The 72089-nt window shown below is 45.8% G+C and overlaps 1 long non-coding RNA gene across 1 annotated transcript; it reads left to right on the plus strand.

The window, feature by feature from the left end:
• Window positions 1-10593: 10593 nt before the first annotated feature.
• On the plus strand, window positions 10594-51845 carry LOC137561710 (uncharacterized). The gene is made up of 3 exons (XR_011030092.1): window positions 10594-10713; window positions 48720-48792; window positions 51344-51845. It is a non-coding gene; the product is annotated as an uncharacterized lncRNA (long non-coding RNA).
• The last annotated feature ends 20244 nt before the right edge of the window (window positions 51846-72089 follow it).

Consider the following 72089-nt stretch of genomic DNA (forward strand, 5'->3'; position numbering starts at 1 on the left):
ATAACCCCTTAAGTACCTTGAAAAAAAGTCAGATGTTTTTAGCTATTAATCATTTTATGCCACTTTTAATGCTTTAGACCAGTGGTGCCTAACCTACGGCCCACGGGCCATTTGTGACCCGCAAAGCTGACTCATGTGGCCCAGCTGTTGCTCCTGGAAGTGCTGGGGATATGAGGAGAAGGATCATCACTTCTGGGTAGCGGGTTGGGTCTCCGCAGTGCTGTGTAGTTCCCCTATGTCCTGTCTCCCCTCTTTACAAAGTGTCCCCCTGTGCCACGATCATTGAGCTTCAGCGTGTGTAAGTAACTTAGAGGCTGCCTTCAGATCCCTGCAGCCTGATAGATGGGGTGCACTGCTAATCATGGTCGCTGTTGCTCTGCTACAGGTACCGACGGGCCGGAGACAGCAAGGACACAGGGGGGGGGGGGACTTTTTAAAGAGGGGAGGCAGAGGGGCACAATGGGCCACTTTTTAAAGAGGCTGAGACATAAAGGACACAGGGGGACACTGGAATGACAGAGGGTGTGACAGAAATGAAACTGGGGGAAACTGGAAAGACAAAGGAGGACACAAGGGGACATAGGTGGACATGGGGGCACAAGAGGACATAGCAAGGACAAAGGAGGACATAAGGGGACAGAGGTGGACATGGTGACACTAAGGGACACAGCAAGGACAAAGGAGGACATAAGGGGACAGATGTGGGCATGGGGACACTAGGGGACACAGCAAGGACAAAGGAGGACACAAGGGGACAGAGGTTGACACATGGGGACACACCAAAGACAAAAAAGGACATAAGGTAGCAGGGAATTTGGAGCCAAATACTCAGAAATTGGTTTCTGAAATACAGCTGAAAACTTTGCATTAAGAAAATGGGCATCAAATGGTGAGTACAACAATTCCTTGTTTGTTTTCTTTCCTTTTCCAATGCCATGTTAACTAGAAAAATGTTAAAGATTGATATTTACATTTTGTATGTAGAGTATATTCCGGCGTAGAAGACGACCCCCCAACTTTTCCAGTTAAAATATAGAGTTTGGAATATACGCGCCGTATAAGACTACCCCTCTTCCAATGCACACTAACTAAAAAAAAAAAATCATATACTGGTGGTGCTATGTATGAACAGATATAGGTGCTATGAACAGATACCAGTGCTGTACTGTATGTGGTACCCAGTATATAACAGTATGGATTGGTCAACTCTCCCTCTCACTAAGTAGATTGGTCAGCTCTTCCTGTTTATTTGAGAGGTATGGAAGAATAGATCACACTGTGCCCATAAAACACGCCTCTTTCACCCTTCTGGCCCGCCCATATATCCTATTTACCTTCTCTGCCTCTCAGATCTCGCACATGCTCACCTCCGCCGCTTCACTATAGTCCTCAGCAGTGAGATCTGAGAGGCGGTAACAGGATAGGGCGTATCACCCGGCATCAATGACACCCGGCGTTGAAGACGACCCCCTGACCTTTCATAAGATTTTCAAGGGTTATAAAGTAGTCTTATACGCCGGAATATACAGTATGTGTTCTGGTCCACTAAATATATCTTAATACTAGCTGATTGCCCGGCGTTGGCCGGGTATGTATTTAGCTGGTGTCGGCTCCACCCACTTTTTCTAACCCTAACACAATTACTCAATGACCAAGTTTGTGAGCTTTCTGGTCTTTGGCATTAATAATTTGCATTGAAATGAAAAAATCTGATGGGCTGTTTGTGGCTCCACCCCCTTTCCTGAATTTGAACCCCAGTCACCCAATGACCAACTATTACAGGTTTGAGGCCTGTGACATTAAGAGTGCAAGAATGGTAGCAATTAAATATTCCCTTGAAAAGCAATAGGTGAAGCTTTATTCACTTTTGTAGGCTCCACCCACTTGTCTGAATATTAATCCCATTCACTGAGTGACCAACTGTGCAAAGTATAAGAACCCTGCCATTAACAGTGTAAAAATGGCTGCAGTTTACATTTTCCCAGTGAAATTTGTATTTGTCTCCACCCACTGATGACCCGGCATTGCCCGCGTATGTCTTTGACTGGTGTTGGTTCCGCCCACTTCTTCTAACCCTAACGCACAAACACTCAATGACCAAGTTTGTGAGCTTTGGGGTCTTTAGCCTCAATAATTTGTATATTCCCTTACAAATTAAACAAATCAGTTTGTGGATGCGCCCCTCTCCAGCATTTAAACCCCATCACTCAATGACCAACTGTAGCAGGTTTGAGGCATCTGCTATTACCAGTGTAAAAATTGCAGCAATTTAAATATTCCCCTTGAAAATCAACAGGTGAATTTTGATTGGCTATTTTAGTCTCCACCCACTTTCCTGAATTTTAATCTCAGTCACCCAGTGACCTTCTGGGCAAAGTTTGGGAACCCTGCCATACACAGTGTAAGAAGGGTTGCAGTTTATATTTTCCCAGTGAAATTTGGTTTTGGCTTCGCCCACTTTTTGTAACCTGAACACACAGTCACTCAATGACCAAGTTTGTGAGCTTTGGGGTCCTTGACATCAATAATTTGTATTTTACCAAGAAATGAAACTGTTTGTGGCTCTGTCCCCTTTTCTGAATTTGAACCCCAATGGCCAACTGTACCAGGTGTGAGGCTTGTGCCATTATCAGTGCAAGAATGGCAGCAATTTTAATATTCCCCTTGAAAATCAACAGGTGATTTTGATTGGCTTGTTTAGGCTCCACCCACTTTTCTGAATATTAATCCCAGTCACCCAGTATCCAGCTGTGCAAAGTTTGAGAACCCTGCCATTAACAGTGAAGAAGGGCTGCAGTTTACAATTCCCCAGAAAAATCTGTTTTTGACTCCACCCACTTTTTGTAATCTTGACACACAGTCACTACTCAATGACCAAGTTTGTGAGCTTTTGGGTTCCTGGAATCAAAATTGTGTGAATGGAAGCAGTTTATCCAGAAAAGCAAATCTGATTGGCTGTCTGTGGCTCCGCCCCTTTAGTGAATTTGAACCCCAGTCACTTGATGACCGACTGTAGCAGGTTTGAGGCCTCTGCCATTAACAGTGTAAGAATGACAGCAGTTTCAATATTCCCCTTGAAAATCAATAGGTGCATTTTGATTGGCTCTAGTAGGCTCCACCTACTTTTCAGAATATTAATCCTAGTCCCCCAGTGACCAACTGTGTCAAATTTAAGAACCCTGCCATTAACAGTGTAAGAATAGCTGCAATTTACACTTTCCCATTGTAAAAAGTTAGTTGTTTTTGTCTCCGCCCACTATTTCTAACCTTGACATACAGTCACTCAATGACCAAGTTTATGAGCTGTGGGGTCTTTGGCATCAATAAGTTGCATTTTCCCATTGAAATTAAACAAATCTGATTGGCTGTTTTTGGCCCGCTCCCTTTTCAGAATTTAAACCCCAGCCTCCCAGTGACTGACTGTACCAGATTTGAGGCCTCTGACATTAAGAGTGTATGAATGGCAGCAATGTAAATATTCCCCTTGAAAATGAAAAGGTGAATTTTGATTGGCTTTCCTGAATATTAGTCCCAGTCACCCAGTGGCCAACTGTGTCAAGTTTGAGAACCCTGCCAATAATAGAATGACTGAAATCAATCTAAAAAATCCGATTGGCTGTTTGTGGCTGCACCCCCTTTAGTGAATTTGGACCCCAGTCACCCAATAACTGACTGTATCAGGTTTAAGGCCTCTGCCATTAACAGTGTAAGAGTGGTAGCAATGTAAATATTACCCTTGAAAATCAATAGGTGAATTTTGATTGGCTGTTTTAGGCTCTACCCACATTTCTGAATATTAATCCCAGTCACCCAGTGGCCAATTGTGTCAAGTTTGGGAACCCTGTCATGTAAAAAATGAAGTTGTTGGTGCCGCCCACTTTTTCTAACCTTGACATACAGTGATTCATTTATCAAGTTTATCAGCTTTGGGGTCCTTGATATCAATACTTTGTATATTCCCATTGAAAAATAAACAAATCTGATTGGCTGTTTGCGGCTCCGCCCACTTTCTGAATTTGAACCCTAATCACCCAGTGACCAACTGTACCACTTTTGAGGCATCTGCTATTAACAGTATAAGAATGGTAGCAGCCTAAATATTGCGTTTGAAAATCGAAAGATGAATTTTTATTGGCTGTTGTAGGCTCCACCTACCTTCCAAAATCTTAATCTCATTCACCCAGTGACCAATTGTGCAAAGTTTGAGAACCCTGCCATTAACGGTGTAAGAATGGCTACAGTTTATATTTTCCCAGTAAAATTTGTTTTTGGCTCCGCCCACTGTTTGTAACCTGGACACACACAGTCACTCAATGACCAAGTTTGTCAGCTGTCAGGTTCCTGGCATAAAAAAATGTGTGAATGGAAGCAGTTTATCCACCAAGGAAATCTGTTTGTGGCTCCACCCCCTTTTGTGAATTTGGACCCCAGTCACCCAAAGACTGACTGTAGCAAGTTTGAAGCCTCTGCCATTAACAGTGTAAGAATGGCAGCAATTTAAATATTCCCCTTGAAAATAAATAGGTGAATTTCAATTGGCTGTTGTAGTCTCCACCCACTTTCATGAATATTAATTCCCAGTCACCCAGTGACTAAGTGTGCCAAGTTTGAGAACCCTGCCATTAACAGTCTAAAAATGGCTGCAGTTTACATTTTCCCATTCAAAATGAATGGCTGAAATTTGATTGGCTGTTTTATGCTCCACTCACTTTTCCTGGATTACCTCAGTCACCAAGTGACCACCTGTGCCAAGCGTGGGGACTCTGGCTTGATAACTGTGACAATGGCAGCCTTTTACATTTTTTCCATTGACATGAATGGGTGAAATTTGATTTGCTGTTTGTAGCTCCACCCAGGTGTGCAGGGAATACCCGAGACCCCCAGAACATATCATCCCGGATAGTAAGGGATCTGTATACCAAGTTGCGTTCAAATCGGTCAAGCCGTTTTTGCGTGATTGCGGCACACACACACACACATACACACACACATACACACACACACACACACACACACACACACACACACACACACACACACACACACACACACACACACACACACACACACACACACATACACACATACACACACACACACATACATACACACATCCGATTTTATATATATAGATGAAGTGCTGTCCTCGGATAAAAAAGGTTGGGCTCCACTACTTTAGACCATAGATAAAATGTGAGTATAATGCTACTTTAACCTGTTAATATTTTTTCAGTCTGTCATTTTCCATTTTCATATATTCTTTATCTAGCTTGGAAAAAATAGTATTGCTTTGTTTTTTTCCCCAAAATAATACCCTTTTTTATTTTTTTCACTTGAAAGCTGACATCACAATGCACAGTTTGTTATACATTAGCATAGCAGGCACTGCCAAGTGTGATGCAGTTTGACCTACGAAAATGACAACCTTCAAGTACATTTATTTTGGGGTAAATAGTTAAAGCTTGGCATATGAATTGAAACGTACTTCTGTAGAAATGTAATTACAATGTCAAAGTTCTGCTAATGGTGCATATGAGGTAAAGCCACAACTTTCGCAAACTTCAAAAAATTAGAAAGGTAGAGAACAACTGCTCCCCACGTCAGAGCTATTCCTAACATGTCATACTCTAGCACTGAAATAGAATAGCTTTTACCAGACACTTGTTTTGAAGTTAGAGATTGCCATACACTGACAATCGGGATCCTGCATGTCTGCCCTTGGATTTGACCTTTACAAGTTGTACCTTTCTGCTAACTTGTGGACTGCTCCCTGGCGTTCAATTTCCCCAGGAAGGGGAAGGATACAGAAAGCTGTCTCAGAGATTTCAGCTGTCTGTTTCCACTGTTAGGAACATATTGAGGAAATGGAAGACCACAGGCTCAGTTCAAGTTAAGGCTCAAAGTGGCAGACCAAGAAAAATCTTGGAGAGACAGAAGTGACGAATGGTGAGAACAGTCAGAGTCAACCCACAGACCAGCACCAAAGACCTACAACATCATCTTGCTGCAGATGGAGTCACTGTGCATCGTTCAACCATTTGGTGCACTTTACACAAGGAGATGCTGTATGTGAGAGTGATACCGAGGAAGCCTTTTCTCCTCCCCCAGTGCAAACAGAGCCGCTTGATGTATGCTAAAGCACTTTTGGACAAGCCAGCTTCATTTTGGAATAAGGTGCTGTGGACTGATGAAACTAAAATTGAGTTATTTGGGCATAACAAGGGGTGTTATGCATGGAGGAAAAACAACACAGCATTCCAAAAAAACACCTGCTACCTACAGTAAAATATAGTGGTGGTTCCATCATGCTGTGGGGCTGTGTGGCCAGTGCAGGGACTGGGAATCTTGTCAAAGTTGAGGGAGGCATGGATTCCACTCAGTATCAGCAGATTCTGGGGACCATTGTCCAGGAATCAGTGACAAAGCTGAAGCTGCGCCAGGGCTGGATCTTTCAACAAGACAACGACCCTAAACACTTCTCAAAACCCAGTAAGACATTCATAAAGAGGAACAAGTACAACGTTCTGGAGTGACCATCTCAGTCCCCAGACCTGAATATAATTGAAAATCTGTGGTGTGAGTTAAAGAGAGCTGTCCATGCTCGGAAGCCACCAAATCTGAATGAATTAGAGACGTTTTGTACAGTGCTGGGCGTAATGGAAAAAGCTACGCTTAAGGATCATTACGCGTAATTTTACGCTATTACGCATTACGGAATTACGCTTACGGCGTAGACATTCAATTATGGTACATGTCTGTAATTACGCATAGAACTTACGCAATTACGCGTAAGAATACCGTAATTCAGGTTGTTACGTTATAGGCTTACGCGTAAAATCCTACTAGCAATTAATGCGTAAGGTCATGCTGCCAAGCGGAAAAGTTGACGCATGGATCAATGTTAGGTAGCCGCCGACTTTAAGTGTTAATAGCAAAGCCCCCTTAATTGCTAAGAGCCTCAAATTTGGAGAATATATTAAGGAGATCAGAAGGAATAAGAGGAAATTTTTTTTTTTCAAAAAGACCTTATAGTTTTTGAGAAAATCGATGTTAAAGTTTCAAAGGAAAAATATATACATTTAAAAACCCGCCGACTTTAACGTTAATAGCAAAGCCTGCTTAAAATTTAGGAACACCAAATTCACAGGATATATTAAGGGGATCAGTGGGAATAAGAGGAAAACATTTTTTTCAAAAAGACCTTATAGTTTTTGAAAAAATCGATTTTTAAGTTTCAAGGGCAAAAATGTCTTTTAAATGCGGAAAATGTCAGTTTTTTTTGCACAGGTAACAATAGTGTTTTATTTTCATAGATTCCCCCACATGTCACCCCCACATGTCACCCACATGTCACCTATATACATGCTGGCACCCATGGGTGCCAGCATGTATATGGGTGACAGGTGTGGGCGGAGTGGACGGCGGGAGCCGGCGGGGACTTAGAGTGTATGCGGCGGCCGGCGGGTGAGCGGCGAGTGACGTCGGGTGCGGTGGTGTTACAAAGTAACAAAGTTGTTACATTGTAACAACTTTGTTACATTGTAACTGATTAGTATATTTCCGAGGATATTGCGTGGGAACTGGCTTTTAAAGGGACAGGTAAGTATTAATGGTTAATTAAGAATATTAAAGGACTTTTTTCGTGGTTATGTTTTTTGTTCAATTAAAATACTTTTTCTATGTGTTTGTGTGTTTATTTACTTTTAACTCTTAAAGGAAATGGGTAAGGGGTACAAGTACCTCTATACTCATTTCTCCTGGGAGGGGGGGTGGGCATCTGGGGGACCCCTTTTTAAAGGGGACTCCCAGATGCCACCATGAACCCCCCCCCCAGGAAATCGCAGCCTCCACCTCCACCGCCCATCGGAGGTGGAGAAGAGCCCCTTGTCCTTGGATTGGACAAGGGCTCGGAGGGGGAGGGGAAAGCTTGGCTGCCCCTCCCCTTCCGAGACTCCCCAATCCATGGACCATGCGGGCTGGTATAGTCAGGGTGCGGAGCCCCACGCGGCCGGTGCTCCGCATTCTGGCTATCCCAGTCTGCATGGGGGACAAGGGGTTAAAGAGGTCTGGGAGGGGGGACCCCACGTCGTTTTTTTTAATAATACCCACACTCAGAACGAAGTAAGTAAAACTCTTCCCACTTGGGGGAATCTATGAAAATAAAACACTATTGTTACCTGTGCAAAAAAAACTGACATTTTCCGCATTTAAAAGACATTTTTGCCCTTGAAACTGAAAAATCGATTTTCTCAAAAACTATAAGGTCTTTTTGAAAAAAAAATTTTTTCTCTTATTCCCACTGATCCCCTTAATATACCCTGTGAATTTGGTGTTCCTAAATTTTAAGCAGGCTTTGCTATTAACCGTTAAAGTCAGCGGGTTTTTAAATGTATATATTTTTCCTTTGAAACTTTAACATCGATTTTCTCAAAAACTATAAGGTCTTTTTGAAAAAAAAAAATTTTCCTCTTATTCCTTCTGATCTCCTTAATATATTCTCCAAATTTGAGGCTCTTAGCACTTAAGGGGGCTTTGCTATTAACCCTTAAAGTCGGCGGCTTTTTTATATTATACGGGAGCGTAATACTACGCGATTACGGCAGACTGTGTAATTTCAATGGGAGTTTACTGTCTTACGCGTAATTTGTTACGCGTAATAACGTAACCTACGGTCTACGCGTAATTAATTACGCGTAATACCGTAACCTTACACATAACGCTTACGGTGCATTTGTAGTGAATTACGATGCGTAATTACGCTAATGCGTAATTTCGGCCCAGCACTGGTTTTGTAAAGAGGAATGGTCCAAAATACCTTCAACCAGAATCCTGACTCTCATTGGAACCTACAGGAAGCGTTTAGAGGCTGTAATTTCTGCAAAAGGAGGATCTACTAAATACTGATTTTATTTATTTTTTAGTGGTGTCCACATTCATACACCTGCCTAATCTTGCTTAAGCAATCATTGCACATTTTCTGTAAATCCAATAAACTTAATTTCACTGCTCAAATATCACTGTGTGTGTCTCCTATATGATATATTTAACTGCCATTTTGTTATTGTAACAACCAACGATTTATTCAGGAAAATCATGACAATTAACAAGGTTGACCATACTTGCGCATCCCACTATATGTGTATATATATACCCCATCCTGTGGGTCTTCTAGTGATGACATGATGACATGAATGGCAAATTTTGCTTACTCATTATTTTTTAAATTAAGATTACAATAGTAATAGCTAATCATAATTTTGAAAATTATGTGTAAATGAAAACAAATGTTGTGTAATTACGAGTGTATGCATAACGGGTAAAGAAGACATAACAACCACAGTTGTTTAGGTTATACCTTTAATGACTAACTGTGCAAGGTTTTAAAGAGACTCTGTACCCAAAAAAAAGGGCCCCTGGGGGGTACTTACTTTGGGAGGGGGAAGCCTCTGGATCCTATAGAGTCTTTTCCCATCCTTCTTTTCCCCACAGTGGTCTGGCTGGGCCCCTCCGAAGCCACAGCCGACAATTTGTCAGGCTGTGGTGCAAGCACAGTATCAGCTGCAATATAAACATTCGCCTGCTCCAGCGCAGTAGCGGTGGCAATATTTACCTTCCCCGGCTCCAGCACAGGCGCTGTAGTGGCTCTCGGCTTGTGATCAGGCGGAAATAGTCGATCCCAGTCCCCAGTCGGGTCCGCTCTACTGCACAGGGGCAGTAAACTTGCGATTGCGCAGTAGAGCAGACCCGACTGGAATCAGCTATTTCTGCCTGATCCGTGAGCCGTTACTGCGCCTGTGCTGGAGCAGGAGAGGGCAATATTTACATGGCCGCCATTCAGAGGGGCCCAGCAAGACCACCGTGGGAGGGAGGAGCACGGGCGAAGCCTCAATAGGATCCAGAGACTTCCCCCTCCCGAGGTAAGTATCCCCTAGGGGCACTTTTGTATGTTACATGCTTTCTTTAAGTTTCTTCTTCCCGCATGTTTCAGAACTGGTTCAGAACCATATCAGCTCCGAAACATTCCTGAAGAAGAAACGTAACCACTTTACCTCCAAGGGTTTTCCCCTTAAAAATGCAGAGCAATTTTCACCTGTCAGCGCTCTTCCATTCATTCCCCTATAACTTTATTACTACTTATCACCAGTAGCTTACCCAGGCTGTCACGCTGTCAGCTCCCCCTAACCCCCCCCCCCCCCCCCCGCACGGCTGCCCCGAGACCCAGTGACGTCCCTATATTACTGCGGCCAGAGCGCAGCACTCCGGGTGTCAGTGATAAATAGAGAGAGAGGGGTGTCAGATTCTTCACAGCACCCCTGCAGCCTTCCCTCAGCTACTTCCTGGTGCCACCATGCCAGGTCTGGATGGAGCACAGCGTCTGTTGCCTCGGGGACCCTCCCCCTGTTGCTGGAGACAGAAGAAATCATCTTCCTTCCTCCTTGTGCTGCCGAAGTTGTTAGTGTAGTTTGATTCCTCCTCCCCTGTCTATCACAGCTCTGGGGGCGAGAATTCACGTCGGGGGCGGGGCATTCAGAGGACAGTGACCACTGGAGCGTGACACTGATCCCAGCACAGACACGCTAACGAGAGGGGAGAGAAGAGACAGCCACAGCCAGCATGTATTGCAGGGTCAAAGATGGCAGAGCCAGCCCAGCAAAGTGTCAGAGAGCATCAGAGCAGAGAAAGAGCCAGCCAGTCCAGGACAATGGACTGGAGGTAATACACCCTGCCTCATGCTCTGTTACCCATAGGCATGCTCTCTTTCTTTCACCACTCTCTCTCTGTCTGTCAGTCTCTCCTCCTAAACTTCTGTCTCACTTTTAAGCTCTGTCAGTCCTGTCACAGTCACCTCCTGCATTCTAACACCTGGCTCCTCTATCTTCTTGACTGCCTTGTTTGTCACTCAGTCCAGTCCAGTCTGTCCTGTTACTCAGTCCAGCCCGCCAGACTGTCCTGTCACTCAGCCCAGCCCGCTAGTCCGTCCTGTCACTCAACCCAGCCTGCATTGATCTCATCTAGCAGCTACCGATCGGCGGTGGTAATGAACCCGGGGTGGGGGGGGGGTTTGGGGTATTGGGCGGGAACGCGGATCGGGGAGGGACGTAGTAGCTACGCCCCTGCAAGATGTTATGGCATTTTGCAGGGATGTAGTTACTTGTGGGGAAGTGGTTAAAGTTTTGAAAGCTTGCAGAGAAATCTTGTACAGTTAGACATTACAGGCATCATACGTAAGGGGTAAATCTCAACATAATTTCAATTATGATCATAATAGCTCATTTGCAACTATGGCAATTATGCTTAAATTATGTGGAATTTTACGTGATTACCCACAATATTGTATAATTATGCGAAATTACGCGTATGTGATGCAAAATTATACACGAATTTCATGTGATCACACAAAATTGTGCGTAATTACGAGTTAATGCAAAATTAGGATGCAACATTAATAATGAATACAAAATTAATTACAAGTTTGCGACAATTACGCGTTGAGATTTTGCATCGTAGTTCCAAATTACGATGTGAAGTTCCACATATGAAAATTTTTGTCTCATTACAAAGGGCTTTTGATCCCAGCTTGAATAAGCAGCTCACTGTTAGTGTACATTTTAGGTAAGGCACAGCCAATGGCTGTAATAGTAAGATGGAGAAAGAGGAAGTGACAAAACAGGAAATGTAAGCCCTAAGAGAAGCAATTGAAAAAAAAAGCCCAAAACGCTTGGTAAAGTGCTCAGGCATGCTTCTGCTGCTTTCGGTGAGGATGTCTACTGGTGTTTCAGTACAATTGTTGGTAAGTTAGCGTTACCCCTTTGTACTGACCCGGTTTACTTTTACCACTCTCACTGTAATATTTTATGCAACTTGGAAGTACAGTAGTGCAGATTGAAGGTTGCCATTTTTCCATGAGAGGAGGATGAAGAATTACATTCCTTCTTTTATCCTGCTCTAATCCAGACCTCTCTATTTTCTATATTCATATTCACAACTATGCCACTTATGTATCTAGCCCTTAAAAAATGTACAGGAAAAGAATTTAAATGAGAGGAACACAAAAGTGGGTCTGTAGCTAGGTCACGAGAAACCAACATGTGTACATGTTTATTAAAACTGTAATAAAAAATAAATAAATAAATAAAATCTTATCTGAACATGAACAGATCTACAAACACAACTAAAGCATACAACTCATAATTAAGGATGGCAAAGCTTAGAAGAACTCATGGAGACGCATGTGATCAGTTTGATCAGCTGATAGATTTGTAAGGTTCTGATTTGCTGGTCATGATCATGTGTTAAACCAGGATGTCGTCATCAGAGCAAATCAGAACCTTAGAAATCTATCAGTTGATCAAACTGATCACATGCTTCTCCGTAAGTCCTCCTAAGGCATTGCCATCCCTACTCATAATATGTATAGGTTCAGGAATTAGTGGCAGGGTGGTTTGAATGGTATAGTTGGCAGGCATCAGCATAGCAGTGGTATGGGCCATGATAGGTCATGTTTTTGGATATTTTTTTCCTAGTGGTAGCATATATAAATGTATATATATATATATATATATATATATATATATATATATATATATATATATATATCAGGATTGAGAGCTGGGCCCATATGCAATTCCATTTTTCACCTGAGTTTTCTCCTAGATGATATTTTGAAACATGTTAATAAAATGATTTTTAAACCATCAGCAAGCAAAAAAAAAATGCTCTAATTTTGATAGTACTTTTTACCTGCTTTTTGATTCTTTTTCCATTGCAAATTGCTAAAATATTATTTTAAAATGAAAATGTTTCTCGTGGGAGAAAACAGTGAATTCCATGTGGCCCCGGCTGTACACCATATGTGAAGCTGTGGCATCCACTTTGTAATGTGGTAGAATTTAAGTTATAATGGAACCCTGAGCAGAAATGAGCATGGGGCCCCTTACATTTTAGCATTGTGCTGACCAAGGTCGGACTTATACTTTTTGTGCCTCTAGGCCAAGTATGGCTTCCCTTTCTTGTGCAGCAGAGCCCCTCCCATTTCCTATTTCCAGCCTCCTCTTTCCTATGTAGCAACTCTTCTTTTATGTTCATGTGCCCCCTCGGGCTGCTGCCGCCCAAGGCCCAGGCCTTTGTAACCCTTCTATTGCTGACTGTAGTTGCTGTGACATCTACAGTCTTGACTTGACAGCCAGTAAGAAGGGCAGGGCATTGTGATATAGCCTGATTTACTGTAAGCACCGTCCTTATGTAACTGCTAGGTTGCCCCATACCGTATGCCTCTTCTATGCAAGCTATAAAGTGATTGAATGCAGGGGCGTAGCAATAGGGGTTGCAGAGGTTGCCACCGCATAGGAGCCCTTGGGCCAGAGGGGCCTAGAAGGGCCCTTCCTCAACTGCAGTATTAGCTCTCTATTGGTCCTGTGCTTATAATAATGCCTTCTATAGATACTTTAACTACTGGTAATCATTAACAAACTGCTCCCAATCCCCTTCTTGCACCTCTGACTGTTAGGGTTCTCTTCAGTCCCAGTTGACCCTCCCACGAAGGAAGAGGCGTTACCCAGTAGTGGAGTCTAGGTGACCACGGGTCTTCACCCACACCCCCTTGAGGGGATGTGGAACTTAGCTGCCTAGTGCCCTACCAGGTCACTACTGGGATTGCCTCAGCGAGTGGTCAGGAGAACAGGTGATACTGATTGTGGAGTAGACTTGGTCAGACGAAAGCTGGAGTTCCAAGGCAGGTGGAGTGCTGGGGAAGTTGGGGTCACAAGCCAGAGGTCGGAGCAGGCGGAGATCAACGGTGGTCGGGGTCACAAGCCAGAGGTCGGGGCAGGCAGCAGACAGAGAATATCCAGTAGACAGAACCAATGTAGGCAGGGTGTGTGTTAGTGTTAGACATCAGAGGGAGAGTTTAAGTGTTAGGCATTGGAGGGGGGGTAGTGTTAGGCATTCGAGGGGTGTTAAGTATTAGGTATTGGGGGGGGAGGGGGGGGGGGTGTAGGCTTAGGCATCATCAGAGGGGGTGAATAAGGTTAGGCATCAGAGGGGGTGGTTAGCAGAGCCGGGCCGAGGCAAGAGAGGCTCCAGTCTCAGGGCGCAGTGTAGGAGGAAACACACAAATCACTCAGCTATGATTTCCCTATTCTGTTTGATGCAGAGAGAAGTAAGAAAAGGGGATACATGGCAGTGACTGCAAGCCAGATAACGAGAGATTAAGGTGTTGGGGGCTTTAGGGGCCCTGGGGCACCTCTAAGTCTAATAGCAATCAGTGTGTGACAGCTGGGGTGGGAGGGATGGAGGGAAGCACTTTGGTGTCTCAGCCTTGGGTGCTGAAGGACCTTGTTCTGGTCCCGGCTCTGGTGGCTAAGATTAGGTATCAGAGGGAGATGGTTAGGTTCAGGCACCATTAGAGGGAGGGCTTTGTGTGAGAATAAAGTTAGGTTAGGCTAAAGTAAAATATTGGCAAAAATCACCAATATAGTATCGGAATAACTCACAAGAGTATTCGTAATTTACCCATTTTCTGTTTGGGTCTATTCCTAATCCTCAAACTCTTGCACCGCCCATTTTAAATGTACACCATATTGCCATTAGACCAAAGTAGAAAAAAAAGTGTGTATGTCACTTTGCTTTGTATTTACTTTTATAGAAAAATACATTAGTATAATTGACATCATTGCTTGGAAGTAGTTCTAATGCAGGATCTAATTCTGGTTAAATTTTAAGAGCTCTTTATTTAAAATGCATTGTGCCATTTTAGACTATGAAGACACATTAGAATCTGAAAACATTGCTTTTTGTAACTGTTCTCTCTCGTTAAGTACATAACTTGAGTTTGCACAGCTGTTTTGTTTAGCAACATGAAATTGTCTCATTGCAGTCGTCAATAGAAAATAACTAAAACAGCTCAGTAATGCGTATTCATGACGTACGATTTATAAAGTAGAGAGAAGTATGGATGAGACAGTCTGTCTACAGAAACCGTGTTAGCTTTGACCTTTCTTGTTCTCTGTATAATGGAAAATGGTGTTGATAATTCATGCTCTCCAATGTTATTCGCGTCTCAACGTAGGCTAGCCAATAGGGTTGGTCTGAAAAGTCGATTTCCGTTTTCAGAGAAATTCAGATTTTCGACAATGCCGATTCTGCAGAAATCTGAATTTCTAATGCCAATTTTTGTGGAAAGATTGGGGAAGGGGCATTTTTATTAACAAAGGTATGCAATTTAAAAAAAAAGTTGTTTTTCAGAATCTGTTATACAGTGGGTTGCAAATGTATTCGGCACTTTGAAGTATGGCATAAACCATACTACCATTATGATCAATGCAATAGAAAAAGTAGTATGATTAAGGATCGGTACTTTTTGAAAGCATGCTTATATACCATAGCTGGGATTTGAACCCAGGATGCAGTGTGTAGTAGCTAGTAGGTATCTGTCTTAACCTCTAGACCATGAACCACACTACATGGTAAAGCTATCCTAGCATAAACCATACTACCATTATGATCAATGCAATAGAAAAAGTAGTATGATTAAGGATCGGTACTTTTTGAAAAGCATGCTTATATACCATAGCTGGGATTGGAACCCAGGACACAGTGTGTAGTAGCTAGTAGGTATCTGTCTTAACCTCTAGACCATGAACCACACTACATGGTAAAGCTATCCTAGCATAAACCATACTACCATTATGATCAATGCAATAGAAAAAGTAGTATGATTAAGGATCGGTACTTTTTGAAAAGCATGCTTATATACCATAGCTGGGATTTGAACCCAGGATGCAGTGTGTAGTAGCTAGTAGGTATCTGTCTTAACCTCTAGACCATGAACCACACTACATGGTAAAGCTGGCCTAGCATAAACCATACTACCATTATGATCAATTCAATAGAAAAAGTAGCATGATTAAGGATTGGTACTATTTGAAAAGCATGCTTATATACCATAGCTGGGATTGGAACCCAGGACACAGTGTGTAGTAGGTATCTGTGTTACCCTCTAGACCATGAACCACACTACATGGTAGTAGGTATCTGTCTTACCCCCTAGACCATCAACCACACTCAGGGCCGGGCGAGGCAGAGGCTGGAGAGGCTCCAGCCTCAGGGCGCAGTGTAGGAGGGGGTGCACAATTCATTCAGCTGTCATTCCCAATTGTGTTTGAAGCAGAAAGAAATAAGAAAAGGTGATACATGGCAGCGACTGCAAGCCAGATAAGTAGCGATTAACGTGTTGGGGGGGTTGGGGGCCCTGGGGCACCTCTTAGTGTAATAGCAATCAGTGTGTGATGGCTGGGGTGGGAGGGATGGGGGGCACACTTTGCTGTCTCAGCCTTGGGTGCTGAAGGACCTTGTCCCACCTCTACATGCTAAAGCTGGCCTAGCATGTACCATACTACCATTATGATAAATTCAATAGATATGCTATGGTATATAAGCATGCTTTTCAAAAAGTACCAATCCTTAATCATGCTACTTTTTCTATTGAATTGATCATAATGGTAGTATGGTTTATGCTAGGACAGCTTTACCATGTAGTGTGGTTCATGGTCTGGAGGTTAAGACAGATACCTACTAGCTACTACACACTGCATACTGGGTTCAAATCCCAGCTATAGTATATAAGCATGCTTTTCAAAAAGTACCAATCCTTAATCATGCTACTTTTTCTATTGAATTGATCATAATGGTAGTATGGTTTATGCTAGGACAGCTTTACCATGTAGTGTGGTTCATGGTCTAGAGGTTAAGACAGATACCTACTAGCTACTACACACTGCATCCTGGGTTTAAATCCCAGCTATGGTATATAAGCATGCTTTTCAAAAAGGAGAGAGAGAGAGAGAGAGAGAGAGAGAGAGAGAGAGAGAGAGAGAGAGAGAGAGAGAGAGAGAGAGAGAGAGAGAGAGAGAGAGAGAGAGAGAGAGAGAGAGAGAGAGAGAGAGAGAGAGAGAGAGAGAGAGAGAGAGAGAGAGAGCTCAGGAATTCCCTTGGAATGAAATGGTAGCGGAATTATTTCGGTCGTGGCGGTATGCGGAAATTGGCTATTCCGACCATGCCTGGTGGAATTACAATAAAATTGATTCAAGTTTTGTGGCAGTAATATGACAAAATGTGGAAAACTTCAAGGGGGCCGAATACTTTTGCAAGCCACTGTATTTTGCAGTTTGCAGATGTCCGCTTCTGATTATTATTATTATCTGATACATTTGAAGCATTGGACCAATCACAGGATGCAGAATTTTTCAGCTGTGATTTGTGTGCTGACATGTACGGCCCTGCAGCGAGCCCTTAAAGCTACAGTGGCCTATTTAGTAAAAAAAATAGCCTGGTCTTTAGGGGGTTTTAATACTGTGGTCCTCAAGTGGTTAAAGGAGTGGGTGTTGCCAAGGAAGCAAAGCTCGTAACAAAATAAGGCTCGCTACACTGCAAGGAGCGAGCGCAGCCTCCATAGAGGCTGTTAATTGTTTTTTTACGAGCACTGCTGTAGCAACGGTCGTTATTCTGGTTGATGAATCAACCCCATTATAACTTGTGCACAAAAGCAAATATGGTAACTGAATAGATAATGAAAAGAAGGAAAACACATATTTATTGAATGTTATGTCAGAGTTTTATTCCACTTTAAAGAGAATCTGTACTGTAAAATTCTTACAATAAAAAGCATACCATTCTATTCATTATGTTCTCCTGGGCCCCTCTGTGCTGTTTCTGCCACTCCCTGCTGCAATCCTGGCTTGTAATTGCCAGTTTTAGGCAGTGTTTACAAACAAAAGACATTGAAAGTGATAGGCTGAGAGTAGCTCAGTGTGTGAGTCATACAGAGTTACATAGTTATTTTGGCTGAAAAAAGACATACGTCCATCGAGTTCAACCAGTACAAATCGAGTGTGCAGGGGGCCTGGAGAGGGTGTGTATAGCATCTATCCAATCACAAGCAGCACAGCACATTCCAGCCTGAGAGAAGATTAGATCATATAACAGAGATAACACAGCCACTGTGCAACTAGGAAAGGCTGCAGTAAGACAGAGCACATTAGAACAGCTATAGGAACTTATAGGATAGAAGAAATAAGGCTCAAATTTTTGTTACAGAGTCTCTTTAAGGATCACACAGGTTTGCTTTAAGAGCTGTAAAGCAGAACCTGCATCTCTGCTCTACTGCGTTCCACTCCTAGGTAAAGGCATTTTTAAGACCTATTTAGCAATGTTTACTAATTAAAGCCATACTGGCAAAATTTCATTTCAATTTCGTTTCAATCAAAATGGCAGTTTCACTGCGAAATTGATTTTCTGTGAAGCACCATTATATCTCTCACCTCGATATATGCTAAAGCTGAACCGTGTTATTGTCGAGACTCCATCGCGGTAGCGGGAATATATATATATATATGCAGCTCACATTTGTATATGCAAGCTATAATCTCAAGCTACATGTGATAAAGTGATTGCATGGAACATTGCTGAGACGGTTCCGAACACATTGCTATTAATCGTCCAGCATATTTGTGCGCACAGTACGGCGTCTGGAGAAAAAAACATCAGACAGATGCTTGGGGAATTATGCCTCCGGGGCTACCTCCATACCGTTTAATGGATTTTGAATATTTTTGGTCCTCATAAAAACTTTTATAGACCATAAGATCCGTGGGGAGTATATTATAGACTGTAGCAAGCTGTAGGACTGTGGCGAAGCCATAAGGGGGAATGGCATATTAGCTTGCAATAATAAAATAATATATTGACGCATTAAAGCGCTTGTAATATAAACATTGATTAACCGGAAAAAACATTATAAATATCTGATTTTGAATGCTTGTAACTGTACAGGAATGTGCGCAGTATTCCTGTGTCTATCCTACGAACTTCATAATTGATTCATAAATGTTTTATTTTACATGAAAAAAAAGAGAATAATAACAATCCAAGCTCTTTATAACAAGGCATGTAATTATAATAGGTTTATATCAGTTCCCACGGATGCAAGAAATATGAATTAAATCAACAGTAAATATTACATTTAAATTATAACATTAAAGTAGAACCTTAATTTTGTCATTTAAAATAAGTTCTTTGTTGAGGATGATGCAAAGTGGATTCTTGTATATTTTGTGTTAGAAAAGCAAAATAAAATATTTATTAATACATGTATCTGAATGAGAGTCTTATTTTCCAATGGGGACGTGTCTGTTTCGTCGACTGTATCTTGAGAACTCCAGGGACAGAGAACAGGAGACAAAAGATAGCAGCAGCGACAATATTGTGTAGTACCGTATTTTTCGGACCATAATACGCACCTAGATTTAGAGGACAAAAAATAGGGAAAAAAAATACTAACCCTGCTGCATCCATGGTGCAGGCCAGGGGCGTCTTTTGGATCTTGTCCCCCAATTATTATGTCTCCTTTGTAACTCATGGAAAACAAGAAAAACTAAATTGAGAGCCCCCAATAGTGTATTATTGGTGATGATGGATAAATTGTAGCAGCAAATTAAAATATACTCACAAGCGTGTGTTGCCAAAGTTCAGGCAACCACTATATGCACATGAAGGGATATTAGATCTTTCCTCACTCAGGTTAAGAAGTCGCTCTCCGTAGAAGGCAACAAGGGTGTGCACACCCATCCACCAGGTGAATCACAATAGCGTACAGAAGTAACAGAGGTGCCAACAGGATAAAATATCATACATTTAAAACAAAATAAGATGGGGGGGTAGACTTACCTCCCCAGGACAAACACAACGATTCTATATGAACAAAAGTTTTAATTCTTACTCCAAAAATATGCAAAGTGTTTCACGGGTCTCAAGCCCGCTTCCTCAGGCAAAAATACAACAGGAGTGTAACTTAGAAGTGTATGTAAAAAAGCACAGCGCCTCTGTGCTGTGCTTTATACACACACTTCTAAGTTACTCCTGTTGTATTTTTGCCTGAGGAAGCGCGCTTGAGACCCGTGAAACGTGTTGCATACTTTTGGAGTAAGGATTAAAACTTATCATATAGAATCATTGTGTTTGTCCTGGGGAGGTAAGTCTACCCTTACCCCTCCTCCATCTTATTTTGTTTTAAATTTATGATATTTTATCCTGTTGGCGCCTCTGTTACTTCTGTACCCTTGTACCATGTCTACCCTCCCCATGTCCTCCTCTGTCCCCTTGTCCAGAGGCATAGCTAGGGGTTTTAGTGCCTGGGGAAAAAGACAGTTTTGCACCCTTCTCTTGACAAAATGGGTGTGGCCACACATGAAAATGTGACACTCTGACACTCGCCTCTGAAGAAGTGTTACTTACTGTGAAACGGCTGTTAGGCCACGGTGCTCCCCCTATCCCCCAATTGCACTGTGTGTCTGCTATGTGTATAACCCATTGAGGGAAATAAAGCTGTGAAGATCTTTTTTGGAATCTTGTGCCTGTCTTCTCTTTAATGGATTAATTGGATACTAATCCTAGCCGAGAGCACAGGTCTGTTGAACTTAAGCTTGTTATACACATTGCCTGTCATCGAGTGCCAGCTTTGCTGTTTTCTCCTGCATCAAAACACATCAAAATGTGGTCATGATCATTGGTAGAGTCAAATTTACGAATGCTGTTCAGATTTGCCCCTTTCCCTCTATAGATGCCCCCCCTCCCCACTTGGATAGCCTAATGTGCCCTTTTCACCTCCCTGGTGGTAAGCCCGACCTACATTCGCACCAGCCACGGCAGGGGCTCACATGGCCCCGGGAGGATTTTTAAAAAATAAAATCTGTTGCTTACTGTTAAGCTAGCACTAGGCTAGCTAACTATTTGCGCCAAGTCCCTCTGGTCCCCTCCGATCGCCCCCGATCGCCGCCGTAATACGTACCCCCCAAGGTCCCCACCACGATGGTGAAGCCTCCCAATCAGCACCCGGCTTCGCTATGGGGAGGATCGGAACTGCGCATGATGTCGATGATGTCATGACGTCATGTCCGATCATCGCCATAGTGACGGGTGAAGCTGCGGCTCTCACAAGATCATAAATGGGTAAATATAGCCGGCGGCGATCGGGGGGGGGGGGGGGTCAGAGAGGTGCCAGGGGACTTGGGGCACATAGTTAGCTAGCCTAAAAAACACTTTTAATTAAAGAAAATCCCTCCCGCGGACGCAGCCACTGAAACTGCGTACCGCCAGGGAGGTTCAGATAGCATGATGTGCCCCCCTTAAATTAGCCAAATGTGCCCTCTTTAGAAAGCTAGATGTGCTTCTCTATAGATAGCCAGATGTGTCCCGCTTTATCTGTTGCTAACACTTCTGCACTCCTGCAGAGGGAGGGAGAGAAGCAGGGGCACTTCAGGCAGCCAGCAAGGCGTCTCTCACGCACATGAGGGTGCAGTGGCTGGGTGCCCTCCCAGTGCTGCGCCCGGGGACATGTCCCCTCCTTGCCGCCCCATAGCTACGCCTCTTCCTTTGTCCCCTCCTCTGTCCCCTTGTCCCCTTGTCTGTCCCCCTCATGCTTCCTCCTCTGTGTCCTCTTCTGTCCCCAATTCTCCTCTGTATCTCTGAAATGACGGTCTGAGGAACAGGAAGTAGCTTGCATCTGGGCTTCTTACCAGGTATTTCCAAATGTGATTTCTATGACGCCAACTCACCAACTAATAAACCAGTTTCTACATGGGTAAAAACAAACTCTGTGTGGGACTCAATGCTTTATACTTTAGGTCTATCAAAACATTAGCCTCCCAGTGTGCAACTTTAAAAACAAAATAAAAACTGCTGCTGAAATTCCAGTTTAAATCTGATCATGTTGTCTCTTTAATTCATAGTTAAATGTAAAGTAATGGCTCTAAACCGTCAACTAAGTACTATACGACTAAGCATTGCGCCGGCATCTATTGAGTGAACATGATATCTACTTGGAAGCAGAAGGTGAGAGGGTCTACTTATCATGCAGATGACAGCAGATGTGTCCCTGATAATACTTTATGCAGCTTGAATGAGGACAGGTGGCAGCCTTGGAGATAGCAGGTGATTGTACTTCTTCCTCCCTGGGTCGGCATGTTTCCTTTCCACTATACAAGAGAGCCAGGAAGGCAGCTATGGCCATCACATCTGCACACTGTGCCTGCAGTGCCTTGGGAAATGATAATAATAACTAGATTAGATGACTATTGACCCATTTATGAAGGCTTACAACACTGGATAAAGTTTTCAAAAGAGCATATTTTGCTTAAAGGGTACCAGAGACGAGTTTAAAAGAGTTATCAGGCAAAAAAATGAGTTTCACTTACCTGGGGCTTCTACCAGCCCCATGCAGCCATCCTGTGCCCTCGCAGCCACTCACTGCTGCTCTTGTAACCCTCGGTCAGCTAGTTTAGTTTTTGCCAACCTCGGGTCGGCAGGCCGTATTGCGTACATTTTTACGCATTCCCGCTGGTACAGGAACATTAACGCATACATTCTTAAGCGTTAGTGGTTCAATGCGTAAAAATGTACGCATTGAACCATTAACACGTAAAAACGCATGTGCTAATGTTCCTGCACCAGCGGGTATGCATAAAAATGTACGCAATCCGGCCCACCAACCCCGAGGTCGGCAAAAACTAAACTAGCTGACCGAGGGGGACCAGAGCAGCAGTGAGTGTCTACGAGGGCACAGGATGGCTGCATGGGGCTGGTATAAGCCCCAGGTAAGTGAAACTCATTTTTTTTTTTTAGCCTGATAACTCCTTCAACTAAAACCTCTACCTCTTGGGTACCGGTTCCCGTAACTTCAGCCAGTCCCGGCCAGTCTTGCGCCCTCTAAGTAGAGGGCACTCTTCTCTTGCGCAGACGGGCCGCGACTGGCTGAAGTTACAGGACCGTGTACAGAAGACGGAGAAGACTGAGAACGGAGGTGTAGGAGCAATCCGCGTGGATGGGGATGGAGGAAGCTCCAGGTATGTATAAAACTTTCAGTTAAACTCGTCTCTGGTTTCCTTTAACCTCCTTGGCGGTTTGGGGTAAGCCGCGCAGGAGGTTTTCTCCGGCCCTGCTGGGCCGATTTGTTTAATTTTTTTTTGCTGCACGCAGCTAGCACTTTGCTTGCTGCGTCAGCACACCGATCGCCGCCGCCCCGCGCTCGATCGCAGCTATCCGTCGCGCCGCACGCCCCCCCCCCCCCCAGACCCCGTGAGCTGCCTGGCCAATCAGTGGTTCGGGGTGGTTCGGGACTCCCAATGACGTCCCGACGTCGGTGACGTCATCCCGCCCCGTCGCCATGGCGACGGGGGAAGCCCTCCAGTAAATCCCGTTCTTTGAACGGGATTTCCTGATCGGAGATCGCCGAAGGCGATCGAAGCGTGCGGGGGGGGGGGGGTGCCGCTGGGCTCGCTGCATGATATAATAAAAAAAAAAAAAACTGCTGCGCTGCCTCCTGGCGGAATTTTTTATACCGCCAGGGGGGTTAAAGTGGAGTTGAACTCTTGCACAGGACAGAAGAAAAACAGAGAAATGCACCCTGTATGTATTTAGAGAGTTTAGCCTATCTAATTACCCCTAATCTGTGACTTTGATCTTGCCCCCGTGTCAACTGGCTGCCACAGCAGAGAAGCTAATTGATAAACACAGGATGTTAACAATATGTCTACTTCCGTGAAAGCAGGAAGTAGACACACTACAGATTTATTGCAGGATTTGTATCAGCTGTAACAAAGAAATGTTTTTCTTTAAAGGATATTATGCTGTTGCATTTCTTTTAGAACAGAGAGGAAGTTCTGAGTTCAGGTCCGCTTTAAAACAGAAGTCTGGGCTAATTCAACATTCAGCAATAAATATCTAATAAGGAAAGCTAATACATCTGTTTTTCTTACATCATTTTGCATGGGGGGGGGGAGGGGGTACGGCACTGTTAGGGTGCACATACATCAGGTCGATTCATAACGATCGAGTCTGGCAGATATTGATGCAGCAACATGGCCACACAAGCAATCCCTTTAATCTATCTCTGGCCAAAGCCGGTCAGAAGGATCAATTGGGCATGCTGAAAAACTTGTTCAAAAGGGCTTGATCGTTTGCATAGCGGTAATGGTGTTTGATTTCCTGAAAACCCAACAGACCCCCAGCTGGTCTCTCTCCAAGTTTATGTGTCCCCCCCGGGCCTGTGGTGAGTGTCGCATGCTCACCTGTCATGCCGCCACAGCTCCTTGCCTCCTCCGGTGTCCTACATGTTTTTGAATTGCCCCCATGAGTGCCTGTACCACCTGACACCTCCACATGTACTGTCACTACATGCGCCGGTGTCACGTGGTAGACTCTCACAGTGGAAATTCAAGAAGATGACGGGCACCAGAAGAGGCTGGAAGTTGTTTAGGTGAAAGGTGAGCCTACAGCACTCATCACAGGCCCTTGGGGATGTACATCACACGGACATGAAGACTTCATGCTGGAATCTAATGGAAATCTGTCTGTAGTGTGTTGGCAGGTGATAGATCCCTCCTGGTCAGATTTGATCAAGGAGGGATCTGGTGACCTTTGCCTAATGTATGGCCACCTTTAAGCAGAGAAAGATATTTTTGCAAAAATGATTCATATTGTTGCATATGTTAAAGTAAACCCGAGGTGAGAGTGATATGGAAGCTGCCATGTTTATTTCCTTTTAAGCAATACCAGTTGCCTGGCAGCCCTGCTGATCATCTGCCTCTAAGGCCCTATCTTCACTAGCCGCCTTGCGTCCTACAAGACATGCGTCGGGCACTTCCTCTTCTGCGAGTTACGGAAGCCGTGTCATGCATGGCTATGGGATTCACTGCCACTCCCACAAAAACTGACAGCAATGCCGTCCGAATCGCTATGGCAAGCGATTCGGATGGTGGCAGCATTATTCCCTAAGGTGGAACCCTCCATATCACGCTCACCTCGGGTTCACTTTAAGGCCGCTCACAGTGGCATTTCTTTTGTGAGAAAAGCTAAGGACTTTTTTGTTCCAAATATGTAACTTCATACTTAAAAAAAAAAAATTACACAAAAATTAGCTAAACATGCAAAACATGATTTTGTTTTAATTTGACTCAGCAAAAACCTTAAAATAATCACAGCTAAGATATTAATTTTGTTATAGCGCCTAAAAAATAATAAGATAAAAAATATAAAATGGAAATGACAAAATAATAACAATGGAATTAAAATTTCTGTTGTGACTATTATGTAGCTACGTATTATAATACATTTATTATGCACATATTATTACTGTTATATGGAATTATTAATTGCTATATTTTATTGATTATAATTGTATTTTTTAATTTAATTTTTTACATTAAGGGTTTATATATGTTATACTTGTGTGTGTAAGAATATACTGTATGTACATTGCTGAGCTAGACACCAGTCTCTGTGCCAACACACATCCTGGCGTAGCTTCTTTCTCATCCTTGCAGCCTTGACCCCTCCCACTTCCATGATTGTTCAAGAAAGACCTCCCCAAAGCTCTCCCGCCTGTGCTTTGACACAACCTGCCCAGAAGTCCGCTGGCCGAAACTTCAGGCTCTTGAAGGCTTATAAATACAATAAATAATTCAAGAGACACTAATCCACAAAAAAAATGATTTTAACTTACCTGGGGCTTCTTGCAGCCCTCTGGAGTCCTCCTGTGCCCACGACGCCAGTTCAAGTCCCTATGGCCATCAACAACTGCAAAGCTGGCCTGTCGCGGCCAGTCGGCAGCAACTGCGCATGTACGGCCCCGAGCCGCGAGCACCCTGATCGTGCTTCCACGGCCGATTCATGTACTGCGCATGCGCAGAACGCTCCCGGCCCGCAGGATAAGGAGGCGCACGGCCGGCCAGCTTAGTGGGGGTTGCCCTCTTCCCCTCTCCCTCATAGACCTTCCGCAATCCTTGGACAAGGGGCTCTTCCTCATCTCTGGTGCACCAGGAGAAGGTGGGTGTGTCAACGACCTGGGGGGGTCATGGTAGCATCTGGGAGTCCTCTTTCAGAAGGGGATCCCCAATACCTGTCCCCTCCCCAGGTGAAATGCTTATGGGAGTACTGACATACCCCTTACCAATTTCTTCAAACACCACCCTAAAACGTCTAATCTCTGCCGAACCGCAAGTGCCTATTGGTTAGGGCTTATTTCCACTACACGCAGATTGGATGCAGAATAGATGCAGAAAATCTGACTCCAATGAATGCCTATGGGCCTGTTCCCACTAAACGCAATTTTTCTGATGCAGATTTTCCCATTAGGCATTCTTTGGAGTCAGTATTTCTGCATCAATTCTGCATCCAATCTGCGTGTAGTGGAAATAGGCCCTAACCAGGGCCGGCCTTTGACCTGAGCGACCGGTGCGATCGCTCAGGGCGCCGGCTTCCAGGGGGCGCTCGTGCCACCTGACCTGGCCGCAACTGCAGGGCCCCGGCTGGGTCCGTCTCGCTCCGCCCCCTGGTGCGCTGCTGCGGGTGATAGGGCAAACATGCCCGTGTGGCCGCCGTGATGGAGGGGGGAGCCGCGGGGAGGGCAGCCCGACCTCTCCCTCCCTTCCTCTCCGGGCACCCTCCGTGCTCCCCCCCTCCGATCCGATGCAGACTGCTAAGGGAACAACTCACCTTCCTGGTTCCGATCGCCGGCTCCTCTCACTTGCTGCTGGTCTCCTCTTCTACATAACAGGAAGTTTATTGTGCATCAGCGGCTATGTAGAAGAGGCGACCAGCAGCAAGTGAGAGGAGCCGGCGATCGGAACCAGGAAGGTGAGTTGTTCCCTTAGCAGTCTGCATCGGATCGGAGGGGGGGAGCACGGAGGGTGCCCGGAGAGGAAGGGAGGGAGAGGTCGGGCTGCCCTCCCCGCGGCTCCCCCCTCCTCTATGGGGGGGGGGGGGGCTACCTACCTACCTACCTACCTACCTAGGGGGGGGGGGGGTGTTACCTACCTACCTACCTACCTACCTAATCTATACTGGGGGGCAGCTACCTATCTAATCTATACTGGGGGAACCTACCTATCTAATCTACACTGGGGGCACCTACCTATCTAGCCAATACTGGGGGCACCTACCTATCTAACCTATACTGGGGGTAGCTACCTATCTAATCTATACTGGAGGCACCTACCTGTCTAGCCAATACTGGGGGAACCTACCTATCTAACCTATACTGGGGGGCAGCTACCTATCTAATCTACACTGGGGGCACCTACCTATCTAGCCAATACTGGGGGCACCTACCTATCTAACCTATACTGGGGGCAGCTACCTATCTAACCTATACTGGGGGCAGCTACCGATCTAACCTATAGGGGGGGCAGCTACCGATCTAACCTATACTGGGGGCAGCTACCTATCTAACCGATACTGGGGGCACCTACCTATCTAATCTATACTGGGGGCAGCTACCTATCTAACCTATACTGGGGGTAGCTACCTATCTAACCTATACTTGGGGCACCTACCTATCTAATCTATACTGGGGGCAGCTACCTATCTAACCTATACTGGGGGCACCTACCTATCTAATCTATACTGGGGGCAGCTACCTATCTATCCTATACTGGGGGTAGCTACCTAACTAATCTATACTGGGGGCAGCTACCTATCTAATCTATACTGGGGGCATCTACCTATCTAATCTATACTGGGGGCATCTACCTATCTAATCTATACTAGGGGCAGTTACCTATCTAATCTATACTGGGGCAGCTACCTATCTAACCAATATTGCAGGTACCTACCTATCTAACCTATACACTGGGGGCAGCTACCTATCTAACCTGTACTGGGGGCACCTACCTATCTAACCTATAGCTGGGACAAGTATACTGGCTACCTATACTGTGGGCACTCATCTGGCTAACCTATACTGGGGGGGATCTGTAGCTGGACACTTACACTAAGGGGGGGGGGGGATCTGCTGCTTAAATACACTATAAGGGGATCTGCGACTGCAAGACTTGTAGCCTAAGCCCATATACACTAAGGGGGGGATCTGGTCTTGTATATGTAGGCAGATCCCCCCTTTAGTGTATATAGGCTTAGGCTACTAGTCTTGCAGTCGCAGATCCCCTTTTAGTGTATTTAGGCAGCAGATCCCCCCGCCATCCCCCCCCCCCCATTAGTGTATGTGTGTGGTGCACTCACACGCGAAGAGGATGAATGTGGGGGGGGGGGCACCAAAATCTGGTTACGCTCAGGGCGCTGTGAAACCTAAGGCCGGCCCTGGCCCTAACCAATATGCAATCTTCTTCCTCTTCACAGCCAGTGCTGAATCGGGCCCCATCCAGCCAGGATCTTAGCATATCGGCTTTGTAAAAACTGAATGCTTGGCTCCAAAATGAGCTCTATGACAGCTGAAAACAGCGCCAAGCGCAATAGGCAAATCCAGCTTTTATAGCTGTTGCACCAGTTCCAAATCTATGGCATTGATTTTGACTAGTCCCCTGAAGGAAACATACTATCGACTCTTCCTGAAATGAATGCTGTTTTCTTGTATGATCAGGTGATGCTAATGTGATATTGAGATCATCTCTCGCTGTCAAAAAGTTAATAAAATAGACCGCCCCCCCCCCCCCCCCCCCCAATATTGCCTCCGTATAAATGTTTCTTTTACAGGCTCGCTTCAAAATTTCACACCGTTCCTCTCTCTTCTTGCTCATTACAGTAAATGAATGCTAAATGTGTCAGGTTGAGTATCCTTTTCTTTCTCCAAAATGTAGCAAAGAGCTCCAGGGGAACTGTGACGGTTTTAGTGTCATTTGCATGAGTGAGCAATAAAAGTGGAAGGTTTTATAGAGTAATAGGATAAGGGATAACTGAGGATGTGTAATGTTATTCAATTGGCTTTGAGAACCTTTCATTGCAGTAAATTCCCTGAAAGCGTTTGGTAACAAAGTATAAAGAAAAGTATAAAAAAAACTTATGACGAAACAAACCGTGGAATAGTATGTCATTGCTAGCTTCCCTCCTATTTTCCTCTGCTTGAGCCATGGACTGAAGAGGTTAAAATCTTCTAAGTGTAACATGAACTATTTTGGAAGTGCCCAATAGGGATGCCTATTCGGATTCCTCCAAATTGAAATTTCTGAATTTCTGGTCAGAAATCGGTATTTCGGAATCTGGAAAACAGAAATCAGAATTCTGTGGAAATTCGATTTACCGCAACTCAGTAATTTTAGCCCAATCACAGAACTCGAAAGTAATGGACCAACCAGAGAGTGCAGAAATTTTCAGCAAAAATTTTAGGCCAATCACAAGTCTGATTTTCCGTATTTTCTGTTTTTCTGATTCTTTTCTTTTCCTTTTATTGCATTTTCTGATACAAAAAAATGACTAGGAAAAAACTCTTTAACCACTTCAGGATTCTGCGTACGCATAAGTACGCCCCTGAATCCTGAAGCGGTTTCCATGGAAACGTTCCATGTCAGTTTACGGAGGGTGTCTCCGTGAACACCCTGCAAGCCTCCGATCGCGGCTCGCAGGTTAAATGTAAACACGCGGGGAAGATCTTCCCCGCTGTTTACATACATACAGCGCTGCTGCGCAGCAGCGCCGTAGAGGAGATCGGCGATCCCCGGCCTCTGATTGGCCGGGGATCGCTGGCATCTGATAGGATGAAGCCTATCTGAGGCGGCGCAGGGCGGATTTCCGTCCTGTGCACATAGTGAAGAGGGGAGGGAGGGAAGGAGGCAGAGGGAGGAATAGCGCTGCGGAGGGGGGCTTTGAGGAGCCCCCCCACTAGGCACAGCAGCGCAGCGGCGATCAGACCCCCCCAGCAGGACATCCCCCTAGTGGGGAAAAAAGGGGGGAAGTCTGATCGCCTTGCCTGCTATCTGATCTGTGCTGCGGGCTGAAGAGCCCCCGCAGCACAGATCAGGCTGAGATCTGGAAGTGGTTAAAAATCAGAAATGTTATGTATACATTCACCGCCTTAAGCACCAGCTTTCAATAGTGCCTGATTCCCCTTTATGTTAATGTACTCATGCAATATGTTCTATCGTAATGTTTGCTGTTTACTTTTTGTCCAAAACAATGAAAACAATAAAACTTTTTGTGAGAGAATAAAATCGGAAATTGGAAGAACTGAAAATTGGAAATCGGAAAAAACGGAAATTGGCATTGGCCGAAATTGGAATTTCCCCGGAATAAAAAATGGGCATTTCCAACCATCCCTAGTGCCCAACAGTGATGCTCGGATACCTCTTTTTATAATCCGAGTTTGGTCGAATTCGAATAGTAAATTATTCGAATTCGGTCGAATATTCGAGTCGAATATTTTTTACTATTCGATTCGACCTCGGACTTCGACCTCACTATTCGAGTCGATATTCAAGCTCATTATTCGAGCTGACTATTCGAATTGGCCTTAAATAGCTTCCAACACTTGTTTTGAGGGTGAATGATGCAAGAAACATTTTTTTTCCAAGTAACAACAGCAAGTGATTATGTGGGGATGTTCCTTAAAAAAAAAAAAGGTGGAAAGAGAAGTTGTGTCCAAAATGTTGTTCAGTACTGTATATACTTCTTCTTCTTCTTTATCTTCTATATCTTCTTCTTCTTCTTCTTCTATATCTTCTTCTTCTATATCTTCTTCTATATCTTCTTCTTCTTCTATATCGTCTTCTTCTTCTTCTTCTTCTTCTTCTTCATCTTCTTCATCATCATCTTCTTCTTCATCTTCTTCTTCTTCTTCATCTTCTTCATCATCTTCTTCTTCTTCATCTTCTTCTTCTTCATCTTCTTCATCTTCTTCATCTTCTTCATCTTCATCTTCTTCTTCTTCTTCATCATCTTCTTCTTCTTCATCTTCTTCATCTTCTTCATCTTCATCTTCTTCATCTTCTTCTTCATCTTCTTCATCTTTTTCTTCTTCATCATCTTCTTCTTCTTCATCTTCTTCATCTTCTTCATCTTCTTCATCTTCTTCTTCTTCATCTTCTTCTTCTTCATCTTCTTCATCTTCTTCTTCTTCTTCATCTTCTTCTCCTTCTTCTTCTTCTTCTCCTTCTTCTTCTTCATCTTCTTCTCCTTCTTTTTCTATATCGTCTTCTTCTTCTTCACTTATTTCTCTTTTATATATATTTTTTTTAAGAAATGCAGCTATTTTTGAGCGTAATAAATAGCTGGTTGCGCACGCATGTTGGAAGCGCCATTGTATGTGCTCCCTGGCAGTGGAAACACACAGACAGCAGGAGGTAAATTCAGCAGCAGGAGGAGGAGGATGAGTGTGTGGCAGCAGGCAGTCAATGAGGCAGGCAGCGTGACATAATAGCCCTGGTACCTAGCGGTGATACCAGGGCTGTAAATAAACACAGCAGGAGGTCCCAGACAGCGGTCGTGCAGCCCACATCGTGTCCAATACACAACTGGGACAACACAGTTTTCAACCTGGGCACCTCAGAAAAATTAAACTTTTTTTTTTTAATGGTTTATTTGTTTTGTTTTTGCAACAAATTACACAGACAGATATAGCTATTGTTTGACGTAATAGCTGGTGGCAGAGTGGCAGCAGAAGGTAATTCTGTGTACCCTGGCAGTGGGAAACACAGACAGACAGCAGCAGCAGCAGGAGGAATGGAGGAGTAATGTGAGCAACTATTGTTTGACGTAATAGCTGGTGGCAGAGTGGCAGCAGAAGGAAATTCTGTGTACCCTGGCAGTGGGAAACACAGACAGACAGCAGCAGCAGGAGGAATGGAGGAGTAGTGTGAGTGTGGCAGCAGGTAGGTAGGCAGCGTGACATAATAGCCCTGGTACCTAGCGGTGATACCAGGGCTGTAAATAAACACAGCAGGAGGTCCCAGACAGCGGCCGTGCAGCCCACATTGTGTCCAATACACAACTGGGACAACACAGTTTTCAACCCGGGCACCTCAGAAACATTAAACCTTTTTTTTTTTTTTTTTTAATGGTTTATTTGTTTTGTTTTTACAACAAATTACACAGACAGATATAGCTATTGTTTGATGTAATAGCTGGTGGCAGAGTGGCAGCAGAAGGTAATTCTGTGTACCCTGGCAGTGGGAAACACAGACAGACAGCAGCAGCAGCAGGAGGAATGGAGGAGTAATGTGTGCAACTATTGTTTGACGTAATAGCTGGTGGCAGAGTGGCAGCAGAAGGAAATTCTGTGTACCCTGGCAGTGGGAAACACAGACAGACAGCAGCAGCAGCAGGAGGAATGGAGGAGTAGTGTGAGTGTGGCAGCAGGTAGGTAGGCAGCGTGACATAATAGCCCTGGTACCTAGCGGTGATACCAGGGCTGTAAATAAACACAGCAGGAGGTCCCAGACAGCGGTCGTGCAGCCCACATCGTGTCCAATACACAACTGGGACAACACAGTTTTCAACCCGGGCACCTCAGAAAAATTAAACCTTTTTTTTTTTTAATGGTTTACTTTTTTTTTTTTTTAACATCAAATTACACAGATATAGCTATTGTTTGACGTAATAGCTGGTGGCAGAGTGGCAGCAGAAGGTAAATCTGTGTACCCTGGCAGTGGGAGACACAGACAGACAGACAGCAGAAGGGCAGTACACAGCAGCCCACTGTAGATGTAAAATGTGTGACTGCAGGCGACGTAATAGTCAAAGTGAACCAGGCTGGCTTAGTGAGCAGGAGCCAGGAGGTGGTAAAGGGTGGTAAGGCATATTAACGATGGTCCTTCCAGCAGCCAGTTCATGTCCCCCTCTCGCCGACAACAGGGGCCAGGAACTCGCCTTCCACCCACGCCTGGTTCATCTTGAGAAATGTCAGTCTGTCCACAGACTTGTGAGACAGACGTGAGTGTTTCTCGGTGACCACGCCACCAGCTGCACTAAAGCAGCGCTCGGACAGCACGCTGGAAGGGGGACAGGACAGCACTTCCAGGGCGTACTGCGCCAGCTCGCTCCAGATCTCCAGGCGCTTGACCCAATACTCCATGGGATCAACAGGGGCATCGCTGTCAAGCCCGCTGTAGGACCCCATGTAGTCAGCCACCATTCGGGTCAGGCGCTGGCTGTGACCGGAGGAGGATGCTGCTGCATGCACCTCCTCTCTAGTCACTGCTGCCGGAGCCTCTACAGTCCTGTAGAGCTCGTTGCTGAGAGACAGCAGGTCTGTGGGGCGCTTGCTGCTGGATGCAGGCACCTGCTGCTGCCTCTGTGCTGGCTGGACAGTGGGGGTGGAAGGCTGGGGGAAGGCTTCCTCCAAGCGCTCAACAAGGGCCTGCTGCAAGCTCCTTATTTGTTGCGCTGGGTCTCCTCCTGCAGGCGGCAGGAACTGGCTCAACTTCCCCTTGAGGCGTGGGTCCAACATCATGCTGATCCAGATGTCCTCCCTCTGCTTCATCTGGATCACCCTGGGGTCCTTGCGCAGGCACGTCAGCATGTGCGCTGCCATTGGGAAGAGGCGGGCCACGTGTGCTGGCACATCGACGGCAGTGCTGTCCTCATCCTCCTCCTCTGCCGCCTCATCCTCTCTCCACCCCTGCACCAACTCAGCTGCGCTGTGCTGATCCCCCTCATCAGCAGCAAGGTCAGGGACCTCCACCAAGTCCTCCTCCTCCTCCCCCTCAGAGGTGGACTGTGCAGCTGCATGACGCTCCTGCTGGTCCAAGGCTGCCGCTCCCTGTTCCAGCAAAGCATCGAGGGCCCTGTTCAGCAGACAAACCAGGGGCACCCACTCGCAGACCATAGCATGGTCCCTGCTCACCATGTTAGTGGCCTGCAGAAAGGGAGCCAGCACTAAGCACACCTGCTGCATGTGCCTCCTGTCATCATCGGGGACGATGGACGGGATGTTGCTGGTCCTGTCCCTTCTCTGAGCGGCGGAAACAGTGGCCTGGGCAAGGTACTGGTTGACAGCGTGCTTCTGTTCAACCAGACGCTCCAACATCGCCAGGGTGGAGTTCCAGCGAGTCGGAACGTCAAGGATCAGCCGATGGCGTGGCAGCTCCAGCTCCTTTTGCACGTCTTACAGGCTCGCACAGGCTGCAGCCGAGTTCCGGAAGTGACGCACAACATTCCTTGCCGTTTCCAGCAGTTCGCCCATCCCCTGGTAGGTGCGCAAGAACTTCTGCACCACCAGGTTCAGCACGTGGGCAAGACAGGGGATGTGGGTCAGGTTTCCCCTGTCAATTGCGGCAACCAGATTGGCCCCATTGTCGGTCACCACCTCTCCGACTCTAAGGCCTCTGGGGGTCAGCCAAATCCTCTTCTGCTCCTGGAGTTTGGCCAACACATGGGTTGCCACCAGTTTGGTCTTCCCAAGGCTGACCAAGTGCAGCAGCGCTTGGCAGTGGCGGGCCTTCACGCTGTTGCATGAGGCGGGGGGTTTGGCCAGGTGTGCCGGAGGATGGCAGAGGATCGGAGGAACCTGCTGCAGTTCCCCTGACCCTGCGGGGTGGCACCACCCATTGTGTTGCTGCTGCTGCTGTGCCCGCTGCTGCTCTCCCATCCTCACCCCCTTCCACCAAGCTGACCCAGTGGACAGTGAAGGACAGGTAGCGGCCTGTCCCGAAGCGGCTGCTCCAGGAGTCCATGGTGACGTGGACCCTTTCACCAACCGCGTGCTCCAGCCCTCGCTCCACATTGGCCATCACAAAGCGGTGCAGTGCAGGAATGGCCTTGCGGGCGAAGAAGTGTCTGCTGGGGAGCTGCCAGTCTGGGGCTGCACAAGCAAGCAGCGCACGCATGTCGCTCCCCTCCTGCACGAGCGTGTACGGCAGGAGTTGGGAGCACATGGCCCATGCCAGCAAGCCGTTCAGCTACCGCACACGATGGCTGCTGGGAGGCAGAGCCCTAACCACCCCCTGGAAGGACTCGCTCAAAAGGCTCTGGCGTGGCCTTTTGCTGGCACGGGAATCAGCGGACACAGCAGAGGAGGCCACTGAGGACTGGCTGCCAGAACAGGCCTCAGTGTCGGCGGCAGGAGTTGCAGAGGGGGGAGGAGCAGTGCGTTTCCGCACTCCTGCTGGTGCTGCTGGAGGAGCAGGAGGGCGGGTGGCTGATGTTGCTGCTGCTGCTGCTGCTGAAGGTTGTGCAGTGATGGGTGTGGTGCCACTGCCAGCACCAGATGCCTTCAGCCTCTGGAACTCCTCATGCTGGTGGAAATGTTTCGCAGCAAGGTGGTTGATGAGAGAGCTGGTGCTGAACTTTAAGGGGTCTGCACCTCTGCTCAACTTCCGCTGACAGTGGTTGTAAGTGGCGTACTTGCTGTACACTGTGGGCATGGTGAAAAATCGCCAGATTGGTGACAAAAACAACCCCCTACGGCCTGGAGCCACTGCTGCCTGTCTCCCTGTGGTGGTTGGGGCGGGCGCTTGGGTGCAGCTGGTGGTACTGGCAGATGCTGCTGCTGCTGCTGAGCCTGAGACACCAGCAGGCTGTGGGACCTGCCTACTGCTGCCAATGCTTGCAATGATGCGCCTCCTTGCAAGGCCCACAAGCGCATCCTCCTCCTCCTCAGAGCTGCTGATGACGACATCCCCTGGCGCTGGTGGCACCCAGTCTTTGTCTGCCACCGTGTCATCCTCATCCTCCCCCTCCTGAAACATGTCCTGCTGGGATGATGACCCCCCAAACTCCTCTCCTGATGCATGGATGGGTTGCTTGACTGTCGCCACAGTCTTGCTGTCCAATCCCTCCTCCCCCAAAGTGCCCATCAGCATCTCCTCCTCAAGATCGTCAACAACAGCAGACAATTTACTCATGATGCCTGGGGTCAAAAGACTGCTGAATGACAGGTCGGCGAGTGACGGTGAACTGGCCTCGGATGCAGAGCTGATGGCGGGCTGCTCATCCTCCGTCATCAGTTGCACCACAGTGTCTGCATCCTTTGCCTCAATGGGACGTTTCCGACCCGGCTGGAGGAAAATCGGAGCAGGTGCTACACGCTGCTGCTGCTGTGTCTCTGCAGCGTGAGTTGCAGATGCTCCTGCTTGGCGGCACCCAAGGCGTCCACGGCCAGTGGCTATAGGAGGAATGTTAGCCACTGACGCTGCTGCTGCTGCTGCGGAACTGTGCATGGTGGCGCGGCCGCGGCTTGCCACAATGCTGCTCCCTCTCCTCCTGATTCCCTTGCTGCCCTTCCCCTTGCCCAAACCGCGCTGGCTGCCACTTCCAGACATCTTAGATGTTTTGGGTGTAAACACAAAAGTTTTTTAAAAGGGCGGGTGAAAAGTGGGGTACTTTAATGGAGTGGGTAGGTGGGTGAGGTGACACTAATCACTAAGTGATTAGATCGCTAACTGATTAGTACAGTACAAATACAAAATACAATAATCGGTAATCAGTAAGTGTGAACAGTGAACAGTGAGTGTGTCCCCTAGTACACTAACTAGAAAATACAATAATCAGTAGTAATCACAAGGAAATAGAGTGTGTGTACACTACAGACAGTGAGTGCACGCACACGCACACACGGGCAGGAGCTAGCCTATGAACAGTGACTGAGTGAGTGTCCCTAGTACAGTAAGTAAGTAGTAACAGTCAGGAAGTACAACTAGAAATTACAATAATCAGTGGTAATCACAAGGAAATAGAGTGTGTGTACACTACAGACAGTGATTGCACGCACGCGCACACACGCGCAGGAGCTAGCCTATGAACAGTGACTGAGTGAGTGTCCCTAGTACAGTAAGTAAGTAGTAACAGTCAGGAAGTACAACTAGAAATTACAATAATCAGTAGTAATCACAAGGAAATAGAGTGTGTGTACACTACAGACAGTGAGTGCACGCACGCGCACACACGCGCAGGAGCTAGCCTATGAACAGTGACTGAGTGAGTGCCCCTACCCTAGTACAGTAAGTAAGTAGTAACAGTCAGGAAGTACAACTAGTAGAAATTACAATAATCAGATTCAGTAGTAATCACAAGGGAATAGAGTGTGTGTACACGACTACAGACAGTGCACGCGCACACACACGCAGGAGCTAGCCTATGAACAGTGACTGAGTGTCCCTCCCTAGTACAGTAAGTAGTAACAGTAAGTACAACTGGAAATTACAATAATTAATCAGTAATCAGAAGGAAATAGAGTGTGTGTACACTACAGTGCATGCACACACACACGGTCACACGCAGGAGCTATGAACAAACAGTGACAGTGAGTGTCCTAGTACAGTTATATAACTACAATACAAAATACAATCACTCAGTAGCTAGTAAAGGACAGCAGAAATACTGGTATAGATGAGAGATAAACTAACAGAGGACAGGAGAGAACAGCTGAGCTGCCCACACAGGCAGGCCCTGAGGCCTAAAGTTGTGTAAGCTTGCCTGCAGCAGCTGGCTCTCTAGTAACACACAAGCTACTAACTAAAATACAATGTCTATCTAACTAACAGCAATATAGGTGTATATAGGAGGTGTATGTGAGCAAAAACGCTAGGTGAATGACCACAATAAAGCTCTTGCTAAGCCAAAGCACAAAGGAGCAGATCTCTCTCTGTACAAAGTCAGGCAAGGACGGAAAAACCGAACATGGCGGCCGCTATTTATAGGGTAGGGGCTGGCCAGGGTCCCCCTCAGTGATTGGCTGCCGTCAGAGGGCCTGGGAGCCCTCTGATTGGCTCTGAGGACATCAATCTGGGCTATGACGCTATTCGAGCTCGGTATTCGAGCTCGAATAGCGCTGTTAGCTCGAATAGCGCGAATAGTGAATGTGCTATTCGAGTTCACTGGAATAGCCCATTCGAATATCTCCAGCTATTCGGAGCTCGAATACCGAGCTCGAATAGCTGAAAAAGAGCTCGAATATTCGAGCTACTCGAATATTCGAGCTCTGTTGAGCACCACTAGTGCCCAACACAAAACACTTAGAGGTAGTGTTGATCCTTAGCTCTCCTGAAGAAGACATCCCCAAAAAACTGGAATTATACATTTGTATTGAGCACTATAATACACAATCCATTACTCAACATTTCGCGTTTTGACTCTAGATGCGCTCAAACGAGCTTGACCCAGCTGATAGGCACTGTTGTTGTACAGACCTGATGAAGCAGGCAAAGCTCAGAGGAACACGTTCTCCCTTATGGTGCTAAATAAAAGATTAGGATTCTAGTTTTTCGGGCTGTGTTCTTCAGGAGAGTTAAGACCAACACTATCTCTCATTTTAAACAGTTTTTACATGTTTTAATAAATTGGATGCCTCTTGCGTGAGGTTCCGTGATAGTCATGGAGAGTATACGAAAACATAACAACAAAAGTTGTTTCGGTGATACCTTTAATTACTTACTGTACAAGATTTCTTAGCAAGTATAAAGTTAGTCATAAAAGGTATCACCCGAACAACTTGTGTTGTTATGTCTTCGGATTGGGTGCATCTGAAATAGTTCTTTATTGTGTTACACCTTAGTTGAGAAGTGTGTTTCAAAATTTGGCCCTAGAAAACCCCTTAGGAGTGTGACTGTCCAGATCCTGCAACACAGTATCTAGAAAAGCCCCAAGCAGCGGCAGGCATCGCATACATATATGTACGCGGCTGCTGAACTGTGCGCAGGGTGAGCCTACTGATGACTCACCCTGTAGCCGCTCAGATCCCTAGCAACGTAGAATACTACTGCTGGTGAATTTGCTGAAATGTAAGTTTTAACTTCAAAATGCATCATTTTCGCAAAAGAATGGTAAGCAAAAATAGGCCAATGGCCATGACATCAAATGTAAAAAATGCACCTGCTTATCCCTACCCATTGACCCCTCCTCCCTGTCTTGCACGCTCAGCACTTATCTCCAGAAATGACACCCTAATGATCAGCCAAAATTAGGCATGTCTACACTATTTTAAATTAGACCCTTTCTTGCAAGGTATTTCTTTGTTTTACCTTTTTGGTCTTATTCTCCTGTAAGCAATAGTAGAAAATCACAGCTTATAAAATGTTCTAACCTTCAGTATTAAAAGTGTAATCCTACACTGAACTCTTGCAAATCACAAAGCCTATAGGGTCAACTATTTTCCACTGTGAAGATTTCACTAAGAGAGTTTTTATTTATTTCCTCCATTGATATAGTTTTGACAAGTTATGCATCACTTTCAGAGTACAAAGACTAGTCAAGTGTGTCTTCCCTCCTGGAGAAGCTGAGTCCAAGGTCACTATCATAATCCTTCACACAGTAGACAAGTAAATAACAAGGCTGCCTTGAGATTCCAGGGACTGGACTTGACAGCTGTGGGAACTCTAGATTCTTCAGTTTGGACGTTGTTCCTGAGTTTTCTTCCGAAATGCAGGTTTATAAGCAGCACGCTGATTTTTTACAGCACTCTGGGGTGTTGTAGGAGCATTAAGTTGTAAGCTCCTTTAGGGACAGATATGGACATATGTTTGTGCTGTGCTAAGTGATTTGTTGGTCCACAACAACCAGTCAGTAAAATTGCTTATTTGTGTCTCAAAGGTCTGCGACAGGGTGGTGGTGGTATTGGTTTGGGTGGAGGGGAGGGAGGGGGGTTGGTGGCTACTGTATATCCGGAAATATCCACTCCATGAGTATCAGGCAAAAAGCCAGTGAGCAGAACAGAAAGGAACTTCTAAAACTCTCCAGAAAGAGCAGCCAGGATATTACAAATTGTCCAAACAGTTGACATCCTGTGCTGATTACATGCCGATGTCTGATGTAATGAGACGTGTGGTCAAACAAAAGAGGCCCTTGATTGCGAGAGACTCAGTGCTCGGTGAAATCTTTCCTGAGCTCTGACTTGGGCTGATACTCTGTTATATGTGTGTATGACCTGGTGGGGGTTTATTATTTTTCTTACACGTTTATATTGCTGTCTGTTATACTCCTGACGAAGCTCGATTTTGGTGAAACACGTTAAGTTGGACACCTTTGTATATAGTGCACCTCCTGTTTCACTCTTTTCTTGTATATAGCTTCATAGCAGCCACGGGCATAACTAGAAATCACTGGGCCTCCCTGTGAAACTTTGTACCTCAGTCTGAGAGGAATGCAGTGATCAGGGAGGACAGTAACACCTAGTGGCTCCAACTGGGGCACTGAAGAGTTCCAATGAGAGAATCGATCATCTCCATCACCGATATGTGGGTCTGAGTGTGTGCTGCCTGGGTGTACTGATTGATGGGGCATTAAGCTGCAGGAATCAAATCTCAGCTGCTGTGAAAAATTCCTTCTTTCACCTAAGGAACATTGCAAAAATGAAGCACCTCATACCTCTAGCAGATCTTCTAACCCTAGTTCATGCCCTCATAACATCATAGTTTGACTACTGCAATGTTCTCTATACAGGTCTTCCAATCAAATACCTGTACCACCTGCAATTTATAGGTATGCCGCTACAAGGCTGTTAACAAGCCAATCCTGCCATTGTTACATAACACCAATCCTTTGCTCACTCCACTGGCTACCGATAAAATGGAGAATTCTACTTAACATTGGCTAATTGACATTCAAATCCTTGTGCAATCTGGGCCCTGGATACTTGGAGGACTGGTTGCAACTGTATCTCACCTCCACAATGTTAGATCAAAAGGATCTAATAACTTAATCAAGTAGGTAGCGCAGGGATTCTTCAGTAGTTTTAAAACACTGATGGAGCTCACTCCATCTTCCAGGTCTTGCCTTCAGGAGTAAGATTCCGGTCAATTGCTACCAAAACCTCTAGACACAGGAACAGCTTTTTTCCTCAAGCGGTAGCCATACTAAATGCAGAACCCCGCTAGAGCTGCTAGGACTTGAAAGTAATCAGCACAGAACTGTAAATGAACAATTCTCACATTGCTTACTGCCACTATACTTGCATACTGTCCTTGACTTGTAATATACACACTGTCTGTCCTTGTATTGTTTTTGTTTGTGTTTGTTAAGCAACTGCCAAGACAAATTCCTTGTAGGTGCAAACTTACTTGGCGAAATAAAATTGATTCTGATTCTGATTCTGAATTGATGTTTGTCAAATAAACATATAAAATATACATAAACTGTAAATTGTAAAATACATTTCTGTTAAGCCTATTTATATACAGTATACTTGGTTTCAATACATTTTTATTCAATATTCACATATGTGTTGCATTCATGTGCTCATTCACACATGGGGCCACCCGATGTGTCCATAAACAAGGAAAAAAGGAAACATAAAAATAAGGATAAAAATATAAGTAAAAATAAAAAGCAAGGTTGAAAAAATATGTGCCTATAAAAAAATACTGCGTGCAGAGGAGGGACAAGGTCCTCCAGCACCCAAGGCTGAGACACCAAAGTACGCCCCTCCACCCCTCCCACCCCAGCTGTCACTCACTGATTGCTGTTAGACTAAGAGGGCCACAGGGCCCACAACCTCCCCAACACCTTAATATCTAGTTATCTGGCTTGCAGTCACTGCTATGTATCCCCTTTTCTTATTTCTTTCTGCTTCATACACAATTAGGAATGACAGCTGAATGAATTGTGCGCCCCCTCTTACACTGCGCCCTGAGGCTGGAGCCTCTCCAGCCTATGCCTCGGCCCGGCCCTGACTGCGTGTGTATCCAAGAAGTAAATGTCCAAGGATTTGGTACAAAAAGTCAGTACTTAAAAGTTGTTAGACACTCCCAAACTTCTCCAGTAGGTGTGGTTCCACCGTATAATGGTGTTAGTTCTATGAAGTGTCAGTATTTTCCACTTAAATGGTCACTCACACTTATGATGTTCCTCAGTCGATGATTCTGCGGTGAGTACACGGGTAGAGCCACTTTGTTATTCTCACATGCTCCCTGGTGTACTCAGTCCAATCTTTACTTCCCGCTGATCTTGGGTCGGAGCTCCGGCCGGTAGCTCTGCAACTCCTGCCGCCTCCTTCTTTGTGACAAGCCGCTCTGCGTTCCCCTTTAGTGCTTGGGGATCTCACTACCTGGTTATGGCAGCTCACTTCCGGTAACGTCACCTCCCCGCAGCGGTCTCTGGAATCTCGTAAGTGACTCCACCTCCGATTCGCACAGAAGACTTCAGGGTATCACTGAGCTGACATGTTTCAGTAGGCTCGGCTGCCTTTTTCAAAGCCAAACTTGAAGTGAGCCATCAATGTGGCAGTTTATATCCATTTCTCCTCCCCATATGTTTCTTCCTCCTGGGTCCTAAAGTGTCTTTATTCTCCAGCATTATTCAGTTGCAAGCAATTTTATTCAAGTTGCATAATGTTCCTCTTCCAACTGCATCTTCTAATTAGGGTCTTCATGCTTTCGTTTGTGTTTTATGATTATGTTGGATGTGCAAATGCACATTGTCACACTCATTGTTCAATTAAAGCAGAAGGTGTCAAAAAAAAAAAGTATAAAAATATATATATATAAAAAGTTTGGTCTATGTGGTAAAATCAAAAGGTATTGGAACATGCACTTTAAGTATAACGTACATAAGGGGGTGCAAACTCTAAGGTCAGCTGCAGTCTATGGGGTAGTCAGAGGATTTTACCACATGCTCTAAACATTGGGTGGCCTGGCGTATCAGGTGGCCCCAGACAAATCACATTCACAAGAAGCCAAAGAGTTCAAACTCCATGTTTAGGCCTTTTAAGGCCATGGATAAAGAGAAGATGCAAAAATCCTCCCTGTTGGACATCTCGGCAATATAATCCCCTCCGCTGTGGTCTATAGTGACTATCTCCAGTTGGAGGAATTTTGTTTCATACGTGCTGCATTTGTGTTCTTTCCTATAATGCTTGGAGAGAGGGTGTCCGGTCCATCCTTTTCTGATATTCTTAAAATGTTCACCTATACGTTCTTTTAGTGTCCGTTTCGTTCTCCCTATATATATGATTTTCCACAGGGGCATATGACACAGTATATTACTCCCTTTGTATCGCATGGTATCAGGTCTTCAATAGGCAGTGCTACGTCTCCAGATGTGATGTCTACTATTGTGCTGTAGCCTTTTGTACTTTGACAGTATATTTTTTTATATTTTTATTTATACTTTTTTTTTTTTTTACACCTTCTGCTTTAATTGAACAATGAGTGTGCCAATGTGCATTTGCACATCCAACGTAATCTCATCATATAACACATGAGCTGAAAAGTTACCCCCTCGGCTTATATATGCGAGTCAGCGGAGCAGAACGGATGGTGGAGCAGGTTTTGTTACTGGCAGAGGAGTGTAAGGGTCGTGCACTAGAAATTCTGCCCTTGCCAGCTGGCTTCCTGTTGTGTCTGTGCCCCCTATCCCTTGCAATATTGTGTGCAGAGTGTGCTGCTCAAGACTTCCTGTGGAGCAGAGCGCGCAAGCAATGTGTCAGCGGTGCAATTATTAGGGTTTTTCCTGTGTGGTATTCACTGTCTCATATCTATGACCCCATCTAGTAACTAGTGGCATCTAGAGACACAACTATCATCCTTGTGGCACATCTGGCTATGGGGAGAGAGGCTGACTTGTACTGGGGGCACATCTGGTTACTGTGGAGTGGGCTATACTGGGAAGGGGGCTTATACGCAAGTCAATCACTTTTTCCTGGTTTCTGATGGAAAAGTGGGTACCTTGGCTTATACACGGGTCAGCTTATATGCGAGTATATACGGTAACTGTATTTCAAGACAAGAGATTTACTTTTCCTTATTAGCATGCTTTATTGATAATAAATGTAACATTCTCATTGTTACCACTCCTGCACTCACGACTTTGGCTCTTCTTATCCTTTTTATACTTCCAAGTATTTTTCTTCTCTACATTACTTTGTGGCTACTTTTTTTAACGAGACAAGTTTTTAAGTACTTCGTTTATATTTAATCAAATCTTTTTCTGTTACGAGGACTTCTGATTAAATATCCATTGATTGTCAAAAGAGCTCTCATTGAAGTTTAATAGGTGCGGAAAAAGGTAAGGCTGCTTGTCGTGTAATTAATTCATACAACAATAAGTGTATAACAGAGTTCTTATTAATATATAAAAGAGTTTCCTACATACTAAATCCAACCTGCGTTAGCCAGCTGACGGACGGCTACTGAGTGGATTTCGGTGAACTTCAACACTTTTACAGGGAACAATCACGTCTTGCGACATGCTATTCCGTCTGCATAATAATAGTTCATATTAATTATAGGAGGTCTCCAGATTTAACTGCTATGTACATTGAACATTAACACAATGTCCTAAACACATTTCCACATCAACTGCGCATGAAATAATTGGAGAGACACTCCACTTGTTTAAAAAAAAAAATTTGGACGGAGGCACAAGTACCACCGAGCTGCATTGTGTTTTCTTTTAACAACACGTAGGTACTCAGACCAATTCCTGTAGGTATGAAAGTGAAATATTGCCACTTTCTTGCCCAAAATAAAGGGCTTTAGCTGCTCACCAGTTCAGAAAGGAATTTGTTTTATTTTTCATTTTATTATGAGCCAAGTGTTTTCAATAGGTAGGTCTAAACTATAGGCAGGTGAGTTTTAGGCCTGTTTTATACCTATTATTATTATTATTGATTTATAGCGCGCCAACATATTCCGTGGTGCTGTACAAAGTAAGAAACAAACATGGGGTACATAATAATACAGACAATGGTGTACACCAATATACAAGATACATAATTAGTGACAAAATACAAAAATGATACAAATACAGAAGTGGTAATGACATTGATAAAAGTAACATGATGAATGAAATGTATAATGATTTCCAAGACACAGAAGGGGGAGAGAGCCCTGCCCTTGTGAGCTTACAATCTAAAGGGAATGGGGGTAAACAAGAGGAGGGGTAGTATGCAACAAACAAAGAGGCAGTGTGTTTTAGGATACCTAGTAGGAGTGCAATTTGGTTTTAGGAAAAGGGGAAGTTGCCTAAGGTAGCGCATATGCTTGTCGAAACAAGTGAGTTTTTAGTGAACGTTTAAAGGCAACAAAGGTTGGTGAGTGACGGATGTGTAATGGGAGGGCGTTCCAGAGGAGGGGTGAAGCACGTGCAAAATCTTGTAAACGTGAATGTAAGGAGCTAATTCTAGAGGAGGACAACACATGATCATGTGCAGATCTAAGATTGCGATTGAGATGTTTGTGGCGAGTGTTTCGGTGTGATGCTTCGCCCTCTTATATTACACCCCAACGCCAAAAAATCGATTCATATGACCCTGCGGCAGAGTGCGCAGACACTTACTTACTTAATCCTGTCTCCCACTGGAGCAAAGGGCCTCAACAAATGTATACCACCAGTTTCTGTCCTAGGCAATTTTTTTCTATCTCAGTCCATGATCCTCACCCTTGTACCAAAGGGTCAACACAGTCTATAGTCCACAAAGGATCGGCACCACACGATATATGTATTTCAAATAGCTCTTAAACTTTTATTGCATAGTAAAAGATTGACAGGCAGCGACAGCCCGCTGTTTCGGCCTGAAAGGCCTTTATCAAGTTGCCAAAAATGTCAAATGCATGTATATATCACACAACAACACTTATATATCACTAACTCCGCCCAGAGGGCGGAACACCCTAGTGCGTGCAGATGGGGAGACAACCCTATATGCGGACCTGATGGGAGACTAAATAGACACACATATAACCACCCAAAGGGAGTACACAAAGTTAGAACATTTAAATTCACCAATCAGGGATCGATTCCACTGCAGAAACCGCCAGCCTAATCCACCCAAATCGGCTCATATGAGCGCATCACGGACAGCGCACCGCCGCTATGCAATCAGCGGCAGCGCCCGCTGTAAGCATTGCCGGTCATGTGACTGAACACATGATCGGCTGCCACCAATCACCTGCGCCCAAGTCTTAGCCAATGGGGGATAGCCGGCCTCGGACCAATGGAGGCGGGGGGCGTGTCAGTGAAACGGAGACACGGCTAGCACAACACAGTAACAGCCGTGCTGTCTCCTAGCAACATGTAAATATAAACACATCACTCACCCAGCCAGCCTCACCGAGTAAAGGTATTCTGCAGAGGGGTACGATCTTTTAATGTATGAATCCCCAAATGTACCTAAAAATAAACATAAAAACACATATCAATAAAAGATAAAAGCTCAAATACACATATAAATCCATATTAGCAAGCGGTTGCCTAACAGTATATACCATAATAGCTACAATGAATATTAAATACAGAAGCTTAAATCACACTCCCTATTAAGTCCAGCTGGACTTGGATAAAAAGATGGATGACTTTGTGAAAACCCTGGAAGAGAGGAAAAGGGTAAAGTTTAATCGTGATAAAGCGGATTATACAACTGGATATGTCTATTCCTGGCAAAAACCTGTATCCCAGCCGCAACCACAAGGTAGACCACCACGCAGACCAAAGAAGGGACCCCGTGGGAGACCCCGAGAAGGCAGTGCCTCTGGAGCTGGCTCTTCATCATCTGATGTCGCTCCAACTTCAAGGGAGGGTTCCCCAAACCATCACCCCCAAGGAGGCGGAAGCGGAGAGGGGGTTGGAGGTTCAGGCGGAGGTGCATACGGAAAACCTCCACGCAACACGATGAACTTGAGACCGAGGAAACGGACTTGATACGCCCATCATTAGTGGTAAATATCTCTTCATATTCATTAACTAGTACTGAGGGAAGGGTATTAAACTATGGGTTATCGTTTAGTCCTACACATCTACCTTAGACTAAGACTAAGACTTTTTTAGTCTTGAACAGGACTTATTTCGTTTTTTCCGATCTATTAAACTAAAAGTCTTCTTTAACAACTTACCAGCTAGTACAATTACTGACACTGTGAGAAGTGGCAATGAAGATTGTTTCTGTCTCAGAGACTCTGGCTTATGTAATAAAAGTAACTTTCTACCATCTAGCCATGCCCTTATTGACACCTATACATCGAAGATTTCAGAGGACATTAAGAAAATGGAGAATGATTTCAGGAAGGGACATTTTAGAATAGCACATAATCTTACTCGTGCAGAGAACACAGCTCTGAAGTCCTTGCAGGACAATGCCGACATAGTAATATGTCCGGCAGATAAGGGAGGAGCTGTGGTGATAGTTGATAAATGCGATTATGATCAGGAGGTTAATCGCCAATTATCTGATACCAATGTGTATGTCCCTCTTGATAGTGATCCTCTACCTGAGATACAGCGATCAATTTTGAATGTATTGCAGAATGCGTTGATTAAGGGCTTAATTGATGAAGATCTGTTTAAGTTTTTGAAACAGGACAGCCCTATGACTCCACATTTGTATATATTGCCAAAGATTCACAAAACCCTTGTACGCCCTCCTGGGCTTCCAATTGTGGCGGGAGTGGGTTCTGTCTTCGTTCCAATTGCAATCTTTATTGATAGAATTTTACAACCTGTAGTACAATCCTTGGATTCGAATATTAAAGATACTGATGCCTTTTTGTGTAAACTTAGGTCCATGCCACCTGTAGGTGATGATGTCCTCCTAGTCACTTTGGATGTGGAGAGCCTCTACACCTCCATCCCTCATGATGGAGGTGTAGAGGCAGTTGATTGGTACTTGATGATGCAAACCGACTGTTCGTTTGATCAACGAAAGTTTCTGTAGAAACTTTTGGAAATTGTGTTGAAGTTTAATTACTTCTCTTTCAAGAACAGATTTTATGGACAGCGACAGGGCACAGCTATGGGCTCGAACGTGGCCCCCTCCTACGCAAATCTATATATGGGTCTATTTGAGGAAACTTTTGTATATCTAAATCCCATATTTTGCCAGCATGCTTTATGCTGGTGGCGTTTTATAGACGATGTATTTTGCGTGTGGAGGGGGCCGCGTGAGAGCCTAGATGCTTTTATAACTAATGTCCATGAGCAATGCCCGTGTATACGTCTTACCGCTCATGTAGATCCAGTTAGCATTCCGTTTCTTGATGTCAGGGTGATCCGTGAGGGGGCGGGATTTGTTACTGGTCTATACACCAAACCAACGGATCGTAATTCTGTATTACATTTCCAAAGCTTTCACCCTTTAAATACTAAAAAGGAGTATACCACAGAGTCAATTCTCGAGGGTGGATGGAATTGTGAGTGATCCAGACACATCTACCTTGCGCAAACGCGAGTTGAGTGATAAATTTAAGGCAAGGGGTTACACTGATTTCCAGGAATGTAGACAGCGTCGCACCTATAGGAGAAATACTGTACCCAGATTGCCATATATATCCACTTATAATACATGTAGTGATAATGTGAGTCGTATTATACGTCGGCACTGGTATATTCTGAGGGATGGTTTCCCCAGAGTACCAGAGTTCAGATATCCACCCCTTATGTCATTCCGCAGGGCACCTACCCTGCGTGACAAGTTGCATGTGAAAAAGAAAGATGTGTCTGGTGACCTTCCAGCCAATAGGGGCATGTATCCATGTCTCACATGCCACATGTGTAGTAGTGTCATTAGGGGCAAAGATTTCTGTCATCCTACCACAGGAAACAAATATGAGATCAGGAGACGCTATACATGCGATTCCCGATATGTTGTTTATCTTTTAAAGTGTCCCTGTGGTTTTATTTATGTAGGGATGACAACTCAGCGCCTCAAGGACCGTATTTCATCACATAAAACAGCAATTAGGGGGAAGAGTACTGAACAGTCGGTTGCTGAACACTTTACAAAATGTAAGCATAGTGTTTCACAGTTAAGGGTCATGGCCATTGACGGGGTCCCCCAGGATTGGAGGGGGGGGGGGGTAACCGACAGAAGGAACTATTGAGGAGAGAGGCTGGCTGGATTAGGAGATTGGGAGCCATGGGTCCAGCTGGACTTAATAGGGAGTGTGATTTAAGCTTCTGTATTTAATATTCATTGTAGCTATTATGGTATATACTGTTAGGCAACCGCTTGCTAATATGGATTTATATGTGTATTTGAGCTTTTATCTTTTATTGATATGTGCTTTTATGTTTATTTTTAGGTACATTTGGGGATTCATACATTAAAAGATCGTACCCCTCTGCAGAACACCTTTGCTCGGTGAGGCTGGCTGGGTGAGTGATGTGTTTATATTTACATGTTGCTAGGGGACAGCACGGCTGTTACTGTGTTGTGCTAGCCGTGTCTCCGTTTCACTGACACGCCCCCCGCCTCCATTGGTCCAAGGCCGGCTATGCCCCATTGGCTAAGACTTGGGCGCAGGTGATTGGTGGCAGCCGATCATGTGTTCAGTCACATGAACGGCAATGCTTACAGCGGGCGCTGCCGCTGATTGCATAGCGGCGGTGCGCTGTCCGTGATGCGCTCATATGAGCCGATTCGGGTGGATTACGCTGGCGGTTTCTGCAGTGGAATCGATCCCTGATTGGTGAGTTTAAATGTTCTAACTTTGTGTACTCCCTTTGGGTGGTTATATTTGTGTCTATTTAGTCTCCCATCAGGTCCGCATATAGGGTTGTCTCCCCATCTGCACGCACTAGGGTGTTCCGCCCTCTGGGCGGAGTTAGTGATATATAAGTGTTGTTGTGTGATATATACATGCATTTGACATTTTTGGCAACTTGATAAAGGCCTTTCAGGCCGAAACAGCGGGCTGTCGCTGCCTGTCAATCTTTTACTATGCAATAAAAGTTTAAGAGCTATTTGAAATACATATATCGTGTGGTGCCGATCCTTTGTGGACTATAGACTGTGTTGACCCTTTGGTACAAGGGTGAGGATCTTGGCACACTTCTTTTTACATTTGAGCATTAAGTGGGTGCTCCTGGATACATGCTTTCATCTTTGTCATGGGGGCAGCCATCTTTTTGGTTGAAAGGAGGTGACAGGGAGCATGAGACACAGTTCCAACTATCCTGTGTCCTGATCACCCCTCCCAGCTGCACACGCTAGGCTTCAAATGTCAATTCAAAATGTAAAAAAAAAAAAAAAAAAATTGCACCAAAACAGCAGAACGAGAACAACAAAATAAGAGATCCCATCATGCTTTGCACAGCATCAGGGGAAAAAAGCACGGGCAGTTTTCTTCTGTGCAGCTAAAAATGAGGCTTGTATAAGAGAAACAAAGTTCTGATGCTGTGAAACTGTTAAAGAAACGCAAAGCCTTTTCAGTGCTGCTGAGTCGATTTTTAGTCCGGAGGTTCACTTTAAGCACCAGCGGTCTCTTCCTCCTTAAAGAGAACCAGAGATGAAGCACCCTCATGTATTTTACCTTATAAATCAGTGGGAACATGACAGTAAACACCTAATCTGCTCTTTGTTACATTGTTCTCTGTTTAATTTGCCTGTTATCACCTCTAAGATAAGAATCCCGACTAAGCAGTCGGCTGGCTTTGCTACAGAAAGATTATAGCTGAGACTGTGTTCTTTTGTGTCTTTTCAAGTCCAAGCCTGCCCCCTGCTGGCTTTGCTCAGAAATCATTATAGCTGAGTCATTATAGCAAAGCCAAACTCAATGCTCAGTCCGGGATTCTTATCTCAGCTAGATAACAGACACTTTTAGCAGTGAGGATGGAACAGAGAGCATGGTAAATGTTTTCTCTAATGTTCCCACTGATTTCTATGGTAAAATACACAAGGGTGCTTCGTCTCTGGTTCACTTTAAAGGGAAGGTTCAGGGAGGGTGGGTAAAAAATAAAAATCAAATTCCACTTACCTGGGGCTTCCTTCAGCCCGTGGCAGGCAGGAGGTGCCCTCGCCGCCGCTCCGCAGGCTCCCGGTGGTCTCCGGTGGCGCGCCCGACCTGGCCAGGCCGGCTGCCAGGTCGGGCTCTTCTGCGCTCCAAGGCCCGGAACTTCTGCGTCCCACGCCGGCGCTCTGACGTCATCGGACGTCCTCCGGGCTCTACTGCGCATGCCAGAAACGGCAGAACACCGACGGATAACGACGAATCGCCGCACATACCCGCCACAATTACGTCACCGCCGCACGTCAGGAACCTGGGCCACCCACTCTGCCGTCTCTATGACGGCAGAGTTCCTGTGAGCCGGGCAGGAGCCGCTTTCATTGGCTCCTGACCGTGTCTTTCAATGTAAGCCAATGGGAGTTGCTTACATTGAAAGACAGGGCCAAGAGCCAATAAAATCGGCTCCGGACCCGCTCACAGGGCTCTGCCGTCATAGAGACAGGCAGAGCAAGTGAGCTGCGGTTAGACACGTCAGGATTCAGTGGCGAGATTGGCGGGAGCGACGGAAATCTACGTCCTGCCAACCAGGTAACCACCAAAACAGAGCATAGATTTCAATTAGCTTGGTCCTAAAGTAGTTAATAAGAGATTGTATAGTATTAACTGTATGATCATTGTTACATACTTCCTTTGTCAACAACAATATCTACAACCCTATAACTCATACACGTTGTCACTGTACACGTTAATAAAAAAATCAATAGATTGCAAAGTGAGAAGTTAAAAAAAGACAGATTAAGACAAGATTGATAATTACCATGTAATTTGCTTATGTTGTTTGATCCACAATCAGCCTGCATGTCATCATCTTTACTACTGGCAGGCATGAAAAAAAAACAGACATCACCAACAGCCGTAATCTTTAACCACACCCCCTAACAATGTGATAGGCTAAATGGTTGTTTTTTGTTTTTTTATAGATATACATATGAACAGAGGAAGATACTTGGTGTTTGGCAGTTGCCAACAGCCGTTATTTAGGACAATGCAACAAGGCTCACAGACAGTAACCTATCAGGATCTAGTTCCTGACATCACACTGTGGGAGGGGTTTACCTACAATATCAGCCATACAGACCCCCTCCTGATAATCTATTCAAGAAAAGGTAAAGAGTTCTCGTGGGAAAGGGGGTATTAGCTATTGATTGGGATGAAGTTCAATCCTTGGTTACAGTTCCTCTTTAACTTGAATAAAAACCTTTTTGAAACTGAAAAAACAAAAACAAAAACCTACATGTAGCATAAAGGCACAGATAAAGCCAACAAAGTGCACAGGAATAGAAAATATTTTTTTTAAAAACAGGAAGTGGACGTAATCACAAACCTATAAATGAAAACATAATTATTATGTTTCTCAACTTTGTTTAATACCCTTCTGACCCCAGGAGGGATATAGCTTCATGGAGCGTGTTGCTATTTAATTAACTGTCATCACATTTCAATGAAAAGAATGTTTAAAAAAAATAATAATTAAAGCACACTGGCTTGTTTTATACTCACTGCTGATAATTATTGCTGATCTATTTATTAAAATAATTAATGATTAAAGCTAGCAATTTCATGTATTTTTTTCCCCCTATTTAATTGTATAGTGCTGTGTTGCATTTGCATTACATTTTCGGAATTACAGCTATTAAGCGGCATTACATCTGAAAACAAACACAAAGTTTGCAGATTAATAGATGTTAATGTTACTGGAAATCATGTTAATGGCAGATAAAAGACAACAATAATCTAAAATAATAGCTTTGGAAATGATGGATGTTTGTTAATAATAAGTGAATCTATTACCAGCACCAAAAATGATTTAGCTTTGGGCACAGTTTGTAAAGTAAATTGTAATGCGCCACAACTTAAAGCAGAACCCGAGGGAAACAATGTTGTAGTTGTACATACTGTAAAAATATGTCAGAATCTTTACTGCTTTCTTTGTCACTATTGGGGAATTTTTTCTTTCTCTTCCTGTTCCTGGAACCTCTAGTGCGTGCATGAAATAGGGGGGCAAGGGAAATTGGGCGCCTGTTAATAATAAAATTATTGTTAATATCTACAGATATTCTAAGTGTAAATAGCGTAAATTATTGTAGTAAAATACTCCCTACCTGAGGCCTAACCCTAAAACCCCCTTTCTTGATGCCTTACCCTAAACCCCCCTTCTTTTTGTTTTCAAAACATTCTATTGGAAGGTATAGCAGTTTCCAATGTTATGCAATAAGCTGTAGGATATCACAAAACCTTCAATTTTCAATGAAGTATATACAGTATATATATATATATATATACAGTGTATGCTACATACAGGGGTAGCCACACACATCACCCTTGATATTTTTTTTAAAGATATATATATATACAGTGTATGCTACATACAGGGGTAGCCACACACATCACCGCTGATATATCCACCCCCCCAGATAGGCTGGCCCTTTTCATTTTACACCCAAAGTGTGGGTGTCGAAAAGTCGGCCTATCCACGGCGATATATCGTTAAAGAGGAACTCCAGCCTAAACAAACATACTGTCATTAAGTTACATTAATTAAGTTAATTAAAATAGATAGGTAACATAATATCTTACCCACCCTGTTTTAAAAGAACAGGCAAATGTTTGTTTTCATGAGGGCAGCCATCTTTTTGGTTGAAAGGAGGTGACAGGGAGCATGAGACGCAGTACCAACTGTCCTGTGTGCTGATCACCCCTCCCAGTTGCTAGGCAACGTGAATAACAACATAGGAAATCCCATCATGCTTTGCACAGCATCAGGGAAAAAAAGCCAGGGCAGTTTTCATAGATGGGTGGAGCTTAGCTAAAAATGCAGTTAAAAATGATGCTTTAGTAAGAAAAACAAAGTTCTGATGCTGTGAAACTGTTAAAGAAACACCAAGCCTTTTCAGTGCTGCTGAGTAGATTTTTAGTCCGGAGGTTCACTTTAAGCTAAATTTTTACAAATCACAATAGACCGGTGTGAAGGCATCAAGGCCAACACTTACAATATATCCTAAGTGGATAAATTCTCTGTGCCAGGAAAACGATGATGTCACTTACAAGTATAATAACCATAATAACAGATAATAGCTCTACAAATAATAAATCCCAGCTGTTGTGTTCTCACTAATGGTTAGAAAATAAAGGTAAGCGAGGGTGACGCACACCCGGCACAGTCTCTCTCATCTTCTACAGAGCCCCTATAAAGACGACTTCAATCTCACAGCTCGGTAAATATTTGACCTACCTGTACAAATCTCTGCTTAGCAATTATTAAGTATTTTTTTTTTTTTACAATCAATTACATGCAGCTAATTGCTAATCTTTCCCCCATCACAATTTGTTCTTGTAACTCTTCGGATGCCCCTTGTAGCAGCGACAAGCACGGCAGAATACACCCACGGTGTTTATTTTTCTCACGGAGATAACCTACAGGGAACCTCCAGCATTGATGAGATTTTTTGAGAAGTGACTACACAGAGCATAATGAAAGTAACTCTGGCAAAACAAGCGGTGCGGGCCCCTGCCCTATGGCTACGATGCCGCTGCAGTCTTTAGGTAGCAAACCTGCTGTGGGAGAGTCCCGGAAGACAAAGCCTCAGGCACAGTGGAGGGACTTGGAGCGCAGATAAAAGGGAGGATTTGGGGGGGATGGCGCTGAGTGTGCCGGAGCCCGAGCACCAACCAGAGAAACTAATTGGCATCTGATAGTCAAATTTAATCCGGACTAACTCGTTACTGAAGAGCTGAAAATGCATCCAAAAATATTGTGTCAAGGCTGTAGTCTTATGTGTCAGATAGATGCTTGATTCCTGTTTTAGGGAAAATCACACACATACACGCACACACACCATCACTGACACACACAGGGGTGTAGCTAAGGAGCTATGGGCCCTGGTGCAACTTTTGTTTTACATTGGGGACCCCCAGGCAGGCTCCACGTAACAATTGATACGGCGCTCCAAAACCTGCCAAGGACAACTACAGTGTCAGAGGTGCAAGAAGGGGATGGGAAACAATTTGTTAATGATTAGTACTATTTAAAGCATCTATAAAAGTAATTATTACCAGCACAGGACTAGAGCTAACACTGGTTGAGGACGAGCCCTGATGCGGATGCAACCTCTGCACCCCCTGTTGCTACACCACTGGACGCACACACAGAAGTACACACACTACAGAAGCACACACATTAGCGCACACACACCAACGTGGGCGCGCACACGCACACACATCATGGACGCATACACATATGCACACACACTAGCACACACATCATGGACGCATACACATATGCACACACACTAGCACACACATCATGGACGCATACACATATGCACACACACTAGCACACACATCATGGACGCGTACACATATGCACACACACTAGCACACATCATCATGGACGCGTACACATATGCACACACACTAGCACACACATCATGGACGCGTACACATATGCACACACACTAGCACACATCATCATGGACGCGTACACATATGCACACACACTAGCACACATCATCATGGACGCGTACACATATGCACACACACTAGCACACACATCATGGACGCATACACATATGCACACACACTAGCACACATCATCATGGACGCATACACATATGCACACACACTAGCACACATCATCATGGACGCGTACACATATGCACACACACTAGCACACACTTCATGGATGCGTACACATATGCACACACACTAGCACACATCATCATGGACGCGTACACATATGCACACACACTAGCACACACATCATGGACGCGTACACATATGCACACACACTAGCACACATCATCATGGACGCGTACACATATGCACACACACTAGCACACACATCATGGACGCATACACATATGCACACACACTAGCACACATCATCATGGACGCATACACATATGCACACACACTAGCACACACATCATGGACGCATACACATATGCACACACACTAGCACACACATCATGGACGCGTACACATATGCACACACACTAGCACACATCATCATGGACGCGTACACATATGCACACACACTAGCACACATCATCATGGACGCGTACACATATGCACACATACTAGCACACACATCATGGATGCGTACACATATGCACACACACTAGCACACATCATCATGGACACGTACACATATGCACACACACTAGCACACACATCATGGACGCATACACATATGCACACACACTAGCACACATCATCATGGACGCATACACATATGCACACACACTAGCACACACATCATGGACGCGTACACATATGCACACACACTAGCACACATCATCATGGACGCGTACACATATGCACACACACTAGCACACACATCATGGATGCGTACACATATGCACACACACTAGCACACATCATCATGGACGCGTACACATATGCACACACACTAGCACACATCATCATGGACGCGTACACATATGCACACACACTAGCACACATCATCATGGACGAATACACATATGCACACACACTAGCACACATCATCATGGACGTGTACACATATGCACACACACACTAGCACACATCATCATGGATGCGTACACATATACACACACACCAGCACACATCATCATGGACGCATACACATATGCACACACTAGCACACACATGCCCACAGTAACACGGACGTGCACACATGTGCACACACTAGCACACACACCGACACTGGTACGCACACACAGAGACATACGCACTTACTTTTTTCACATCCCCTTTATTTTTTACCCTTTCTTGCACTCTTCTGTTCTGCTATTCTGCTTTGCTCTTCTTATACTCCCCTCCTATTCTGTTACCTCTTTTCCTATTCTTTAAAGTGTACCTGTAGTAAAAAAAAAAATACTTATATCGGGAGGTGGAAGCCTCTGGATCCTAAAGGATCCAGCACTGGGACCAGTGGCATAGCTAAGGAGCTATGGGCCCTAATGCAAGTTTTACATGGGGCCCCCCAAGCACTCTAACATAACAATTAAAATGGCGCACCACAACCTGCCAAGGACAACAACAGTGTGAGAGGTGCAAATAGGGGATGGGAAACTTTATTAATGATTACTACTATTTAACCTCCCTGGCGTTCTATTAAGATCGCCAGGGCGGCTGCGGGAGGGTTTTTTTTTTATTAAAAAAAAACTATTACAAGCTGAAAGCCCACTAGAGGGTGCTCCTAGTGCGTACTTCTGATCGCCTCCGGCGATCAGAAGTAACAAGGAAGGCTGCAATGAGCCATGGTGACGAGCGGAGTGACGTCATGGATGTCAGCCAACGTCCTGACGTCTGCCGCCTCCGATCCAGCCCCTAGCGCTGGCCGGAACTGTTTTTTTTCCGGCTGCGCTGGGCTCGGGCGGCTGGGGGGACCCTCTTTCGCCGCTGCGGCGGCGATCAGGTAGCACACGCGGCTGGCAAAGTGCCGGCTGCGTGTGCTCCTTTTTATTTGAAATAAATCGGCCCAGCAGGGCCTGAGCGGCACCCTCCGGCGGTACTGGACGAGCTGAGCTCGTCCAGACCGCTAAGGAGGTTAAAGCATCTATAGAAGTGATTATTACCAGCACAGGACCAATAGAGAGCTAATATTGCGCTTGAGGGAGGGCCTCTCGTGGGCCCTCTGACCCAAGGGCCCCGATGTGGTCGCTACCTCTGCAACCCCTATTGCTACGCCACTGACTGGGACCCCCGAAGATCGTCTTGTCACTGCTTGCCAGGAGCCTTGCACAGGGAGAGAGCAGCGGCTCTCCGCTTAGGCTCAAGTTGTAACAGGCGAGCCCTATCGGGTCCACTCTAATGCGCAGACTTGAGTGTGCACCTGTGCAGTGGACCGGACATGATCAGTCTGGGCTATTTCCACCGAAAGCCCGAGCGCAGAGCTGCTAGTGAGCATGCATAAGGCAGGCAATGGAAATATTGTGGCTCAGCGTTTGGGGCTGCCAGCGATGGATCGGACTGGCAGAAGGACACGGAGAAGCCTCATTAGAATCCAGAGTCTTCCTCCTTCCAAGTTAAGTAACCCCTAGTGGTTCTTTATTCCCCTACAGGTCCACTTTCTCTACCTACATCTCTTAAACCTCGTCTTATGTCCTCTCTATTGTATTTAAATGGTCCAATTCCAAGCTGCAATGATTTGCATTGCATTTGTGCAAATTAGCCACAGGGGCAATTAGCCACAGTTGATCACTGGAAGGAAGGTGTAGGAAGAATTGGGGGTGGGGGGGGTTTACTTAGAGATTTCCTTTAAAGAGGAACTGCAGTGAAAATAATGTAATAAAAAAGTGCTTAATTTTTACAATAATTATGTATAAATGATTTAGTCAGTTTGCCCATTGTAAAATCTTAAATGCCTGATTTACATTCTGACATTTATCACATGGTGACATTTTTACTGTTTGGCAGGTGATGTAGCTGCTGCATGGTTTTTTGGCAGTTGGAAACAGCTGTAAACGGCTATTTCCCACAATGCAACAAGGTTCACAAACAGGAAACTGCCAGGAGTACCACGGTCCTCAGAGTTTCTTGTGGGAGGGGTTTCACCACAATATCAGTCATACAGAGCCCCCATGATGGTCTGTTCGTGAAAAGGAATTGATTTCTCATGTAAAAGGGGGTATCAGCTACTGATTGGGATAAAAATTAAAGTTCAACTCTTGGCCGGAGTTTCTCTTTAAAGAGACTCCGTAACAAAAATTGCATCCTGTTTTTTATCATCCTACAAGTTCCAAAAGCTATTCTAATGTGTTCTGGCTTACTGTAGCACTTTCTACTATCACCATCTCTGTAATAAATCAACGTATCTCTCTCTTGTCAGACTTGTCAGCCTGTGTCTGGAAGGCTGTCAAGTTCTTCAGTGTTGTGGTTCTGTGATGCATCTCCCCCCTCCAGGCCCCTCTATGCACACTGCCTGTGTATTATTTAGATTAGGGCAGCTTCTCTCTTCTCTCTTATCTTTTACAAGCTGGATAAATCCTCCTCTGAGCTGGCTGGGCTTTCACATACTGAGGAATTACATACAGGCAGAGCTGTCTGCACTCTGCAGGAAGAAACAGCCTGACACTTCAGTGAAGGATAGCTGCAGGGGGAAAGAAACACACAAATGATCTCTTGAGATTCAAAAGGAAGGGTGTATACAGCCTGCTTGTGTATGGATGTATTTTCTATGTGTGGACATACTGTACATCAACCTACTTCCTGTTTTGGTGGCCATTTTGTTTGTTTATAAACAAACTTTTTAAAACTGTTTTTAACCACTTTTAATGCGGCGAGGATCGGCAAAATTGTGACAGAGGGTAATAGGAGATGTCCCCTAACGTCCCCTAACACTGGTATGTTTACTTTTGTGCGATTTTAACAATACAGATTCTCTTTAAAGCAAACCTGAAGTGGAAAAAAAAAACATTTATGATATTGATATATCATATATATATATATATAATAAATTGTATGTGTATTCTCATATTTTTATTTTCAGTTATATGGCTTTTTTTTAATAACATTGCATCATTCTGTCACAGTTGCAGTTTTAAAACCCCACTCCATCTTTTAAGCTATAAAACAAAGCAAACATAATGACCCTTTGAACTTTCCTGCAGTAAAACCTTACCTCAAGCTGTGTCTCACTCTTTCTTGGCTGTTTAAGTGTTTCAAAAAGCAGGACTGTATTCAACCCATTGGGGCGAATCGCTCAGATAAGCTCTTTTGCATAGATAACAACTGAAGTTTCTTAACTCTACCTGTACTGGAAAATGGAACTCTGTTCTTTGCTATATCACTTTCATCACTTAGCTGTACTACACGTGCGGTTATTTTTGCTTCAGGTTTGCTTTACAATTCCTAGTTTACCAACCCGGATAGTTCACTGTCAGCAAAGGTCCTGCATGCTGCGTTTTTCCTGCAAATTTTTTCTTGTGTTGCTAGCATCCAGGGAACATTGTAAATCGGAATAGGAAATCAAAATTGCGATTTGCAGTGTGAAATAAGGGTACAGGACAGGCCCAGATTTAACTCACAAGAGCCTATAGGCACAGATGTCCTGGCACCTTAGACTCTCCCCTCCATGGACCTACAAACTCTTGTCAAATTGCACCACAAGTATTCTGGCTGTCCCAGCTGTCACTTCTCCCTTACTTCCCCTGCTCATCATAGCTACAGGTGCCACTTAGTATTAGGCCCGGTTCACATTAGCGTTCCCTGTCCGGATCCGCCTGATCGGATCCGGACCGTATACTGTACAAACGGAACGTACGTTCCGCATAGCAATGCAAAGGCTATGCAGACGTTCACATGCGTACGTTCCGTACAGTACGGAGCCGGACCGAATCCGGACTCCGGATACTTTTCCAACATGCGCTATTTTTTGGTCCGGCTCATCCGGCCCACGCACCCGGATGGGAGCCTGACTGCACCATCCGGATATAGAAAACCAATGGGAAACGGAAGCACAGAACACACTGGAGACAACACCGGACGTTCTACCCCACTTCCTATGCATATTTATAGTGGCCATTTTGGATGGGGACACATGGGCCCAGCATATCTGGAGTGGAGCAGCAGTGACACACATGCTGGAGCTGTTTTGGCAGTATATTGGAGGTGGAGGTGAGGCCTACAGGATGGCAGCCTGAAGCAGTCCTGATGCAAACGGACCGGATCCGGATCGGAACCGTACGGTTCCAATCCGGATCAGGTCCTGATACGATCTGGATCCGGTCTGTTTGCATGCCAAAACGCAAGTGTGAACGGGGCCTAGGTAGCCAGAAGTACCATCAGTATTAAGTAGCTAGAGGTGCCCCCAAGTATAAGGTATCTAGAGGTACCCTTAGTACTAAGTAGCTAGAGGTGCCCCCGACTGAAGGGAGATCTCGTCCGTGGAATGCCAAGAGCAAGGTGAGAAGCCTCTCATTTACACATTTATTAGGAATCTGCACAGGGAAGCAGGGATGGAGATCATTGGGGAGGAGTGTAAGCCGCCTTCTTATCATCAGGCGCCTGTAGGCACGTGCTTACAGTGCCTTATGGTAAATCCGGCCCTGGTAAAGGATCACCTCTAGACTGTATTGGACTCCTAAAAGATGAGACAAAGTAGAGGGTGAACAGTTGCTTTTGGGGCTAATTGGACCGTGCCTTGTAAGGGTTTTTCACCCTCCTCTGGATCAACATGGTGTTATACTTTATTTTCTGGTTGAACTTGATGGACGTATGTTTTCTTTCAACCCAATAACTACAGTATGTAACTATGAAACTATGTACTACATTATGCTTTTTTCTGCATCTTCTTATGTCTCTCCGTCCCGTCTTCCATCCTCCCGCTCTTCAATTCCATTAACTTCCTTCTCTCTCTTTCTGTCCTCCCCCAGGATACCCTGATGTTTGTTCTGGCTACAGTAACTATGATAAAGGAGACTGGAACTGTAGTTTAATGATAACTCCTTTAGGGCCCAATCACAGTGGACACTTTGCCCTGCATTTGACCGTGTTTTTCACCACAGCAAAAATGCAAGCGCCTAAGAACAATTATTTTAACTAGTTCTGGCTCTCAGCATTGTGTTGTGGTTACCTGTGCTTAACACAGTTCTTCAAGCTTAATTTTTGGTTACTAACGTATAACTAACTAACTAAGGCCGCGTTCACATTACAAACGCAGACGGCCACGCAACGCGTACGAACGCATGTCCTCCGCGTTTGTATGTGTTGCGTGGCTGATCCCATCACTGAAAAGTGAAAGGGACAGCCACGCGTTTTGGCAAAAAATGCGTGCAGCATACGTTCCCGGACCGCACAGGTCCGGAACGCATGCAGTGTGAACATCAGACAGTGCACTCTATGCACTGTCTGATGTCGTGCGTGTCGGCCACTAGTGATGGGCGAACATCCAGATGTTCGGGTTCGAGAACGTTCGGCCGAACAGTGTCCCGATGTTCGGTACGTTCGTGCCGAACACCGAACATAATGGAAGTCAATGGGGACCCGAACTTTCCTGCTTTGCAAAGCCTCCTTACATGTAACATAGACCAAATTTTCAGGGTATGTGGACAGGGGGGGTGGGTATAAGAGGAAATTATTTTTTTCCGAAAGGACCTTATAGTTTTTGAGAAAAACGATTTTTAAGTTTCAAAGGGAAATTGTCTTTTAAAGGGATACTGTAGGGGGTCGGGGGAAAATGAGCTGAACTTACCCGGGGCTTCTAATGGTCCCCCGCAGACATCCTGTGTTGGCGCAGCCACTCCCCAATGCTCCGGCCCCGCCTCAGGTTCACTTCTGGAATTTCTGACTTTAAAGTCAGAAAACCACTGCGCCTGCGTTGCCGTGTCCTCGCTCCCGCTGATGTCACCAGGAGTGTACTGCGCAGACACAGACCATACTGGGCCTGCGCTGTGCGCTCTTGATGACATCAGCGGGATCGAGGACACGGCAACACAGGCGCAATGGTTTTCTGACTTTAAAGTCAGAAATTCCAGAAGTGAACCAGAGGCGGGGCCGGGGCATCGGTAAGCGGCTGCGCGGGCACAGGATGTCTGCGGGGGATCATCAGAAGCCCCGGGTAAGTTCAGCTCATTTTCCCCCGACCCCCCTACAGTATCCCTTTAAATGCGGAAAATGTCAGGTTTTTTTTGGCACAGGTAACAAAAATCTTGTATTATTTTCAAAGCAAAGCAATGAGTTTTGTCGCCATGCAGTGATTAATAAATAGAAATGGGTTCATGGTCCTTGGTCGGGGTCGGACTCGGGGAGTGTTGCGTAGTCGTTTCCAATCCACGATTGATTCATTTTAATTTGTGTCAGCCGGTCTGCATTTGTTGTGGAGAGGCGGATACGCCGATCTGTAATGATGCCTCCGACAGCACTGAAACAGCGTTCGGACATAACGCTGGCTGCAGGACAAGCCAGCACCTCTATTGCGTACATTGCCAGTTTGTGCCAGATGTGTAGCTTAGAGACCCAATAATTGAAGGGTGCAGATGGATTGTTCAACACGGCTACGCCATCTGACATGTAGTCCTTAACCATCTTCTGCAGGTGATCGGTGTTGGAGGTGGGCTGCTGCATGGGTGTCATAAAATTTTGCCACTCCAAGGACACTGCCAATACCATTCCCTTGTGGGCACTACCTGCAGCTAGTGTTGGGCGAACATCTAGATGTTCGGGTTCGGGCCGAACAGGCCGAACATGGCCGCGATGTTCGGGTGTTCGACCCGAACTCCGAACATAATGGAAGTCAATGGGGACCCGAACTTTTGTGCTTTGTAAAGCCTCCTTATATGCTACATACCCCAAATTTACAGGGTATGTGCACCTTGGGAGTGGGTACAAGAGGAAAAAAAAATTTAGCAAAAAGAGCTTATAGTTTTTGAGAAAATCGATTTTAAAGTTTCAAAGGGAAAACTGTCTTTTAAATGCGGGAAATGTCTGTTTTCTTTGCACAGGTAACATGCTTTTTGTCGGCATGCAGTCATAAATGTAATACATATAAGAGGTTCCAGGAAAAGGGACCGGTAATGCTAACCCAGCAGCAGCACACGTGATGGAACAGGAGGAGGGTGGCGCAGGAGGAGAAGGCCACGCTTTGAGACACAACAACCCAGGCCTTGCATGAGGACAAGAAGCGTGCGGATAGCATGCTTTGTACCACCATGCAGTCATAAATGTAATAAAGATAAGTGGTTCAATAAACAGGGACCACGCGGCAACGCTAACCCAGCAGCAGCACACGTGATGGAACAGGAGGAGGCGCAGGAGGAGAAGGCCACGCTTTGTGAGACACAACAACCCAGGCCTTGCATGAGGACAAAAAGCGTGCGGATAGCATGCTTTGTACCGCCATGTAGTCATAAATGTAATAAAGATAAGAGGTTCAATAAACAGGGACCACGCGGCAACGCTAACCCAGCAGCAGCAGCAGCAGCAGCACACGTGATGGAACAGGAGGAGGCGCAGGAGGAGAAGGCCACGCTTTGTGAGACACAACAACCCAGGCCTTGCATGAGGACAAAAAGCGTGCGGATAGCATGCTTTGTACCGCCATGTAGTCATAAATGTAATAAAGATAAGAGGTTCAATAAACAGGGACCACGCGGCAACGGTAACCCAGCAGCAGCAGCAGCACACGTGATGGAACAGGAGGAGGCGCAGGAGGAGAAGGCCACGCTTTGTGAGACACAACAACCCAGGCCTTGCATGAGGACAAAAAGCGTGCGGATATAGCAGCAATGCTTTTTGCCGCCATGCAGTCATAAATGTAATACAGATGAGAGGTTCAATAAACAGGGACCGGAAACGCTAAACCATCCCAGATGTTCATCGGTCATGTTACTTGGTTGGGGTCCAGGAGTGTTGCGTAGTCGTTTCCAATCCAGGATTGATTCATTTTAATTTGAGTCAGACGGTCTGCATTTTCTGTGGAGAGGCGGATACGCCGATCTGTGATGATGCCTCCGGCAGCACTGAAACAGCGTTCCGACATAACGCTGGCTGCCGGGCAAGCCAGCACCTCTATTGCGTACATTGCCAGTTCGTGCCAGGTGTCTAGCTTCATGCCCGGTTTCAGGTCCAGCGGTGCCAGCCACAAATCCGTCTGTTCCTTTATTCCCCTCCAAATTTCCTCCCCTGTGTGCTGCTTATCCCCAAGGCAGATCAGCTTCAGCAACGCTTGCTGACGCATGCCAACAGCTGTGCTGCACTGCTTCCACGATCCTACTGCTGCTGGTGCTGGGTTAGCATTTCCGGATGAGGTACAGCTTTGAGATGCGTTGGAGGAGAAGGAGTCAGAGAGGTAGGTGCTGCTGTTGTTATCCAGCTGTTTGCGGCGTGGGCAACACCCGCGCCGTAGCAGGTGAGGAATCGCTGCCAGGCTCCACAAGGTTCACCCAGTGCGCGGTAAGGGAGATGTATCGACCCTGGCCGAACGCACTCGTCCAGGTGTCAGTGGTGAGGTGAACCTTGCAGGCAACGGCATTCTTCAAGCTTCGGGTTATTTAGCTGACCACGTGCTCATGCAACTCAGGCACTGCAGAGCGCGCAAAGTGGTAGCGGCTGGGAACCACGTAACGTGGGATGGCCACTGACATCATGCCCTTGAAGCTGTTTGTCTCCACCACTCGATATGGCAGCATTTCGCAGGCCAGAAGCTTGGCTATGCTGGCTGGCTGTTACTGCCACGGCCCGGGGGTCATTTGCTGGCAATTTCCTCTTGTGCTCAAACATCTCAGAAACAGACAACTCAACCGTAGCGCTGCACACCGAAGGGCTGTTGGTTGTTGTGTTTGATGAACACTGGGAGACCTCAAGAGCACTAGTCCGGAAAGTGACAGTGTCAGCATCGTCTGATGTTTGTGAATGTTGTGAACCACGCAATGGCTGGGCTACTGCTGCTGCTGAGGCGGGTCTGGTGGTGAGTCTGGTGAACCCAAGGGAGGCAGTGTTGCTGGTGGTACCCTGTCCTGCCGCGTTTGCCCACAGAGTGGGATGTTTGGATAGAATGTGGCGGCTCATGCTGGTGGTGGAGAGGTTGTTAATACTTTTCCCCCTGCTCAGGCGGGTCTTGCACACCTTGCAAATCGCCATGGTAACATCCTCAGTGCAGTCTTCAAAGAAAGCCCAGACTTTAACTGGCTGAGGACTCGGACCTCGTGCGTGATGTGCTGGTGCTGCTTAACCCACTGCTGGACGCTTGAGAGGTCATCCAAGTAATTATCTGGTCCTGTTCTTTTGGATCTGTGAGGGTTGTTGTCCTGGACAACATGGGCAGTATTGAGTGGGTTTTCTTGGGTGCTCCCCTGTGGCCTGTACGTGAACCGTCAGGGGAAACACCTCTTCCCTTGCCCCTCCCTCTTTCACCGGATTTCTTCCTCATTTCACTTATCCTTAAAGTACACGCTGACTGGCAGCAGTACAGTGGCAGTACAGAAATGCTATACAGTGGTGGGTGAGCGGTGTACCACTATTGTCAGCAGTGACACAGAGCACAATGCTATACAGTGGCGGGTGAGCGGTGTACTACTGTTCCCAGCAGACACAGAGTGGAAGTAAACACAATGCTATATAGTGTGGCTGAGCCGTGTACACAGAGTGGCATTAAACACAATGCTATATAGTCTGCTATATAGTCACCCCGAACAGGGTGATGTTCTGCAGAACCCGAACAGTGGCAAACACTGTTCGCCCAACACTACTGGGAGGGAACGCAGATTTTAGTACCTAAACACACGATACAACATGTTTTCCGGGGTCGGACTCTGAGGCACATACAGATGGTCCCGATCATCATCCTCATCATACAACTCTTCTCCTGAGTCTGACCCACCCACCGCCTCTGCCACCCCAACATCCCCAGACACAGACCCCTCATCGTCCTCAACATTAACTTGGGATGCTGGCCTGAGCCAGACCTCCTCCTCCACATCAGGCCCCATCATCTCCTCAATGGCAGCCCTCATTAATCGCTCTGGCGACGGACTGATGGACACAACGTTCTCCTCCGGGGAGGGCTGCTGCTGACCACTGGCTGCTGGGGTGGATGTTATAGCTTGCGTGGGGCGTTGGCTGTTGCTGTTGTTGGGAGTGCTGCTCACAGCGGAGGTCTCTGGGGAACTCATGTTGAGCTCATATAGTGGTTGACGGTGAGTGGAGTATTACTGATCCCAGCAATATACACACTGACTGGCAGAGTACGCAATGCTATATAGTGTGGCTGAGCGGTGTACACAGAGTGGCAGTAAACACAATGCTATATAGTCTGGCTGAGCGAGCGGTGTACTACTGTTCCCAGCAGAATCAGAGTGGCAGTAAACAATGGTATATAGTCTGGCTGAGCGGTGTACATAGAGTGTCAGTAAACAATGGTATATAGTCTGGCTGAGCGAGCGGTGTACTACTGTTCCCAGCAGAATCAGAGTGGCAGTAAACAATGGTATATAGTCTGGCTGAGCGGTGTACATAGAGTGTCAGTAAACAATGGTATATAGTCTGGCTGAGCGAGCGGTGTACTACTGTTCCCAGCAGAATCAGAGTGGCAGTAAACAATGGTATATAGTCTGGCTGAGCGGTGTACACAGAGTGTCAGTAAACAATGGTATATAGTGTGGCTGAGTGGTGTACACAGAGTGTCAGTAAACAATGGTATATAGTCTGGCTGAGCGGTGTACACAGAGTGGCAGTAAACACAATGCTATATACTCTGGCTGAGCGAGCGGTGTACTACTGTTCCCAGCAGACACAGAACAGTAAACAGAATGCTATATAGTGTGGCTGAGCGAGCGGTGTACCACTATTCCCAGCAGACACAGAACAGTGAACAGAATGCTATATAGTGTGGCTGAGCGAGCGGTGTACCACTATTCCCAGCAGACACAGAACAGTAAACAGAATGCTATATAGTGTGGCTGAGCGAGCGGTGTACCACTATTCCAAGCAGACACAGAACAGTGAACAGAATGCTATATAGTGTGGCTGAGCGAGCGGTGTACCACTATTCCCAGCAGACACAGAGTGGCAGTAAACAGAATGCTATATAGTGTGGCTGAGCGAGGTACACAGAGTGGCAGTAAACAGAATGCTGAGCGAGCGGTGTACTACTATTCCCAGCAGCGACACACAATGACTGGGGGGGACCCTGGCTAGCGTGGCTGGAGCGCGAACTACCCTGCCTGCCTACCCAAAGCTAAACCCACAGACAAATGGCGGAGATATGACGTGGTTCGGGTATTTATTTACCCGAACCACGTGACAGTTCGGCCAATCAGAGCGCGTTCGGGTCCGAACCACGTGACCCGTTCGGCCAATCACAGCGCTAGCCGAACGTTCGGGGAACGTTCGGCCATGCGCTCTTAGTTCGGCCATATGGCCGAACGGTTTGGCCGAGCACCGTCAGGTGTTCGGCCGAACTCGAACATCACCCGAACAGGGTGATGTTCTGCAGAACCCGAACAGTGGCGAACACTGTTCGCCCAACACTACCTGCAGCTTGCGTTCTTTGTTCCCCTCCTCGTCCAGGGTTAACGGAAGTCAGTCTGTCGGCGTGGAACTGGCTAGAGGAGGATGTCAATCTCCTCTCTAATGTCTCCACAAGGGCCTGCTGGTATTCTTCAATTTTGACCTGTCTGACACTTTCTCCAATGAGTTTTTGAACATTGTCTTTGTACCGTGGATCCAGAAGGGTATAAACCCAGTAATCCACGTCGTCCAGAATTCGAACAACGCGCGGGTCGCGTTCAATGCAGTGTAGCATGAATTGAGCCATGTCTGCCACAGTCCTAACAGAATCCTCATCATGTTCTTCTGAGCTTGACGCACCCTCATCATCATCACCAGCATCACGCCGTCGCCCACCTTCTTCCTCGTCTTCTTCTGCTGTCCATTCCCGCTGAATCGTGGAAGTCCAACGTGCACTGCTCTGTCCCTCGGCAGTGGGGGCATCCAAGTCCTGCTCCAACTCCAGCTGTTCCTCGTCCTCTTCTTCAGCATAGCTGGGAGGACCAGCGTTTCCTGACACAAATTGTCTAATGTTGGTATCATCATCACGCTGATCGTTGTCCTCTTGAGATTCCCCCACTTGCATCCTGACTGCGGCTTCCTTGATCTGCAACATTGATCTCTTCAGTAAACACAACAGTGGTATCGAAATGCTGACTGAAGAGTTTTCACCGCTCACAAGCAACGTGGATTGCTCAAAATTTTTGAGGACTTGGCAGAGGTCCAACATGGTGGCCCAATCAGATCCACATAAGGTTGGTAGCTGCCCGGATGCGCCTCGGTACTGCGCCGTCATGTACTGGACCACTGCACTCTTCTGCTCGCAAAAGCGTGCTAGCATGTGCAGCGTCAAATTCCAGCGCGTGGGTACGTCACACACCAAGCGATGGTTCGGTAGATTGAACCGCTCCTGCATCTTGGTGAGTCCCTCCGAAGCGGTACTGGACTTTCGGAAATATTTGGCCACTCGTCGCACCTTCAGCAGAAGATCTGCCATGCCTGGGTATGTCCTCAGGAACCGTTGAACAACTAGGTTCATAACGTGTGCCAGGCAAGGAATGTGTTTCAGCTTAGTCAACTTTAAAGCGCGAATGAGATTGCTCCCATTGTCACACACAACCATGCCTGGTTTCAGGTCCAGCGGTGCCAGCCACAAATCGGTCTGTTCCTTGATTCCCTTCCAAATTTCTTCACCTGTGTGCTGCTTATCTCCAAGGCAGATCAGCTTCAGTAAGGCTTGCTGACGCATGGCAACAGCTGTGCTGCACTGCTTCCACGACGGCCCTATTGCTGGGTTACCGATGCCAGATGAGGTACAGCTTTGAGAGGCGTTGGAGGAGAAGGAGTCAGAGTCGAGATTGGTGCCTCTGAGGGACGCCGGTCCAGCAGTTTGCGGCGTGGGCAACACCCGCGCCGTAGCCGGTGAGGAGGAGTCACTGCCAGGCTCCACAAGGTTCACCCAGTGCGCCGTCAGGGAGATGTATCGACACTGTCCAAAGGCACTCGTCCAGGTGTCTGTGGTGAGGTGAACCTTGCAGGCAACTGCATTTTTCAAGCTTCTGGTTATTTTGCTAACCACATGCTCATGTAACGCTGGCACTGCAGACCGCGCAAAATAGTATTGCCTGGGAACCACGTAACGTGGGATGGCAAGCGCCATCATGCGCTTGAAGCTGTTTGTCTCCACCACGCGATATGGCAGCATTTCGCAGGCCACAAACTTGGCTATGCTGGCTGTTAGTGCCACGGCCCGGGGGTCATTTGCTGGCAATTTTCTCTTGCGCTTAAAGATCTCCGGGACAGACAACTGAACCGTAGGATCGCACACTGAAGGACAGTTGGTTGTTGTCGTGGTGGTTGAAGACTGGGAAACGTCAAGAGGACTGTTGCGGAAACTGACATCGTCGTCTACTACGGATGTTTGTGCACCATGTAATGGCTGGGCTGCTGCTGAGGAGGGTCTGGTGACAATGGAGACAGTGTTGCTGGGGGCTGGAAGCGAGCCGCTACCCTGGCCTTGCGTGTTTGACCATAGAGTGCTATGTTTGGCTACAATGTGGCGGCGCATGCTGGTGGTGGAGAGGTTGTTGACATTTTTCCCCCTGCTCAGTCGGGTCCTGCACACCTTGCAAATCACCATGGTAACATCCACCCTGCAGTCTTCAAAGAAAGCCCAGACTTTTGAGCTCCTGCTTTGCTGGCGAGTTTGCTTCGTGCCTCTTTGGCGTCTCACTTCTACGGCTACGCCTGTTGTGTCCGAAATACCCCGCCTACTTTGTGGCACACGGCGAACTCTTGCAGCAGTGGGTTCTGCAGCAGACTCATCTGTACTGCTGGTATCCCGACGGCGAGGTTCTACTCGATAATCCGGGTCTGTGTCCACATCCTCCAAATCCTCCTCTTCCATCTCCTCATCTGTGACTGTGTCTGTGTGCAGTGGACTAGAGCTCCCCAGAACACCCTCTGCGCACCTCACTCCCATGTCTTGAAGATGTTCTTGGTGGAACTCCTGCAATTCCAATTCCTGCGCACATTGCTCAGGGATTTGGGTGTCTTCGTCCTCGCCTTGCATTTGAATGAGTGGTGCAGTTTCCTCGCACAATGGTTGTGAATCCGGGCACAACATTTCTGGCTGTTCCATTGTTTGTGGGGGTAGGAGTGGGAATAGCTCCTCCGAAGAGCCCATTGTGTCCGGAAATAATTGTTCGGACTGGTTATTTGGCCATTGTGTGCATGGTGTAGCTGCTGGTTGTGTCACCTTTGTGCCCACTGGCTCCTTGTAACTGGCAGAGGACCTCGTGCGTGACAAGGATGTGCTGGTGCTGCTGCTGCTTAACCCGCTGCTGGACGCTTGAGAGGTCAACCGATTCACTATCCGGTCCTGCTCTTGTGGATTAGTGAGGGTTGTTTGTCTGGCACACATGGGTGGTATTGAGTGGGTTTTCTTAGGTGCTCCACTGTGGCCTCTACGTGAACCGTCAGGGGAAACACCTCTTCCCTTGCCCCTCCCTCTTTCACTGGATTTCTTCATTATGGTTGTACTGATCCCAGCAGTACACGCACACTGACTGGCAGTACAGTGGCAATAAGACAATGCTATATAGTATGTTAAACACTGGTGACGGACGGAAGTACTACTGATCCCAGCAGTACACGCTGACTGTGGCAATACAGTGGCAATAAGACAATGCTATATAGTATGCTATATACTGGTGACGGACGGAAGTACTACTGATCCCAGCAGTACACGCTGACTGTGGCAGTACAGTGGCAATAAGACAATGCTATATAGTATGCTATATACTGGTGACGGACGGAAGTACTACTGATCCCAGCAGTACACGCTGACTGTGGCAGTACAGTGGCAATAAGACAATGCTATATAGTATATACTGGTGACGGACGGAAGTACTACTGATCCCAGCAGTACACGCTGACTGTGGCAGTACAGTGGCAATAAGACAATGCTATATAGTATGCTATATACTGGTGACGGACGGAAGTACTACTGATCCCAGCAGTACACGCTGACTGTGGCAGTACAGTGGCAATAAGACAATGCTATATAGTATGTTATACACTGGTGACGGACGGAAGTACTACTGATCCCAGCAGTACACGCTGACTGTGGCAGTACAGTGGCAATAAGACAATGCTATATAGTATGCTATATACTGGTGACGGACGGAAGTACTACTGATCCCAGCAGTACACGCTGACTGTGGCAATACAGTGGCAATAAGACAATGCTATATAGTATGCTATATACTGGTGACGGACGGAAATACTACTGATCCCAGCAGTACACGCTGACTGTGGCAGTACAGTGGCAATAAGACAATGCTATATAGTATATACTGGTGACGGACGGAAGTACTACTGATCCCAGCAGTACACGCTGACTGTGGCAACACAGTGGCAATAAGACAATGCTATATAGTATGCTATATACTGGTGACGGACGGAAATACTACTGATCCCAGCAGTACACGCTGACTGTGGCAGTACAGTGGCAATAAGACAATGCTATATAGTATATACTGGTGACGGACGGAAGTACTACTGATCCCAGCAGTACACGCTGACTGTGGCAGTACAGTGGCAATAAGACAATGCTATATAGTATGCTATATACTGGTGACGGACGGAAGTACTACTGATCCCAGCAGTACACGCTGACTGTGGCAGTACAGTGGCAATAAGACAATGCTATATAGTATGCTATATACTGGTGACGGACGGAAGTACTACTGATCCCAGCAGTACACGCTGACTGTGGCAATACAGTGGCAATAAGACAATGCTATATAGTATGCTATATACTGGTGACGGACGGAAGTACTACTGATCCCAGCAGTACATGCTGACTGTGGCAGTACAGTGGCAATAAGACAATGCTATATAGTATGCTATATACTGGTGACGGACGGAAGTACTACTGATCCCAGCAGTACACGCTGACTGTGGCAGTACAGTGGCAATAAGACAATGCTATATAGTATGCTATATACTGGTGACGGATGGAAGTACTACTGATCCCAGCAGTACACGCTGACTGTGGCAGTACAGTGGCAATAAGACAATGCTATATAGTATATACTGGTGACGGACGGAAGTACTACTGATCCCAGCAGTACACGCTGACTGTGGCAGTACAGTGGCAATAAGACAATGCTATATAGTATGCTATATACT

The sequence above is a fragment of the Hyperolius riggenbachi genome, chromosome 3 (genome assembly GCF_040937935.1).
Source record: "Hyperolius riggenbachi isolate aHypRig1 chromosome 3, aHypRig1.pri, whole genome shotgun sequence".
NCBI lineage: Eukaryota > Metazoa > Chordata > Amphibia > Anura > Hyperoliidae > Hyperolius > Hyperolius riggenbachi.